This window comes from Phyllobates terribilis, unplaced genomic scaffold (assembly GCF_046119375.1).
Source record: "Phyllobates terribilis strain yellow unplaced genomic scaffold, ASM4611937v1 Scaffold_2__4_contigs__length_985480577, whole genome shotgun sequence".
Classification (NCBI taxonomy): Eukaryota; Metazoa; Chordata; class Amphibia; order Anura; family Dendrobatidae; genus Phyllobates; species Phyllobates terribilis.
In genome coordinates, this window is record NW_027362762.1 from 169,004,799 (window position 1) to 169,076,887 (window position 72,089).

Genomic DNA, 72,089 nt, shown 5'->3' on the forward strand with positions numbered 1-72,089 from the left:
TCCCAGAAGGACCAAACGAACTGACAGAGAAAGGCACCGAAGCACCTTCCAGGAGACAAAATACTGTAATCTCCCTCTATGCCATCTAGAATTCAAGATACGCGAAATTTCATATTCGCCGTCTTCCACAACAGGAGGAACTGTGACAGTGGCATCCCTATCTGACACATCAGCCTTTTTCAACAAGGAAACATGAAGTAGAGACATCCAACCTAACAGCAGACGGGTTAACAACCTGAAGCACTTTAAATGGACCCACAAACTTAGGACCCAGTTTTTTAGAGGGAATCCTCAACCACAGGTTCTTTGAGGACAACCAAACCATGTCACCCACAGTAAACAAAACCTCCTTACATTTCCTGTCAAAATACTTCTTGGCCTTCTTGTTAGCCTCTTGAAGGTTGCAACATACATTAGACCAAACTCTCTCCAAATCAGCGGAAAAATTCTCCTCCTCCGGCACCGCCGACCCCAATTTGGAGAACGGACCAAAAAACTGATGTCTCCCAGTACAGCAAAAAAAAAGGAGAACACCCAGCAGAGGAGGACGTATGATTGTTAAGAGCAAATTCTGTGAGAGGCAGAAACTCGGACCACACCTCTTGATTGTCTGCCACAAAACGATGCAAAAACTGTTCTACATCCTGGTTCTTTCTTTCAGTCTGTCCATTAGACTCAGGATGATACCCAGACGAAAATGATAAATGGAATCCCAAACTGTCACAAAAACCACGCCAAAAGCGAGCCACAAACTGAGGTCCTCTATCAGAAACAATATCCGTGGGAACGCCATGAAGCTTGACAATCTCCTTAACAAACGCCTTAGCGAGTGTCTTGGCGCAGGGCAACTTAATGAATGGAACCAAATGACACATCTTACTAAAATGGTCCACGACCACCCAGATGACAGTAAAACCCTCGGACACAGGAAGATCAGTAATAAAATCCATTGTGAGATGCGTCCAAGGCGCACTACGAACCTCCAGAGGGCAAAGCAACCCCGCAGCAGGAGTATGTGAAGCCTTTGACCTAGCACACACAGTACATTGACGCACCCACTTGATGACTTCTTTCTGCCATCCAGGCCACCAAAAACTGCGAATGATAAGTATCTTAGTCATCGAAATTCCTGGATGACCTGCCAATCGAGACTCATGATACTCCACAAACAAATCTCTCCTAAAGGTTCTAGGCACGAACAACCTCTCATGGGGAGTGTTAGATGGGGCATCACCATGAGCTTTCAGAATCCCATCCTCCAAAATGGAGTCTAATGCCGCCACCACAACTCCTTTCTGTAATATGCTCTCCTCCTCCTCGGCACCGACCGTAGGAGAGAAGCTGTGAGATAAAGCATCGGCTTTAACATTCTTAGTACCAGGGATATAGGTAACAGAAAAATGAAACTGAGAAAGAAAAAGTGCCCACCTAGCTTGACGGGCATTCAAGTGCTTGGCAGCATCCAGATAGATCAAATTCTTATGATCTGTGAAAACCTGAATAGGAAATCTAGCGCCTTCCAAAAAATGATGCCAATGTTCAAATGCGAGTTTAATAGCCAGCAACTCCCGATTTCCAACATCATAATTCAGTTCGGTTTCCGAAATTTTTTTTAGAAAAGAAGTCACAAGGATGTACTCCATCCCTGTTCTCCTGAGACAAAACTGGTCCGACCCCCACCGATGAAGCATCGACCTCAACCAAAAAAGGCTTGGTCTCATCAGGCTGCATAAGGATAGGGTCAGAACTGAACCTCTCTTTGAAATACTTAAACACTTTAATGGCCTCGGTAGTCCACTGGACCGTATTCGCACCTTTTCTGGTGAGATCGGTTAGAGGTTTAACAATTACAGAAAAATTCTTAATGAATTTCTTGTAATAATGGGCAAAACCCGAAAATCTCTGTATAGGTTTCAAACCAATAGGCCTAGGCCATTCCTGCACAGCCTGAACCTTCACCGGGTCCATCTCGAAGCCCTCGCTGGAGACAATGTAGCTCAAAAAACTAATTTTCTGCACAGCGAACTCACATTTCTCCAGCTTAGCAAAGAGTGAATTATCACTCAATAACTGCAAAACTTCACGTACACTTCACGTACACTCTGCCAACGGGACTCTAGATCTGGTGAATAAATCAAAATGCCATCCAAATACACAACCACATTCTTACCAATCAAAGGTCTCAGGATGTCATTAATAAGGTTCTGACAAAATGCAGGTGCATTGGTAAGACCAAAAGGCATCACCAGATTCTCAAAATAACCTACTGGAATGTTAAAAGCAGTTTTCCATTCATCACCCTCCTTCACACGTAACAAATTGTATGCCCCCCGGAGATCAATTTTAGAGAACCAATTGGCCCCCACTAACTGGTTAAACAAGTCAGGAATTAACGGCAATGGGTAGGAATTGCGTACGGTAATCTTATGAATTTCATGAAAATCCAAACATGGACGTAAACCCCCGTCCTTTTTTTTAACAAAGAAAAATCCAACTGCCACAGGCGACTTAGAAGGTCTAATGTGACCAGCAGCCAAGCTAGTCTGTATGTACTCCTCCAAGGCCTTTCTTTCAGGGATAGATTAAACAAGCGACTCTTGGGAAGAGTAGCTCCCGGAACAAACTCAATGGCGCAATCATAATCCCTATGAGGAGGTAAAACTTGCTACTCCTCCGAAAAAACCCTCCAAAAATCTTGAATAGGAACCGGTAATTCCCCTTTTTCCACAGCCGCAATGCGACCATTACAACATTTATCATAGCACTTCGGACTCCAAGATTTAATCACATTAGTAGACCAGTCCAGTAAAGGATTGTGCAGTTTTAACCAAGGCAAACCTAGAACGACTGGAGAGGGTAAATTATCCAATACAACCAAGTCCAAAATTTCTTGGTGAACTCCATTGATAGTGAGGGGAAATGCAGCAACCTTGTGAGTAATACATTTCAAGGGAGTGTTATCAATTGCAATCACAGAAATAGGTGATGACAAAGGTTTGGATTTCAAGTTAAGTTTTTCCTAAAACCCTTTATCAATCACATTAAGTGTTGAACCACAATCCACAAATACCTGAAATTCAATCAAATCTCCCTGCAAAGTAGTACTCCCAGAAAGAAATACTCCTGCAGAGCGTAAACGAGCAATACGGTAGTACCTGACCTTTTTTTTTTCTTTACTTAAATGAAGCTCACAATACTTAATCAAATGGTCAGCTTTACCACAATAAAGACACAATCCCTCAGCGAACCTCTGGTCTCTTTCCTGAGAGCGGAGTGACATCGCCCCAACCTCCATCGGTTCGCCGCTGTCTGAACAGATTTTCTGGGGGCTAGAACCTGACATTACAGGAGTCTTTACCTAATTCAGCCTGAACCTCAGCCTCCTGTCCACACGAACAGCTAATTGCATGGCATCCTGCAGAGTCTCAGGTGCAGGGAAAGCAATTAGCAGATCCTTAACCCTTTCACTCAGACCAGCAAGAAATAAACATTTCAGCGCAGGATGATTCCATTTAACTTCTGAAGTCCATCTTCTGAAGTGTGTGCAATAATTTTCAACATCACCTGACCCGTGATTCAAACACCTGAGTTCTGCCTCAGCAGATGAGATTCTATCAGGATCGTCATATAATAGACCCATAGCATAAAAAAATTCTTCTACAGACCTTAAGCATGGATCATTAGGTTGGAGAGAAAAGGCCCACCCCTGTGGTTCATTGCGCAAAAGTGACATAATAAAACCAATGAGCTGTGACTCATTCCCAGAGGACCTTGGTCTCAAATGAAAATATAACAAACAAGCATTTTTAAAGGAAAAAAAATCTTGCTGTTTACCATAAAAATCATCAGGCAGTCCTACCTTGGGTTCCACAAAATGCGCTCTAGAACAGCTACTCACGTGTTGCTGTAGCTCGGCCACCTCCAGAGACCATACCTGCAAGCGTTGAGCCAAATCCTGGACGGAAACCATACTGATCCCCGAATTTCTTTCCTTTTAGTTTTTTGGGCTGGACTTACTATTATGATCTGCAACATGAACTAAGGAAAGATAGGGGAAAGCTGTCCCTACAGTAAGACTAATCTGAATCCCTACGATGTAGCGGGCTGCCTGTTCCTAGCGAACAGACCCGCCTTAGTCCTTGGCTAGTCTGAACGAAGACCTATAGGCTATAGGTGCTATAGGCTATAGCATAATGGGAGGGGTCCCTAAAAGAACTAAGGACTGGGACAAAAAATGGGACACCTCCTAAACAGTTGTTGCAGAACACAAAAAGGCTGACAGAGAAAGGCACCGAAGCACCTAACTAGAGAGACAGACAAACATTGAAGTCCAGCACAGCCAAAAGGGCGGAGCTGGAATATAAAGGCAGATGGTCACATGTCCGCAAATCACAAGATGGAAAAAACTAACAAGAGGGTTCTAACAATTTACTCATTGCTGCTTTTTTTTTTTTTTAAAGTGTTCAAAGCTATCTTTCACTGGTTTATGGCCTCTCTGTTCAACATGGGTTTGTTTATCCTGCATAGTAATGCCTGCTCTGGCCTTGTGCTAATTGGTTAATTACTGGCCAATTTGCGCTGGACAGATATTTCATATACATTCAGTTCTGGCTAGGGAGAGCATGCGTGCTGGGTCACTCGTGCAATATATTTTAACTGCAATATTTTAAAGTGCTTTTAGCAGTTATACATGGCAGTTGGGCAGGAGACAGGTAAGGTGCATAAGGGTATGTGCACACGATGCAGAAATGAAGCAGAAAATTTCTGCATCATTTCTGCATCTCCCTGGCAGAAAAAACGCATGCAGATTGTGCATGCGTTTTTCCTGCAGAATACATGCGGATTCACATGCGTTTCCGCATGCAGATTGACAAGCGCTTTCCAGGCGATTTTAGCATCACCTGGAAAGTGCTTGACAACTAGGTCACACTATATAAATCCATGCAAACAGCATGGATTTATATAGTGTGACCCGAGAGAGTGTATATATTACCTCCGATGGCCCGCGCTGTCCTGCTTTACACTCCGTTCTCCCGGCAACTTTGAATTGAAAGACCTGCCGACGTCAGCGTCACGTGACCCGTCACATGACTCTGACGTCAGCGCAGGTCCTTCAACTCACTGCAAGTGCCGGGAACCAAGCAGGAGCGCTGCGCGGGCCGACAGATGGTAAGTATATATATATATATATATATATATATTTTATTTTATTCTTGTTTTACAGCTTTTTTAATGGTACCTGGGTGTGGAGGAGACTCTCCTCTTCTCCACACTCGGGTACCATCCGCACATTAGAACGCGCCAATAACGCAAGTACAGATGCAGTCTTGCGGAATTGGCGCGTTCTAATGCAAGTCAATGGCGGCGTAAACGCCGCGTTTATGCAAAATTAATTGACATGCTGCGGATTTTTGAGCGCAGCGTTTAGGCTGCGGAAAAATCCGCATCATGGGCACAGCACATGCGGATTTCAATTGGGGAACATTGCTGCCCTTCTACCATGCGTTTTTCATGCGTTTCCGCGGCGTTTACGCAACTGCAAAAATGCCGCGGAAACGTATTAAATACGCATCGTGTGAACTCAGCCTAAGACATTCATACAAACATTCTTCTTGGTCAGTTGTACTGCATTATGTATTGGCCATATCACCCTGCTTCTTATATGTTTTAACTTCTGCTTTCTCACAACTCTCCCGCCCTTTAACACATTCTGTGCACTCTCTCCACATCAACCCCTCCCTTCTCCCCTCACCCATGTATAACTCTGAGGCTCTACTGACATTTCCCACCCACTCCAAACCATCCACTGCCACCATACAGCACTCAAAACGTTAATACGGATCGTTGCACCACCTGCTTTTTCTCTTTTTTCTAGTGGCTGGCGACATCTCACCCAACCCTGGGACTCCCTTCACTAGCATACATAACTCTCCTCCAGCTACATATAGAAACCCTGCTAATCTTATTAACATTCAGTGCATGCCCTCTCCTATTGCTTTTCATTGTGCCCTTAGGAATGATTTTTTCCTAATTCCCTGGATCCAGCAGTCAGACACCACCGCCACTGCTGCTGTCTTGTTTGGTGGGCTGAAATTTTCACATACCGTCCAGACCTGTGAAGAAAGAGGGTGGAGGTGGTGGTTTGCTCATTTCATCACAATGTGCTTTCCAGGTCATCCCCCCGGTTCCCTCACTTATGTTTCCTTCCTTTGAAGTCCATACCGTCAGACTCTTCAAACCCTTCTCCCTGCAAGTGGCGGTTGTGTATTGCCTTCCAGGCTCTTCCCGCCAGTACCTGGATCACTTTGCCACCTGGCTTCCTCACTTTCTATCCTGTGACATCCCCACCCTCATCATAGGAGACTTTAACATCCCCACCGATGATCCCATTTCCCAATCTGCCTCTCCTCTACTTTCCCTAACCTCTTCATTCGGCCTCTCACAGTTTACTAACTCTCCTACACATGAAGACGGGAATACTCTGGACCTAGGCTTCTCCCGTCTCTGTTCACTGCATGACTTTACTAACTCCCCTCTCCCGCTCGCGGACCACAACCTTCTTTCCTTCTCTGTCAAAAACTGTCTCCTCACCGGGGACACCCCCACTTACCACACTTTTAGAAATACACATACCATTAATACCCAGCAGCTTATGGACAATCTACACACATCTCTAGCGCCCATCTCCCCTTTCCTGTCCAGACTAAGCATTGTCACACCACAATAATACACTGAAGAGTGTCCTAGATGAAGCAGCACCTTCTACACGCAGAAAGACCCGACACAGACAACGGCAGCTTTGGCACATGCTGCAAACACGTTTTCTTCAGCGTTGCTCAAGGTGCGCTGAGCGTCAGTGGAGAAAATCACTTTTAGCAGAGGATTTCATCCACTATAAGTTTATGCTCAAAACCTATAACTCTGACCTTCATCTGGCCAAACAATCCTACTTCACCACCCTCATCACTTCACTAGCTAACAATCCAAAACGACTTTTTGAAACCTTAAACTCTCTCCTGAGCCCCAAAGCATAGGCCCCCGTTACCAACCTCAGCAGTGATGATCTGGCCACTTATTTCCTAGAAAAAATCAACCACATCCATCAGAAAATCTCAGTCCAATCTCCTCAGTGCCTGGATCCCCTTCCTTGCCGCACCTCAATCTCACTTGCCATCTTTGAGCCTTTTACAGGAGAAGTTACCCAGCTCCTCGCTTCTTCTCGGCCTACAACCTGCAACAGTGACCCCATTCCCTCACATCTCCTGCTGTCTCTCTCACCCGTGGTCACCACTCACCTAACCAGAATATTTAACCTCTCTCTTTCTTCAGGTATCTTTCCCTCCTCATTTAAACATGCCATCATAACCCCTTTACCTAAAAAGCCATCCCTGGACTGGAACTGCATTGCTAACTACAGACCTGTCTATAATCCTCCATTCATCTCTAAACTCCTGGAACGCTTGATCTACTCCCGTCTTATCCGCTATCTCTCAGATACCTCTCTTCTCAACCCTCTACAATCTGGTTTCTGCTCTTTACACTCCACTGAAACTGTTCTCACTAAAGTCTCTAATGATCTACTAACAGCTAGATCCAAAGCTCACTGCTCCCTGCTGATTCTCTTGGATCTCTCTGCCAAATTTGACACTGTGGATCACCAGCTCCTCCTCACTATGCTCCGCTCTATAGGCCTCAAGGACACCGTTCTCTCCTGGTTCTCCTCCTACCTCTCTGATCGCTCCTTCACAGAATTTTTTGCCGGCTCCTACTCCTCTCCTCGTCCCCTTACTATCGGGGTTCCGCAGGGCTGGGTCCTAGGCCCCCTCCTCTTCTCTCTATATACTGCCCCTATTGGACAAACAATCAGCAGATTTGGGTTCCAGTATCATCTCTATGCTGCTGACACCCAATTATACTCTTCTTCCCCTGACATCACCTCTAGCCTAATACAAAATACCAAGGATTGTTTGTCTGCTGTCTCTAACATCATGTCCTCCCTCTATCTTAAACTGAATCTCTCCAAAGCGGAACTTCTTGTGTTTCTCCCCTCTACTAACCTAACTATATCTGACATTGAAATTACCTTGGAGAGTTCAACCATAACTCCCAAGCAGCATGCCCGCTGCCTTGGAGTCATATTTGACGCTAAACTTTCCTTTATTCCCTATATCCAATCACTCGCTCACTCTTGTCACCTGCATCTTAAAAACATCTCCAGAATCCGACCTTTTCTCACCTTTGAAACTGCTAAAACTCTTACTGTCATTCTTATTCACTCTCGTCTGGCAACTGCAACTCTCTTCTGATTTGGTCTCCTTCTTACCAAACTCTCTCCTCTCCAATGCGGCAGCCAGGGTCGTATTTCCGTCTAGCCGCTTCATCGATGCCTCCATCTTGTGCCAATCATTACACTGGTTATCCATTTGCTACAGCAGGGGTCCTCAAACTTTTTAAACAGGGGGCCAGTTCATGGTCCCTCAGACCACTGGAGGGCCGGAATATAGTTTTTAAAAAAAACTATGAACAAATTCCTATGCACACTGCACATATTTTATTTTGAAGTAAAAAAAACAATACAGGAACAAATACAATATTTAAAATGAAGAACAAGTAAAGTTAAATCAACCGGTATTTCAATAGGTAGGTAACTGTACCCAATAGGCAGCATAGGTCCCCAATAGGCAGGTAAATATCCCCAATAGGCAGGTAAATATCCCCAATAGGCAGCAAAGGTCCCCAATAGGCAGCATAGGTCCTCAATGGGCAGGTAAATGTTCCCAATAGGCAGGCTGTTTCCCCCTTATAATGCCATATGCAGGCTGTTCCCCCCCTTATAATGCCCCATGCTGGATGCCACCCCCCATATAATGCCCCATGCAGGATGTCCCTTTCCCCCCCCCCCCATATAATGCCCCATGCAGGATGTCACCCCCCATATCATGCCCCATGCAGGATGTCACCCCCCATATAATGCCCCATGCAGGATGTCACCCCCCCATATAATGCCCCATGCAGGATATCACTCCCCTGTCTTTATAATGCCCCATGCAGCATGTCACCCCCCCATATAATGCAGCATGTCACCCCTCCCCATATAATGCCCCATATAGCATGTCACCCCCCATATAATGCCACATGCAGGATGTCACCCCCCATATAATGCCCCATGCAGGATGTCACCCCCCCATATAATGCCCCATGCAGGATATCACTCCCCTGTCTTTATAATGCCCCATGCAGCATGTCACCCACCCATGTAATGCCCCATGCAGCATGTCACCCCCCATATAATGCCCCATGCAGGATGTCACCCCCCCATATAATGCCCCATGCAGGATATCACTCCCCTGTCTTTATAATGCCCCATGCAGCATGTCACCCCCCCATATAATGCAGCATGTCACCCCTCCCCATATAATGCCCCATATAGCATGTCACCCCCCATATAATGCCACATGCAGGATGTCACCCCCCATATAATGCCCCATGCAGGATGTCACCCCCCCATATAATGCCCCATGCAGGATATCACTCCCCTGTCTTTATAATGCCCCATGCAGCATGTCACCCCCCCATGTAATGCCCCATGCAGCATGTCACCCCCCATATAATGCCCCATGCAGCATGTCACCCCCCATATAATGCCCCATGCAGCATGTCACTCCCCCCATATAATGCCACATGCAGGATGTCACCCCCCCATATTATGCCCCATGCAGCATGTCACCTCTCCCCCAATATTATGCCCCATGCAGGATGTCCCTTTCCTCCCATATCATGCCCCATGCAGGATGTCACCCCCCCATATTATACCCCATGCAGCATGTCACCCCCCATATAATGCCACATGCAGGATGTCACCCCCCCATATAATGCCCCATGCAGCAGGTCACCCCCCATATAATGCCCCATGCAGCATGTCACCCCCCCATATAATGCCACATGCAGGATGTCACCCCCCCATATTATGCCCCATGCAGCATGTCACCCACCCCCCCCCCATATTATGCCCCATGCAGCATGTCACCTCTCCCCCCATATAATGCCCCATGCAGGATGTCACCCCCCCCCATATTATACCCCATGCAGGATGTCACCCCCCCATATTATACCCCTTGCAGGATGTCACCCTCCATATAATGACCTATGCCTCCATACATAAAAAAAAAAAAAATCCAATACTCACCTCACTTGCTGCCGCTGCTCTGGTCTGGACTCCAGCGTCGCGGCGGCGTTGTCCCGCTCTGCGCTGCCTGTGACAGCACTCGGGGGGGCGCGGTGTAAAGACGTCACCGCGCCCTCTGACCTGAGACGTCACAGGAAGCGCAGAGCACGGAAGACAGTGGATCTGCGGAGGCACGGGGAGAGGTAAGTATCCGGCTGCCTGTGCTACAGGGTCCAATATAAACCCATCGCTCTCACCCACAAAGCTCTCCACAGCTCTGCACCGCCTTATATCTCCCCTCTCATCTCTGTCTATCGCCCTACACGTGCCCTCCGTTCTACAAATGACCGAAGACTAACACCCCCCATAATCCGAGCCTCGCACCTTTGTCTTCATTTCTCTGGAATGCACTACCCCAGACGATGCGACTGATGCCTAGCGCCCACGTGTTCAAGCGTGCTATAAAAACCCATCTCTTTAAACAAGCCTACCACCTCTACTCAGTAAACTAAACTTCCCCTGTTCCTTCCTTCTAAATATTATTCAGAATATGCTCCCTACTATTCATCTGTCTCCACACCCTCCATGCACACGATAACTGCACTTGATATTTGATTATTGCACTTAAACACAATGGCTGATGACCAGATCATGCAGCTCTATATGAAAATCCCTATTTATTATAATTTCCAGACCTGAAATAACAAGCACTTTTCACCTATTGTGTCCCCCCATTTCCTTGTAGATTGTAAGCTTGCGAGCAGGGACCTCACTCCTAATGTAACTGTTTAAATAAAAATTATTATTATTAAGCTGGACCGACCTACCCGCAGAGTCCCCAACAATAGAGGTCTGCAGCCGCTGCCGTTGCTGCTGAACCTCAGATCGAAGGTCAGTCGCCTCTAATGACAACTTCTGCTGCTGCTCTGCCAGCACAGAAACGGGATCCATGAACCAAGGGAGAGGGAGAAAAAAAAACACACACCCCAAAAAAAACACAAAAAAAGTGTGTCAGGTTTTTTTATATATATATATCCAGTACAGACCAAAAGTTTGGACACACCTTCTCATTTAAAGATTTTTCTGTATTTTCATGACTATGAAAATTGTACATTCACACTGAAGGCATCAAAACTATGAATTAACACATGTGGAATTATATACTTAACAAAAAAGTGTGAAACAACTGAAAATATGTCTTATATTCTAGGTTCTTCAAAGTAGCCACCTTTTGCTTTGATGACTGCTTTGCACACTCTTGGCATTGGACTAAGTGCACAACAACGGGAAAAGGGGGAGAAAGCCCAAATATTAGGGAAAGGGGGAGTGGAAACCCTTAGGCTGATCTGACAACACCCTGACTGCCCTAACATCCCTAAATAGGTTCCGCACATATCGCCGAGCAGGAATCCTAATCCCTGACTGCCCCTAGCGATAGGCCCTGAATAGGGAGGGGACGGGATGAGCACTAGTCAGCCCCCACTGCAACTAAAGACAAACAGGTAAACAGATAAATGAAACACTTAGCTTGAGAAGACACCAGAGAGATCACGCCAACAATTCTCCAAGGGAACTCCAAGAAGACAATAACTGTCTACTAGTACTTCAAGCCTGGACAGAGGAAAATATAGCTATCACCGGCGACTCCCTGAAGAGACTTAAGGCATTTAAACATCCAGCAAGGGTGTGTCAATTAGCAGCAGACAGTGGAGGTCACTGCTAGGTCCTAGAGGGAGAAGGATATCACTACACAACAGAGATGAAAAGATCAAGATGGTGCCTGCAGAGCCAAGCTCAATGACATTCTACAGTTGGATCCAGAACGACTGTCTGTCACACCTGACACACCCGTGACAGCTATGTAGGGGGCCATTATACTGTACTGTTTGCAGGTACTATGTGGAGGGCCACTATGCTGTTTGTAGGGCTAGGTGGGGGGGCCACATCGGTAGTCCATGACCACTGGGCCCGTGTCTTACTACTTGCCAGTGCCTGTTCTGATTAGTGTGCCTGGCATGACGTCATGCATGTGTCGCGTTGTAATAATGACAGTCTGCTAATCAGAAGAGACACCAGGAATACTGGCGGGTACAAGGAAGGTCACAGAGCTCTGGTCCAACAAATACACACTTCCAACATAGCCTCTGGCCAAAGGTCTTTTGAATCTTTTTGCCCAACTCTAATAATAATTCATTTTAAGAGGCTTTCTATTTTATTAAATGATGGTCTATTGTTAGGATGCAATGACTTTATGATAGGTGGGGAGCTGACATCTAAGACTCTCAATGATTTTGAGAATAAAGGGGTCACAGTACTGCTTTAGTGTTGCTTCTAAGTTTTCCCTCCATAGCAGGACTTCCAGGTACTCCAGCACTGTAGCCCAATCATCGCTGGTAGGCTCAGAGTCTCCTCAGATGAATAAGTGATGCCATCATTCACTGTTACTTTATAGGATGGGAATAGCCTTTTAAGGCTATGTCCCCACGATGAGCTTTTGGTGCGTTTTTGACACTGTGTATTTTTGCTGTATCAATAACAGCAAAAAATCAGTTCCAGCAAAGTGGATGGGATTTATAGAAATCTCATTCTCACTGTGCTTTTATTTTACTCCGCATAAACTCACCTGCGTTGCGTGTTTCAAAGTGGATGGGATTTATAGAAATCTCATTCTCACTGTGCTTTTATTTTACTCAGCATAAACTCACCTGCGTTGCGTGTTTCAAATCCGCAACGTGTCAGTTTCTCTTGCTGGTACGCTGAGTTTTCTGTGCGGAATTTCACCATAGACTTCCATTAAATGCAGATAATCTTACGTTTTTAGTGCTTTTCCGCAGTGGAAACTCATCTAAAATACATATAATCCGCACCTAAATATATCAACAAAGATTTGTCAAAGCCAAATGCAAGGAAGTATCAACTACAAAGCAGCTTTATTTATAGCATGACACACCAAAAAGAGACAAAAAACACAAATGAAAAAACACAAGTAGCCTAATTTAAATAATAGGTACAGAAATGGTGCAGAAATTCTACAGCATTAAAAACTCATTAAAAGCTCATTGTGGGAATGTAGCCTCAGGCCATGTTCACTTGTTCAGTATTTGGTCAGTATTTTACATGTGTATTTGTAAGCCAAAACCAGGAGTGGGTGATAAATACAGAAGTGGTGACGAGTTTCTATTATACTTTTCCTCAGACTGTCCCACTCCAGGTTTTGGCTTAGAAATACTGACGTAAAAAACTCACCAAATACTGAATATGTGCAGGTGGCCTTAGACTGAAAAACTGAATAAGGATATATATTTTCGCTGCATTCTACATTGCAAGCATTTATAGAAATCCCATGCCCACTGTGATTCTATTTGACGCTGCGTAAACTTACCCGTTGTATGGATTTACAAGCCACTGCATGTTAATTATCTACAGCATAGTTTCACACAGAGCCATTCATTAGATGCGGTAAATCCGCTTAGTGCACTAAACACATGCAGATTTAAGTGCGTGATTAGAACACCGTTTTGGACGCAGAGAGAATACGCTGTGTCCAAAATGCTGCTATTCCTGATCATAGGCACGTACCCTTACAGAAAAGGGTCTTGAAAGAGGAATACCATCTATTTAGACTTCCCAGCTAGGAATTTTTAAATGTTAAAAAATTTACTAACCCAGAAAACCTGGTTGCATGTCTAATGCTGGCCATGTACAGTTGAAACCAGAAGTTTACATACACTATATAAAAAAGACACATCTGCATGTTTTTCTCAATATTTGACATGAAATTTGAATAAACCTTTCCCATTTTAGGTCAATTAGGATTACCATCATTTTTAATATTTGCCAAATGTCAGAATAATGAGAGAGAGAGAGAGAGAGAGAGAGAGAGAGAATGTTTTAAGGCCTTTTTATTACTTACTGCAAAGTCAAAAGTTTACATACATTTCATTAGTATTTGGTACCATTGCCCGTAATCTGAATGATTTGGGTCAAACGTTTGGGATATCCTTCCGCAAGCTTCTCACAATAGTTGGTCGGAATTAGGGCCCATTCCTCCTGACAAAACTGGTGTAACTGATCCAGGTTTGTAGGTCATCTTGCTCGCACCTGCCTTTTCAGCTTTGCCCATAAATTTTCAATAGGCTTGAGATCAGGGCTTTGTGATAGCCACTCCAAAACATGGACTTTGTTATCTTTAAGCCACTTTTTTACCATTTTGGCCGTATGCTTCGGGTCATTGTCCATTTGGAAGACCCATTTCCGCCCAAGCTTTCACTTTCTGGCTAATGTCTTAAGATTTTGCTTCACTATTGCCACATAATCTTCTTTTCTCAGGATGCCATCTATTTTCTGAAGTGCACCAGTCCCTCCTGTAGCAAAACAACCCCACAACATGATGTTGCCGCCCCCGTGTTTCACAGTTGGGATGGTGTTCTTAGGCTTCCAAGCTTCTCCCCTTTTCCTCCTAACGTAATGATGGTCATTATGCCCAAAAAGTTAAATTTTAGTTTCATCAGACCACAGGACATGTCTCCAAAAATTAAGGTATTTGTTCCTGTGTGCATTTGCAAACATTAATCTGGCTTTTTTATGTTTCTTTTAGAGTAATGGCTTCTTCCTGACAGAGTGGCCTTTCAGCCTATGTTGATACAGCACTCATTTCACTTTGGATATTGACACAATCTTACCAGCTTCTGCCATCATCTTCACAAGGTCTTTTGCTTTTGTCATTGGGTTGATATGCACATGTCGGACCAAAGCACGTTCATCTCTGGAACATGGAACCCGTCTACTTCCTGAGTGGTATGATGGTTGCACATTCCCAACTTGTTTGTACTTGCATATAATTGTTTGTACAGATGCTCGAGGCACCTTCAGGTATCTTGAAATTGTACCCAACGATGAGCCAGACTTGTGCAAGTCCACAATTCTCTTCCTGATATCTTGGCTGATTTCTTTAGACTTTTCAATGATTCTACAAAAAGAAGCAGTGTGTTTCAGGTGTGCATTAAAATACATCCACAGGTGTGTCTCTAATTAACTCAGATGTTGCCAGAAAAACTGGAATTTAGCAAATTTTAAAAAGTATGGTAATCCTAATTGACCTAAAACGGGAAAGGTTTATTCTGATTTCATGTCACATAATGAGAAAACCATGCATATGTGTCTTTTAATATAGTGTACGTAAACTTCTGATTGGTGATATGTGAAATAACTAATGATAGACTCCAACACCTAAACATGTTACTTATGAAACCACCAGAAGATCCAGTTTGTCATTAGTGAACATCTTTTTTCCTGCTTTCTCAGGTGACCCTGTCAAGAAATGTAAAAAAGTATTTATTCAGATAGGTTTTTCCTCGATATGGGAAATAAAAAAAAATGAAAACAATTACCTAAACAGGAATGGTTTTCGCCTATCCATTGTACGCCTATTAGTGATGCGCGAACATGCTCGGATAAGGAGTTATCCGAGCACGCTTGAGTGCTAACCGAGTATCTTCAGCGTGCTCAAAAAATAGGTTTGAGTCACCGCAGCTGCATGTCTCGCGGCTGTTTGACAGCTGCAATACATGCAGGGATTGCATGTTTGTTAGGCAATTCCTGCATGTGTTGCGGCTGTCTAACAGCTTCAAATAATGTAGCCGCGGCGACTCAAACATAGTATACGAGCACGCCGAAGATACTCGGTTAGCACCAGCGCGTGCTTGTCCGAGCATGTTCGCGCATCACTAGCGCCTATCTATTGGTTGACGTCCAACCACTGAGACTGACATTAATCGATAAGCAGGGCACTTTTATTCATGCTAGACTGGAGCAGCAGTGCACATACTTGACCACTGCTCCATTGGACTGCTAGACAAAGCTGAATAGCACTCTCCGGCAGTCGCATAGAGCAGAGGTCCCCAACCGCCGGTCCGCGGACCAGGACCGGGCCGTTGGGGTTTTTCAGCCGGTCCGCGGGGAGAGGGGGCCCCTCCAGCCTCCAGCAGGGCCGCCATCAGGGCATGACTGCCCTGACTCCAGTATGGGGCCCGGCCGGTAGGAGCCCCCTCGGAGCCCCCCTCTTGTGCGTCTCTCTCCTCATGGGGCCCCCGGCCGCATGCTAAGCGCCGGGTCCGGGACATCTTAGCGCTGCGCTGCTGCGGCAGCACCTTCATGATTCCCCTGACTTCCGGTCATGTGACGGCGCCGTCACATGGCCGGAAGTCAGGAGAGCCTGGTGTCAGCGATTTGGACGAGCGCCAGGATTCTGCAGGGATCGCATGGGGGTAAGTATAACAAGTTTTATTTTTTTTTAAATACAATTAACTAGGAGTGGGGGGAATGGGAGATGCACATGGGGGGAGGGGAGAGATGAGAGATGCACATGGGGGAGGGGAGAGATGAGAGATCCACATGGGGGGGAGGGGAGAGATGAGAGATGCACATGGGGGAGGGGAGAGATGAGAGATCCACATGGGGGGGAGGGGAGAGATGAGAGATGCACATGGGGGAGGGGAGAGATGAGAGATCCACATGGGGGGAGGGGAGAGATGAGAGATGCACATGGGGGGAGGGGAGAGATGAGAGATGCACATGGGAGGGAGGGGAGAGATGAGAGATGCACGGGGGGGTGAGAGATACACGGGGGGGGTTAGAGATGCACGGGGGGTGGATGAGAGATGCACGGGGGGGTGAGAGATGCACGGGGGGTGGATGAGAGATGCACGGGGGGGTGAGAGATGCACGGGGGGGATGAGAGATGCACGGGGGGTGGATGAGAGATGCACGGGGGGGTGAGAGATGCACGGGGGGGATGAGAGATGCACGGAGGGGATGAGAGATGCACGGGGGGTGGATGAGAGATGCACGGAGGGGGATGAGAGATGCACGGAGGGGGATGAGAGATGCACGGGGGTGAGCTGCACATGGGGGGGTGAGAGATGCACATGGGGGGGTTATGTTTACATAACTTTGTTGCCTTATGAAGGGCGGGGGGGGCCCCCAAAAATTTCTTGCACAGGGGCCCACTACAGTCTGTGTCCGCCCCTGGGATGAAGTAAATGCAGCTGAACAGCAGCTGTCAGGACAGCTGCCCTGTCCTGCTGCAGGGCGTGATGGGGCCTCAGTGATGCGGCTCCTGGCACAGCACATTATGTGGGGCTCCTGGCATAGCTCCTGGCGGGGACCTGGTCTACACTATATGATAAGTATGCACTAAACTCCAAATCCCTCCATTACCCCGCCCCCATATGACCAAAGCCCCGCCCACCCCACCCCCTCCTTGCTGGGCCATGGAAAAATGATCTTGCTTCAAGCCGGTCCCTGGTGCAAAAAAGGTTGGGGACCACTGGCATAGAGAATGAATGAAACAGCAGTCGGGCATGCAAACTGCCGCCCCTATCTACTGGGATAAAAGTGCCCGTTTTAGTGCTCATGGGTGGCCCAGAGGGCAGACTCCCACTGATCTAAAAGTTATCACCTATAGAGTCGATAGGTAATAACTTGTTCCAACCAGAATACGCATTTAAATGAAATGTGTTAGATCTTGTAATGCTAAAATTAAGGGCGCAGTCAGACTGCCTCATTACTCACGCAAGTATCGCATTGCAATCCTTGGACTGGCCGTCTGCTCTCCTGACCTGAGCGTGACAGCATGTATTTCTATGCAGCTGTCATGCTTATGTCAGGAGAGTCGACGGCCAGTCCAAGGATTGCGATGCGATCCTCGCGCGAGTAATACGGCAGTCTGACTGCACCCTAAAGGTCTTACTTGAGTTTGAGAAACAGCAGAGAGGCATGTTTTATAAATATTAGGTTTAGCGTCCCACAGTGTCGGACTGGGGTGTCTGAGGCCCACAGGAGGAATTGATCCTCGGGGCCCACCCTACAGCAATATGCAAATAACTGATATCCCCGTTATAGTGGAGCGTCGACTGTAAATCACAGGTGGCTCCTGCACATATACTGTGCACATGCTATAACTGGGATGTACAATTATGGTAGTTTGCATTAACAGGGTTCTTTGGTTAAAACAAGTTATCACCGATCCAGGGGATCCACAGGATCGGTGATCACTTATTGATCGTTAGGTGCGTTTTCCAATGTTCGGACCCAATCGGAAGAATAGTGAAGTTTTATCCCTGACGGGACACTTATTCCCATTTTAAAATGCAGCAGCAGATGGGACGTCTGACCGCAGCCTCATTCATTCTCTTTGGGGAATCCAGAAAAAAAAAACAAGAACAGCCACTGAGGGAATGAATGGATCAGTGGTCAAGTTGCACATGAGCTCCAGTCTAATGGGGAAAAAAGCTCCATATTCTACCAATCGGTGCGGGTCCTAGCAGTCAGACCCCCACTAATCAATAATTTATCATTTATTCTGTGGAGAGGTGATTACTTGTTTTCCCCGGAGAACCCCTGTAAGTGCATCTTGTTCCAAGTATTTTATCACTAATGGAAATAAAGAATCTTCTCCTAATTAATATCAGAGAGAACAAATGACCACCATACACAACACAATCCACTATACCAACAACAATAGTACCACATACAAGGGAGAAATACTGCCACACCATGACCAGACCACATAATACCACCACACCATGACCAGACCACATATTACCACCACATAGTGACTGAATAATACCACATACAAGGGAGAAATACCACCACACCATGACCAGGCCACATATTACCACCACATAGTGACCGAATAATACCACATACAAGGGAGAAATACCACCACACCGTGACCAGACCAGATATTAACAGCACACAGAGTTCAAATAATTCGCCATAATTTCTCTCCCCCACCTCCATCATTGCTCTCCCCCATTCCCATCATTGCTCTCCCCCCACCTCCTCCATCATTGCTCCCTCCCATCCCCATCATTGCTCTCTCCCACCTTCTCCATCATTGCTCTCCCCCACCTTCTCCAACATTATCATATCTTCTCCATCATTGACATATCTCCCCCACCCCCTCCATCATCATTGCTATATCTCCCCCACCACCTCCATCATTGCCATTTCTCCCCCCACCACCTCCTCCTTCATTGCCATAACCCCCCACCACCTCCTCCATCATCATTGCCATATCTCCCTCCACCTCCTCTGTCATCATTGCCATATCTCCCCACCTGCTCCATCATCATTGCCATATCTCCCCCCACCTGCTCCATCATCATTGCCATATCTCCCCCATCTCCTCCATCATCATTGCCATATCTCCCCCATCTCCTCCATCATCATTGCAATATCTCCCCCATCATCATTGCCATGCCATATCTTCCCCCACCTCCTCCATCACCATGTCATATCTCCCCCCACCTTCTCCATCACCATTGCCATGTCATATCTCCCCCCACCTCCTCAATCACCATTGCTCTTCCTCATCTCCCCCCACCTCCTTCATCACCATTGCTCTCCCTCATCTCCCCCACCTCCTCCATCACCATTGCTCTCCCTCTTCTCCCCCCACCTCCTCCATCACCTCTCAGCCCGCTCCCCCGCAGCATCGTCCTCTGCTTCCTGCCCGGCATCTTTCTCCCTGAGACAGGTTGGCGCTGCATGATGACGTCATCAAGCAGCGCGAGCCTGTGTCAGGGAGGAAGCACTGGGCCGGAAGCAGAGGATGGATCCCTCCGCTCCGCTGCCATTTACTTCCAGTCGGCAGGGGAGCTGGAGGGATCGCTCCCTGCCCGCCGCACAGGATGAGGGCAATCTGACTATGGGCCCCCCGGAGCCTGGGAGTCCAAGAAGCAGGCCAGATTGCCCTCATCAGTCGCACTGCAAGGGCCCTTCTAACCCTCTGGGCCCTTGCAGTGCAGAGCGCCGGCAGGCATGTTAACCAGGGGCCCCCATGCGTTCTGCTCGGGGGCCCACTGAGGACCCAGGCCCACCGGAGAATTCTCCTGTGTCCCGATGCCCTAGTCCGACCCTGGCGTTCCATCAAAGAAAGATCATCTCGCCATAGTTGATGGGAACATATGAACTGGCCAATGTACAGTACAGACCAAAAGTTTGGACACACCTCATTTTAAGATTTTTCTGTATTTTCATGACTATGAAAATCGTACATTCACACTGAAGGCATGAAAACTATGAATTAACACATGTGGAATTATATACTTAACAAAAATGTGTGAAACAACTGAAAATATGTCTTATATTCTAGGTTCTTCAAAGTAGCCACCTTTTGCTTTGATGACTGCTTTGCACACTCTTGGCATTCTCTTGATGAGCTTCAAGAGGTAGTCACCGGAAATGGTTTTCACTTCACAGGTGTGCCCTGTCAGGTTTAATAAGTGGGATTTCTTGCCTTATAAATGGGGTTGGGACCATCAGTTGTGTTGTGCAAAAGTCTGTGGATACACAGCTTATAGTCCTACTGAATAGACTTAGAATTTGTATTATGGCAAGAAAAAAAGCAGCTAAGTAAAGAAAAACGAGTGGCCATCATTACTTTAAGAAATGAAGGTCAGTCAGTGCGAAAAATTGGGAAAACTTTGAAAGTGTCCCCAAGTGCAGTTGCAAAAACCATCAAGCGCTACAAAGAAACTGGCTCACATGAGGACCGCCCCAGGAAAGGAAGACCAAGAGTCACCTCTGCTTCTGAGGATTAGTTTATCCGAGTCACCAGCCTCAGAAATCGCAGATTAACAGCAGCTCAGATTAGAGACCAGGTCAATGCCACACAGAGTAATAGCAGCAGACACATCTCTTCAACAATTGTTAAGAGGAGACTTTGTGCAGCAGGCCTTCATGGTAAAATAGCTGCTAGGAAACCACTGCTAAGGACAGGCAACAAGCAGAAGAGACTTGTTTGGGCTAAAGAACACAAGGAATGGACATTAGATCATTTGGTCTGATGAGTCCAAATTTGAGATCTTTGGTTCCAACCACCGTGTGTTTGTGCGGCGCAGAAAAGGTGAACGGATGGACTCTACATGCCTGGTTCGCACCGTGAAGCATGGAGGAGGAGGTGTGATGGTGTGGGGGTGCTTTGCTGGTGACACTGTTGGGGATTTATTCAAAATTTAAGGCATACTGAACCAGCATGGCTACCACAGCATCTTGCAGCAGCATCTTATTCCATCCGGTTTGCGTTTAGTTGGACCATCATTTATTTTTCAACTGGACAATGACCCCAAACACACCTCCAGGCTGTGTAAGGGCTATTTGACCAAGATGGAGAGTGATGGGGTGCTACGCCAGATGACCTGGCCTCCACAGTCACCAGACCTGAACCCAATTGAGATGGTTTGTCGTGAGCTGGACCGCAGAGTGAAGGCAAAAGGGCGAACAAGTGCTAAGCATCTCTAGGAACTCCTTCAAGATTGTTGGAAGACCATTTCCGGTGACTACCTCTTGAAGCTCATCAAGAGAATGCCAAGAGTGTGCAAAGCAGTCATCAAAGCAAAAAGGTGGCTACTTTGAAGAACCTAGAATATAAGACATATTTTCAGTTGTTTCACACTTTTTTGTTAACTATATAATTCCACATGTGTTAATTCATAGTTTTGATGCCTTCAGTGTGAATGTACAATTTTCATAGTCATGAAAATACAGAAAAATCTTTAAATGAAAAGGTGTGTCCAAACTTTTGGTCTGTACTGTATGTACCTTCATGTTTATAAGTATATTCTATATAGGAGTAAAGCAGTTCAAATTTCATATATTCAATATTTGCATACATCTTAGAGCTTACAGTGTACTTCTGTATTCTCTTGTTTTGTATATTATGCAGTTATAGCTTGCACCTGTTCACACTTGCTTTTTCCTGTTTGGCATTGCTGGTCAGTTTTTTTGTGTTTGAAAAACAGCTCCACGCTTCTACATTAGCTGCGTCTGCTATTGCAGCTCTGCCCAATTCATTTTAAGGGCACGTTCACACGTTCAGTATTTGTAAGTTAAAATCAGGAGTGTAACAATCAGAGGAAAAGTATAATAGAAACTACTGATGAGCGAGTATGTTCAGTTAACCCTTTCAGCGAGTGTACTCGGGCGAGTACCGAGTATCTTCAGTGTACTCGGTGATATGTTTGAATCACTCCCGTGTGCATGATTTGCGACTGTTTGACAGCTTTAATACATGTGAGGAAGGCTTGTTTCTTTCGCATTCCTCACATGTATTAAAGCTGACAAACAGTCGCAAATCATGCACGCGGGAGTGATTCAAACATATCACCGAGTACGCTGAAGATACTCGGTACTCGCCCGAGTACACTCGCTGAAAGGGTTAACCGAACATACTCGCTCATCACTAACAGAAACACATACACACTTCTGTATTTATCACCCACTCCTGGTTTTGGCTCATGGGCGTACCCAGGATCAAAACTAAGGGGGGGGGGGGCAAGCCATGGTCACAGATACCGAAGAGAAATATATATATAGTACAATGCAAATATTTCACTTCTTACATTACATGAGTGATATCTATTGTAAATTCCACAATAGCTCAGAAACCGGCGAATCGCTCCACACAGTATACTGGCCCACGTAAAATGCCCCCTACAGGATACTGGTCCCCATATAACGCTCCATACAGGATACTGGCCCCCATATAACGCTCCATACAGAATACTGGCCCCCATATAACGCTCCATACAGAATACTGGCTCCTATATAAAGTTCCATACAGGATACTGGTCCCCATATAACGCTCCATACAGAATACTGACCCCCATATAACGCTCCATGCAGGATACTGGCCCCCATATAACGCTCCATGCAGGATACTGGCCCCCATATAACGCTCCATACAGAATACTGGCTCCCATATAACGCTCCATATAGGATACTGGCCCCCATATAATGCTCCATACAGAATACTGGCCCCTATATAACGCTCCATACAGAATACTGGCCCCCATATAACGCTCCATACAGGATACTGGCCCCCACATAATGCTCCATACAGAATACTGGCCCCCATAAAATGCTCCATACAGAGTACTGGCCCCCATATAGCGCTCCATACAGAATACTGGCCCCCATATAACGCTCCATATGGAATACTGGCCCCCATATAACACTCCATACAGGATATTGGCCCCCATATAACGCTCCATACGGAATACTGGCCCCCATATAACGCTCCATACAGGATACTGGCCCCCATATAATGCTCCATACAGAATACTGGCCCCCATATAACGCTCCATGCAGGATACTGGCCCCCATATAACGCTCCATGCAGGATACTGGCCCCCATATAACGCTCCATACAGAATACTGGCCCCCATATAACGCTCCATACAGAATACTGGCCCCCATATAACGCTCCATGCAGGCTGTTCCCCACACATAATGCCTCATGCAGGCTGTTCCCCCCCACATAATGCCCCACACAGGCTGTTCCCCCCACATAATGCCCCACGCAGGCTGTTCTCCCCCACATAATGCCCCATGCAGGCTGTTCCCCCCCATATAATGATCCATGTAGGATGTCACCCTCCCTTATAATGCCCCATGCAGGATGACACACACCCCCCCTTCCTTATAATGCCCCATGCAGGATGTCACACCCCCCCTCCCTTATAATGCCCCATGCAGGATGTCACACCCCCCCTCCCTTATAATGCCCCATGCAGGATGTCACCCCCCCTCCCTTATAATGCCCCATGCAGGATGTCACACACACCCCCTCCCTTATAATGCCCCATGCAGGATGTCACACCCCCCTTATAATGCCCCATGCAGGATGTCCCACCCCCCCTATAATGCCCCATGCAAGATGTCACCCCACCCTTATAATGCCCCATGCATGATGTCACCCCCCCTTATAATGCCCCATGCAGGATGTCACACACACCCCCTCCCCTATAATGCCCCATGCAGGCTGTCACACACACCCCTCCCTTATAATGCCCTATGCAGGATGTCACACCCCCCCCTTATAATGCCCCATCATGCAGGATGTCACCCCCCTCCCTTATAATGCCCCATGCAGGATGTCACACACACCCCCTCCCTTATAATGCCCCATGCAGGATGTCACACATCCCCACCTTACCCCCCTCCCTTATACTGCCCAATGCCTCCATACAATAAAAAAAAAAAATCAAATGCGCACCTCACGTCTCACCTGCTGCCGCTGCTCTGCACTTCAGCGTCGCCGGCCTCATCCGCTCTGCGCTGTGACTGCTCAGGAGAGAGCGCGGTGTAAAGACATCACCGCTCCCTCTGACCTGAGACTTCACAGTGCAGCAGCCGCGGAGGATGCAGGAGCTGCTGCGGAGGCACGGGGAGAGGTAAGTATTTTGTCGGGGCCCTGAGCAAGCGGGGGGGAGCTGACGGTGAGCGCCCCCCCCCCCGCCTGCTCAGGGCCCCGGCATTTGCCTGGGTGCGCCGGGTGCTGACGCCGGCCCTGGTGTGCGGCGTGCGTCCCTGCTTCTAGGGGGGGGGCTGCTGCCCCCCCTGCTCCACGGTGGGTACGCCCATGTTTTGTCTTACAAATATTCAGGTAAAATACTGACCAAATACTAATAGTGTGAATGTGGCCTTAAAGTTTGCAAACGATACAATACACTATCATTAATAAATGCAGACAATTACAAGTATGCCAAGTGATTAGGACTTTTAAGGGTGAAGAGGCAAATGTCAACATGGTTTACTGAACCGATGTAGACAAATTGAGGCTGTGAAGCTGAACGGCCGTCGGGCTTGCTTCAAGCATGTGCCATAGCTCCTTTCAGATAATAATCAGCCCATGTAAAGACTTGGGACTTTGTCTTTTGTGAGCTAATGACTTTGGGAACATTCCACATGAGAGGATTGCATAAGCTTCATGGACACCCACTCAGATCATTCTATACCATGTTAAATATTCACATTGATTATAACCAGCAGCTTCACTGTTCCACTATACATTCGGACCATTATTAAGTAATAATTACTATGAGAAATAACAAAGTATCTACATTTGATGAAAATAACAATCTGCTTTTACATTAAGTGACCTAAGTAAAAAATACTTATTAGATATCTAGAAATATTTTAGATTATTTGAGTCTTCTGTTATATTACAATTAATTTGTTTAAAGAAAGGTCAATCTTTAAGAATAGTAATTTTTGCTGTAGTGATAGAGGTGACTTTTTAGTTTTTGTCCCACCACATTCTCTGCGGTGTTTCAGAGTAAAAATTACCTAAGTTGCAATCCCGCAGCCAGACTCTGATTCACGTTGCCCGTGGCTTGGGGAGCAAGAATTTTATGACAGGTTAGCTTAAAAATTGTATTCGTTTTTTTATGCCAGATCCACAACTGGTTTGGTGAAACCCTAGCCCTGGTACTAACATATGCATGCAATGCCATCCCCTGATAATCCTATAAGGAAGAAGTGTGTCGGGAGGCACGCAGTCCAAATGTGTGTGGACTGCCCTTGTCAGGGTGGGAGTATTTTGGGGGTTAGGGCCTTTATAGTGTCTATAGGGCATAATTGGACTATCTCCATACCTCTCCCTCTTGACCAGATGAGGCCTGACAGCACGACCGATATGCTTAGACTCTCTCTGGATTCTTGAGACTGTTATCACTCACACTTTATATGTCACTAATACTTGGATAGACTGCCAATATTAATCTTAACTTGGTAGATCCCGGCAGATGTGGGAACTGACCACTATCAGCTGCCATATATATCATTGCTATATCTGTAAGTGACATTGTCTGTTAGACCTATACCCACCGTTGTAGATTTGGCAATTTTTGTTGTTTTTTTGTTGTTTTTTCCTGTTGAGCACGGGTTGATTTTATATTGTGTGACCCACTGATATTTTATGATTATAGATTAAAAGTTATGTTTTAATACTCACCAATTGCTGTTGTACTATTTAGACTAGTGAGTTTACTAGAAGTTTCCTGGTGTACTGAGGCAAGACTGTTGTTATCCCAATTTCGTGCTATTGGTTTTTAGCTTTAAAATGGTTCCCGCATCTCAGACATTTATGGCACATCCACAGGATATGCTATAAATTTCTGCATCCATCTTAAGAATAGTGCCCAATCGTGTCCTGTCCGGAAGGGGGAGATGATATTTATGCTCACCTGTCTCCACTCATTTGTTCAGGAGTTCCATATGTAAAGGGTGACTTGTAGGGTAACTATATCTCTTAGGTTTAACTTTAGAGATGGTGTATTTCATTCTGTGAGAAAGCTAATTTGCATACTGTTATCCAAACTCTGTTGGCTTCTTTTTTTTTTCAAACATCATTTTTATTAGGATTTTCAGAAAAGAAAAAACATATAAAGACATATGAACATTGCCAAAATGAACATTAATCAGGAGCCCGTACGCAGATCAGGCACAATGTATAATCAATAAATTGTGATTAGCTGGCACAACAAATAAACAAAGATTAAGTATTAACAACTTAGGCTGAGTTCACACGATGCGTATTTCATGCGTTTCCGCAGCGTTTTTGCAGTTGCGTAAACGCCGCGGAAACGCATGAAAAACGCATGGTAGAAGGGAAGCAATGTTCCCCAATGGAAATCCGCATGTGCTGTGCCCATGATGCGGATTTTTCCGCAGCGTTAACGCTGCGGTCAAAAATCCGCAGCATGTCAATTAATTTTGCGGAAACGCGGCGATTTCGCCGCCATTGACTTGCATTAGAACGCGCCAATTCCGCAAGACAGCATTTGTACTTGCGTTATTGGCGCGTTCTAATATGCGGATGGTACCCGGGTGTGGAGGAGAGGAGAGTCTCATCCACACCCAGGTACCATTAAAAAAGCTGTAAAAAAAGAATAAAATAAAAAATAAATGTATTCTTACCTTCTGTCGGCCCGCGCAGCGCTCCCGCTTGGTTCCCGGCACTTGCAGTGAGTTGTAGGACCTGCGGTGACGTCAGAGTCATGTGACGGGTCACGTGACGCTGACGTCGGCAGGTCTTTCAATTCAAAGTTGCCGGCAGCCGGGAACTTTGTAAAGCAGGACAGCGCGGGCCATCAGAGGTAAGTATATACACTCTCTCGGGTCACACTATATAAATCCATGCTGTTTGCATGGATTTATATAGTGTGACCTAGTTGTCAAGCACTTTCCAGGTGATGCTAAAATCGCCTGGAAAGCGCTTGTCAATCTGCATGCGGAAACGCATGTCAATCTGCATGTGGATCCGCATGTATTCTGCAGGAAAAACGCATGCACAATCTGCATGCGTTTTTTCTGCCAGGGAGATGCAGAAATGATGCAGAAATTTTCTGCTTCATTTCTGCATCGTGTGCACATACCCTTATAGTCATCATTGTCAACAAAATGAATTAAGTAAATATAAATAATTCATACTGATTATCTCTCATGTTTTAGTTTACGCGTAATAGTCCTAAATTGTTATTTAGATCCTCTAGAACAGGGGTCGTCAAACTTTTTAAACAGGGGGCCAGTTCACGGTCCCTCAGACCATTGGGGGGCCGGAATATAGTTTTTTTTAAAAAAAACTATGAACAAATTCCTATGCACACTGCACATATCTTATTTTGAAGTAAAAAAAACAATACAGGAACAAATACAATATTTAAAATGAAGAACAAGTAAAGTTAAATCAACCGGTATTTCAGTAGGTAGGTAACTGTACCCAATAGGCAGCATAGGTCCCCAATAGGCAGGTAAATGTACCCAATAGGCAGCATAGGTCCCCAATAGGCAGGTAAATGTACCCAATAGGCAGCATAGGTCCCCAATAGGCAGGTAAATATCCCCAATAGGCAGGTAAATGTCCCCAATAGGCAGGTAAATATCCCCAATAGGCTGCAAAGGTCCCCAATAGGCAGCATAGGTCCCCAATAGGCAGCATAGGTCCTCAATGGGCAGGTAAATGTTCCCAATATGCAGGCTGTTCCCCCCCTTATAATGCCCCATGCTGGATGCCAACAACCATATAATGCCCCATGCAGGATGTCCCTTTCTCACACCATATAATGCCCCATGCAAGATATCACTCCCCTGTCTTTATAATGCCCCATGCAGGATGTCCCTTCCCCCCCCCCATATAATGTCCCATGCAGGATGTCACCCCTCATATCATGCCCCATGCAGGATGTCACCCCCCATATAATGCCCCATGCAGGATGTCACCCCCCCATATAATGCCCCATGCAGGATATCACTCCCCTGTCTTTATAATGCCCCATGCAGCATGTCACCCCCCCCATATAATGCAGCATGTCACCCCCCCATATAATGCCCCATGCAGCATGTCACCCCCCCATATAATGCCACATGCAGAATGTCACCCCCCATATAATGCCCCATGCAGGATGTCACCCCCCATATAATGCCCCATGCAGGATATCACTCCCCTGTCTTTATAATGCCCCATGCAGCATGTCACCCCCCATATAATGCCCCATGCAGCATGTCACCCCCCCATATAATGCCCCATGCAGCATGTCACCCCCCCATATAATGCCACATGCAGGATGTCACCCCCCCCATATTATGTCCCATGCAGCATGTCACCCCCCCATATTATGCCCCATGCAGCATGTCACCCCCCCATATTATGCCCCATGCAGGATGTCCCTTTCCCCCCATATCATGCCCCATGCAGGATGTCACCCCCCCCCCCATATTATACCCCATGCAGGATGTCACCCCCCCTATAATGACCTATGCCTCCATACATTAAAAAAAAAAAAATCCAATACTCACCTCACTTCTCACTTGCTGCTGCTGCCGCTGCTCTAGTCTGGACTCCAGCGTCACGGTGGCGTTGTACCGCTCTGCTCTGCCTGTGACAGCATTCGGGAGGGCGTGGTGTAAAGACGTCACCGCGCCCTCTGACCTGAGACGTCACAGGAAGCGCAGAGCACGGAAGACAGCTTATCTGCAGAGGCACGGGGAGAGGTAAGTATCCACCTGCCGAGGCCCTGAGTAAGTGGGGGGAAGGGCGGGCAATGGCACCGCTCTCCTCTCCTCCGCCCATAGCCCGGCGGGCCGGATGAAAGTCCTCCGCGGGCCGCGGTTTGAGAACCCCTGCTCTAGAATATACCATTCTGTAGAAGTAAATGGTTCGACAATTTTGAAAAATAATTTGAAAAATAATTTGTTTTCAATGCCCTGTGGAAATTTTGGATTCCGCCAAAGTGGCAGTGCTTAGAAATTCTGAAAGAAAGGCCATATTTCTTCCTAACCCATTTCCAAGCGGAAATGGTGTCTTTAAAAGTTACTGATTTTTTGATTCTCATTCCAAAGAGTAATCAGAGTATGTATGTCTTTTGTGGAGCCAGTCTATTATATAGCGAAAGAGACAGGCAAGGTTATAGTTCCTGATGCTTGGAAAATTGATGCCACCATCGTCTTTGGATGACATAAGTTTGTCTAGATTAATCCTAGGACGTTTTCCCTTCCAGATAAAATGACTGAAGGCCCTATTGAGTGTAGTTACGTCAGAGTGTTTCAGTAGCAATGGTAGAGTTTGGAGTTGATACATAATTTTAGAAGTGCTGATCATCTTGACGAAATGTGCCCTGCCTAAAAAAGACAAGGGCAAATCCTGCCATGACTTCAATTGATTAGTGATTTTTTTTGATGAGGGGGGGATAATTTAACGTGTACAGAAAGGATGGCAAGCAACCTATTTTGATGCCCAAATAGGTGATATGAGGGGGAGCTATAGTAATATCGTTAAAAGATCCTTTTGGGTAAAGTTTTATTCCTTTTTCAGTTAATGGTAATAATTCACATTTTTTAGCATTTATTTTAAACCCAAAGTAAGTACCAAAGTTTTTAAGTAAATCTAATACTAGAGGTAAATGCAGGATGGGATCAGACATAAACAGAATGATATCATCTGCAAAAAATGGCGCCTGAATTGATTTCTTATTAAATTGGATGCCTGAGAAAGTTTTAGTGTCCGATAGAATACAAACTAAGGGTTCTAGTGCTAGGTTAAAAAGTAGGGGGGGACAAAGGACACCCTTGTCTCGTTCCCTTCTCAAGAGGGAAGGGATTGGATACAAAACCCTCTTTTGGAGACATATATAAATTGCGTATATAATTAAAGAAGGGGCTTGACAATGACATCTTAGTTAAGACCTTATACAACCAATCCCATCTAATGTTATCAAAGGCCTTTTCGGAGTCTCTGTTGGCTTCTTTAACCCCTTCACGACCTTTGACATATATTTACGCCAAAGGTCGTGTCCCAGCCTTTGATGTGGGCTCGCTTGCCGAGCCCACATCTTTCCCCCCACATGTTGACTGATTTAATCAGTCATCATGTGCCTTTAATAGCCACGGGTGGAGCAGTGCAGTTAACCAGCTAAATCCCTCTGTCATTCACTAACAGCAGGATTTAACATGCGCCGGCATCATTCATTTTGCCCATCAGAGCCCCTGTCATGTTATCATGGGGTGCCGATGGGTTGTCATGAAATCTGAGTGTGATGCTAAGTCACTACTCCCGGACAAGCCATGAGAAAGGTTAGTCAGGAGGTCCAAGGTCAGATACCAGGAGGGCTCGTAATGCAGAGGGGTAAGTCAAAGGCGTGGTCAGGAAACAATCCGGGATCAAATGCCAGAACGGTACGTTAAAACCAGGGAGTGCAACAAACGGATAGTTAGTGGCCAAGTCCAAGGTCAGATACCTGAAGTCAGAAAACGTCAAAAGCAGAATAAATAATCCATGAGAATTGTCACAACAGATCCAAGGTCAAAAGCAAGAGCAGAAGTCAGACACAGAGATAGCACACACAACTACTTAAAGCAAAGCTACAATCGACAATCTGCTGCTCACAGCAAACCAGCTAAATACCTAGCAAATCATCTGAGGACGGGAGGCACATGGTGAAATGCCCACAGACCAGACCAGATTGAGCAGCAGGGCTGTCAATCAAAATATTGACAGCCCAGCACGCCCCAGGATCAGATTGGAAGACTGGACTGTCACTCATAAAACTGACAGTCCAGCACACTCCAGATTCCATAGGGCGGCTGAGTTGTCACTCACAGTGTCCCCAAGCCATAGTCAGTTATGAAACCATGACACCGGGGGTCTGCAGAAGTCTATCATTACGATACTCCTGGCTGGCGTTCATAGGAGATCGTGATTCCTGCTATACATATGTATAGCACATGCAATCAATCGATCAAAGCTTCAAGTCTCCTAAGGGGGCTATTAAATAAAGTAAAAAAAAAAGGTTTTAAAAATATGAAAAAAAAATCAGAAGTTCAAATCACCCCCTTTCACCCTATTAAAAATAAAACAATTAAAAATATACATATTTGGTATTGCTGCATTCGTAAAAGTCCAATCTATCAAAATATAAAATAAATTTTTCCAATCTATAAATAGCATATTAACAAAGAAAATTAAAACCCCAATACGTTTTTTTGTCGCTGCAACATTGCAATAAAATGCAATAATAGGCGATCAAAACATTGCATCTACCCCAAAATGTTATCAATAAAAATGTTAGCTCAGGGTACAAAAAATAAGCCCTCTCCCAGCCCCAGATGGTTACAGGTCTCAAAAAATGGCAAGACAAGCTGAATTTTTTCTTAAGAATTTCAAAATGTTTTTTCACCACTTAAATAAAAAAAAACTATAAAAACTATACATGTTTGGTATCTGTGAACTCATACTGACCTGGGGAATCATATTGCCAGGTCAGTTTTACCATATAGTGAACATGATAAATAAAAAATCCCAAAAAACAATTGTAGAATTGCACTTTTTTTTGCAATTTCAATGCACTTTCAATGCTCAAAAAAATAAGCCCTCACACGGCTAAGGGGATGGAAAAATAAAAAAGTTATGGCTCTTGGAATAAGGTGAAGAAAAAACTAAAGAGCAAAAATGGAAAATCTCAAGGTCATGAAGGGATTAATGATAAGTCGCAGTTTCTTCTCGTCTCAAAGAGCATGGCATTCATCCAGTCAAACTCTGCTTTGCACTCTTGAGGTGCAAATAGCCTGAAACAGGCTGTCTATATACAATGCTCAGCATAAATGAGTACACCTCCTTTGAAAAGTAAGATTTTAATCAATCTCTCACTAAACACATATTTGTGTCAACTAATTTGAGTAAAACTGAAGATTTTTAATCAAAGTTATATTATTAACCTTACTTATATGCTCTGGGTTAAAAAAATGTTATATGAAACCCAGGCTTGCCAAATTTTTGGAAACTGTTCTTGTATTCAGTGAGATATTGATTAAAATCTTACTTTTCAAAGGGGGAGCACTATATATGAGTTTTTTTGGCATGTTTATCTTAGGTTACGTTGCAAGACCTGTTAAAGGGTTGGACACTGAATTATTTTTTATTTTTTTATTGATGATAATTATTTCTCATAGGTAGTACTTGTGATATACTGCTTGGAGCATTGTTTGTAAGGCTATGTGCACACAGTGCATTTTTGGTGTGTTTTCTCTGGGTTTTTGGCTCCCGGAAATGGGCCAAAAATGCTAGATAATCTGTGTGGCATCTAATAAAAAACACATTATATTTACCTGTCTGCCGTCCTCCCGATGTCCTACGGTGATGCGATCACCTGGCAGCCGGCGATCCACTGACGGGAGTGTGATCGCTCCAGGCAGTGTATAGCGCTGAGCTGCCGGCAGTGAGGTCACTGGAGTTCAAACAACTGAAGATCAGCTGAGAGCTCCAATGCTCTCACTTACGGCATCGATAGTGCGTGAGAATTTTCCCAAGCAACACTGATGCAGTAAGTGAGGGCACTCAGCTGATCTTCAGCTGTTTGAACTCAAGTGACCTCAGTGCCGGCAACTCAGCTATACACTAACTGGAGTGATTACAGTGTACACAGTGCTGTCTTCTACAACAGTCACATCAGTGATTGCTGATGTGGCTGCTGCAGAAGGGACCCAGATCGCCGTGGGACACTGTGGATTACGTCATGACAGCGGACAGTTGAGGGATATTGTTGTTTTTTATTTTTGGTTTCTTACAGGAGCTAGGGCTTCAGGGAATAGGCATTAGGTGAGTATACGGTGTTTTATATTCCGTGTGGAATTTTATTTAAATAAAAGACTTTATTCTGGCCGTGTCTTTATTTCAAAAACCTTACTACGGGGCTAGTAATGGGGGCATGTCATAGACGCCCTCCATTACTAACCTGGGCTTCATGTCAGCCGCCAATAGAAGGCTGACCTGAACCCCAACCCTATTACCCCACTTGCCATCACACCAGGGCAAGTGGGAAGAGCGGAGGCTAAGTGCCAGATTTGGCACATCTTATGGTTATGGGGCCGCTGAAAGCTGATATTATTAGCCTCGGAGAAGGCAAAGATCCATGTCCCCTTCCCTGGCTATTAATATCAGCCTACAGCTGTCTGTTTAGCCTTTGCTGGTTAGATTTTATAGGGGGACCCTAGGTAAATTTTTTTCTGGGGTCCCACTGTAATCTAGCCAGTAAAGGCTAAACAAATAGCTGTGGGCTGTTATTAATAGCCAGGGAATATTTTTGGCTAATGGCCCCTTCCCCGGCTAGTAATTGGCACGAGTGTGTCAGAAGTGACAGACAGTCGCCCTGCAGTTGGTTGCAGGAGATCTCTACGTTTGGCATTGCAGACACCTTCTTAGAGGCTGTTTCTCTAGGACCCAGCAACTACCTTCCCCTGGCTAATTAATACCCTGGCCTGGGTGTATGAATACCTGCTGTCTGCTGGGGGGAGGTGCCAGCGATACTCACATTACCCTTTGTGAAGGCTCGGAGCAAGTGCATTACTTCATCCTTTCTGGAGCTATGAGGACGGGTGTTCATCTCTCTGAAGTTGACTAAAGGCTAAGCTATCGTCCCTTGTTTGTTCCCCCTTGTTGTCTTTAGTGGTCAGTGGAGATCGACTAGCGCTCATCCCCTCCCTTCCCTAGCCAGGGCCCAACACCTGGGAAAGATAGGGCGAGGTTCGCGTGCGGCGATTGGTGAAGAGTAGCGTTGAGCGAGCACTAAAATGCTCGGGTGCTCGAAGCTCGGGCCGAGCTCGCCGTGATACTCGGGTGCTCGACCCGAGCAACGAGCCCAATGTTAGTCTATGGGAGACTCGAGCATTTTTGCGGTGGCACCCCCGGCAGTCTTTTAAAAGCCTAACAAGTGCCCAAAACGATAGTGACAGTGCTCAAATGACATGGGGACAGCATGGGGATCGCCCCAGGAAGCATTTCTGACCCCCAGGTCACTGCTGTCAACAACGTGGTCAGAGGTATTAAGCCACTTTTACAGGCTCACAATAAAACGTTCAAAAACGAAAGTGAAACTTTTTTCCTGTGAAATATGTTAAGGAACATCCTTTCCAGGGTAAAGACTTGTGTATAAGTTAAAATAAATGACCAAAAACAAAAATACTCCTCCACACCTTCGGCTATGTTCACAAGTAGCATTTTTTATGCGTTTTTGCACTTTTGTATTGCTTTCAACTATGACAAATGCATTCACCGTGAAATGTCATTTTAACATTTTACAACCTTATCTGGCCATGTGCTGTGTGACACATGCATAAAGTGCTGAAAAGACAAGGGAACAGCATGGGGAAGACCCCTGGAAGCATCTCTGACTCCCAGGTCACTGTCTAAAAGTGTGCCCATCATAAGTGATCCTTACCGCATCAGAAGATGCAGACTTGCAACTATCCCCATGCAAGTTCTAGTCCCAGGGCAGTGTTCAATTGTACCTCCCCCATTCCTTGCAATACAAGCTCAAATATGCAGCCTGCCACCCACCCAACCCCAGGCTGCAATACCATACTGCTTGCTTGCTTGAACTTGAAATTGGACTTTTAGGCATGTGGAGGCGGAATCTGGCCACCACGTCATGGCTGTGTTGGCGGCCTGGAATCCATACTCAGTCCCCAGCCGCCCGGCGGCCGGGTGTCCATACTCGGTCTCCAGCCGCCCCGCGGCCGGGTGTCCACACACGGTCCCCAGCCGCCTGGGGGCAGCCGGGTGTCCATAAACGGTCCCCAGCCGCCCCTATTTCTCCTTGGAACATCCCCCCACACACTTTTCTTAGCCCGGCCTGCTTTAGGCAGCATTGGACGAGCCCACCAGAGAACCAGACTCCTCCGGTGGGCCCTGACTTCTCCATTGGTGGAGTTGAGAGTGCCAAGGTGAGGAGCATGATGATGATGACAGAAGTTAGCATCTGCTATGTTTTCTTTTAATGCAAGTGTAAGTGTGCAGCCTGCCACCCACCCCCAGACTGCAATTCCATACTGCTAGCTTGCACTTGAAATGGGGCCTTTTAGTTTGGAGGAGGCCGAAGCTGGCCACTACCTCATGGCTGCTTCGGCAGCGAGGTATCCATACTCAGTCCCCAGCCGCCCATATTTGTCCTGGTGTGCCTTATACATAAGATTAAGCGCGTATACCAAAACATTACCTGTGCCCTCCCCAGTGCATTTAGTGGGAAGGAGAGCCAATTCCGCTGTAGTGTGTGCATGCCAAACCCCTGTTCATGGTACATGCGAAGATGCCTCCCACCTTGCACCTGTCGTTGCAGACTTGCAACTATCCCCATTCAAGTCCTTGTCCCAGGGCAGTGTTCAATTGTACCTCTCCCATTCCTTGCAATGCAAGCGCAAGTATGCAGCCTGCCACCCACCCACCCCCAGGCTGCAATACCATACTGCTTGCTTGCTTGCATTTTAAATTGGGCCTTTTAGGCATGTGGAGGCGGAATCTGGCCACCACGCCATGGCTGTGTCGGCGGCCTGGTATCCATACTCAGTCCCCAGCCGCCTGGTGGCCGGGTGTCCCCGCTTGCTCCCCAGCCTCCAGGGGGTGGCCGGGTGTCCATACTCGGTCCCCAGCCACCCCTATTTGTCCCGGTAACCTTTCCCACACTTTTCTTAACCTGGCCTGCTTTAGGGCAGCATTGGCTGAGCCCACCGGACTATCAGACTCCTCCGGTGGGCCCTGGCTTCTCCATCAGGGGAGTTGAGAGTGCCAAGGTGAGGAGCATGATGAGGATGATAGAAGTTAGCATCTGCTTTGTTTTGTTGTAATGCAAGCGCATGTATGTAGTAGCGGCTAGGCCTGAGGTGGTCAGCGTTTTGGCACATATCCTACCTCCTCCGAGGATTGCTGGATGTTTTCCTGCTACTATCCAAGTTCTATGACTCCCGTTAAAACAAAGCTTCAGGTGATAAATGATGGATGAGGTAGTGGCAAAGGAGAAAGAGCAGGAGGAACAGAGACCATTCACATCAATATCAGGCCAGTCAACCAGATATGTCTTGTAGGATATGTTTCTGTAACAGAAGGAGCGGTTCGGCTACACAGTTATAGGGCATACAGTGAGTGAGTGCAATGCCTACCAAAAATTTCGAGCCACTCCAATGCCCCTTGGAAATGACATGGAGGTCAGAGGGCGTTAACTAAACCTTTTTTTCCATTTATAGCAACTGGGTCTCCCGTGCACTGTTGGCCTAAGCAGTGAATGGAAGGCTTTCCAAAAATTATGAGGAACTGCAATGCCCCTTACAAGAGCCATGTGTGGCACCCCAGGGGTCTGGTCACCACAGTAATAGAGATATTACGTCGGAGAGCAAGTGGGAGGTTTCCTGGTCAGGATCCCTTAAACATGCAACATCCTCCTGCCCCAATCCTGGGAGGGGAGAATTCTGCCCTCATAAACTGGATCTGGGGCGGGGTTGAGTGAGTCAGAGAACAGTCAGAGTCAGAGTGAGAGCAAGGGAAAGTAACAGCAAGGAGCTCTGTAGGAGCTAGGAGCTAAAGACCAGGGGTTGGAAGCTGAGCAGAGCTCGCCCTGGCAGAAGACAATAGGAACCGGACACAGGAGTCCGAAGCTGTGAGGACTTATATATCCAGCAGCAGAAACCAGCCGGCAGGGGATTTCAGGTCCTCTGGCCATAGAAGCCCGGAGGCTCAGTCACAAGCAAGGGACCAGCACCGCCGTCGTGGAGCGGAGGCTAACAGAAGGCCCCAAGTCACCAGCCATACGAGTGAGCACTACACGGTACACTCAGGGACGTGGGCTACTTCTACCCGCTTACAGCAAGGTAGCCAGGAAGAGTGCAGACAGACGGGGAGGCCTACAACTCCACCTGGCCAGGGGAACTCCTGCTTGCTCACAGACTGACCAGGCCTCTTATGCTAGCCAGTACTCCCGGGAGGGTCTACCTTATAATCATCAGTAAAGACCCTGAACTGCACTGCAAAGACTCTGAGTCATTCCTGCTGTGCTCGTGCACCATCACCCCCATCATCCACACTCACTGCCCTGAGGCTATACTCCTCCCGAGGGGAGTTATCCCATTCTATGCTGTGCACACAACACCAGCCTCAGCGGTCTGCCTCGCAGCGGTGGTACTCCCTGACCGCAATCCACGGGTGGCGCAGTCGGACAATTAACCTCAAAACCTAAGAAAGACTGCCACTGGTTTGACCAGCCTGAGCCACGGGACCGGGTCACCGCCACGGAGACTACAGACCCCAGAGACCCGGCACCGGGTATCCCACACACGTGTACACACGGCCCAGGGGGCGCGTCACATGCAGTACAGCATATTACAAACATAAGTCCCATTATTGGGGAGTGCGTGTCCCATGGTATTTGCTTATGCTTTCCCAGCAAAAGCTGCCAAAAATTAGGACGGAGCAACTTGCAATGCCCCTTACAAGAGCCATGCAGTACAGCATATTACAAACATAAGTCCCATTATTGGGGAGTGGGTGTCCCATAGTATTTGCTTATGCTTTCCCAGCAAAAGCTGCCAAAAATTAGGACTGAGCAACTTGCAATGCCCCTTACAAGAGCCATGCAGTACAGCATATTACAAACATAAGTCCCATTATTGGGGAGTGAGTGTCCCATAGTATTTGCTTATGCTTTCCCAGCAAAAGCTGCCAAAAATTAGGACGGAGCAGCTTGCAATGCCCCTTACAAGAGCCATGCAGTACAGCATATTACAAACATAAGTCCCATTATTGGGGAGTGGGTGTCCCATAGTATTTGCTTATGCTTTCCCAGCAAAAGCTGCCAAAAATTAGGACGGAGCAACTTGCAATGCCCCTTACAAGAGCCATGCAGTACAGCATATTACAAACATAAGTCCCATTATTGGGGAGTGGGTGTCCCATAGTATTTGCTTATGCTTTCCCAGCAAAAGCTGCCAAAAATTAGGACGGAGCAACTTGCAATGCCCCTTACAAGAGCCCTGCAGTACAGCATATTACAAACATAAGTCCCATTATTGGGGAGTGGGTGTCCCATAGTATTTGCTTATGCTTTCCAAGCAAAAGCTGCCAAAAAATAGGACGGAGCTACTTGCAATGCCCCTTACAAGAGCCATGCAGTACAGCATATTACAAACATAAGTCCCATTATTGGGGAGTGGGTGTCCCATAGTATTTGCTTATGCTTTCCCAGCAAAAGCTGCCAAAAATTAGGACGGAGCAACTTGCAATGCCCCTTACAAGAGCCATGCAGTACAGCATATTACAAACATAAGTCCCATTATTGGGGAGTGGGTGTCCCATAGTATTTGCTTATGCTTTCCCAGCAAAAGCTGCCAAAAATTAGGACGGAGCAACTTGCAATGCCCCTTACAAGAGCCATGCAGTACAGCATATTACAAACATAAGTCCCATTATTGGGGAGTGGGTGTCCCATAGTATTTGCTTATGCTTTCCCAGCAAAAGCTGCCAAAAATTAGGACGGAGCAACTTGCAATGCCCCTTACAAGAGCCATGCAGTACAGCATATTACAAACATAAGTCCCATTATTGGGGAGTGGGTGTCCCATAGTATTTGCTTATGCTTTCCCAGCAAAAGCTGCCAAAAATTAGGACGGAGCAACTTGCAATGCCCCTTACAAGAGCCATGCAGTACAGCATATTACAAACATAAGTCCCATTATTGGGGAGTGGGTGTCCCATAGTATTTGCTTATGCTTTCCCAGCAAAAGCTGCCAAAAATTAGGACGGAGCAACTTGCAATGCCCCTTACAAGAGCCATGCAGTACAGCATATTACAAACATAAGTCCCATTATTGGGGAGTGGGTGTCCCATAGTATTTGCTTATGCTTTCCAAGCAAAAGCTGCCAAAAATTAGGACGGAGCAACTTGCAATGCCCCTTACAAGAGCCATGCAGTACAGCATATTACAAACATAAGTTCCATTATTGGGGAGTGGGTGTCCCATAGTATTTGCTTATGCCTTGCAAGCAAAAGCTGCCAAAAATAAGGACGGAGGAACTTGCAATGCTGGCACCCTGGTGGTATAGTGGTGGTGGAGGCTGAGGATAAGGAGAAGAAGATTAAACAGCCGAAACGTGGAAGCTTATACCCTTGTGTGGGTGTGAAGCGGTGCATGTGAATACACCTCCCGAAATAACACAGTGGATTTGACTTTATGTTACTCTGCTGTCATTTGGTGGTGATGAGAAGTCTGGCCCAATCCAGCCCTTGTTCATTTTGATAAGGGTCAGCTTGTCAGCCTTGTCAGTTGACAGGCGAGTGCGCTTATCAGTTATAATTCCCCCAGCGGCACTAAAAACACGCTCCGATAACACGCTAGCGGCAGGGCAGGCCAGGACCTCCAAGGCGTACAGAGCGAGTTCATTCCAAGTGTCCAGCTTGGATACCCAATAATTAAAAGGCACAGAGGAATCACGGAGGACGCTGGTACGATCGGCAAGGTACTCCCTCACCATCTTTTGAAACTTTCCACTGCTTGTGAGAGTACCCCGCGCCTCAGGGCCTCTAAGCTGGGCGGGTGTCAGAAAACTGTCCCAGAACGTTGACAGTGTTCCCCTGCCTCTGCTGGATTGGAGTTGCATCTCTCTTGCCTGTATGCCTTGGTTGGGCCACGAACTGTGACCTCTGCCGCTAGCGTGTTCAGATGGGAATTTTTTTAAGAGTTCTGCAGCAAGGGCCTTCTGGTATTGCCCCATTTTTGTAAACCTCTCCACCTCAAGAATAAGAGAGTGAAAGTTCTCCTTGTAGCGGGGGTCTACAAGTGTCACCAACCAGTAATGACTGTCACCCAACATTTTGACAACGCGAGGGTCACGGTTAAGGCAGCGTAACATAAAGTCAGCCATGCGTGCCAGACTGGTAACGGGCAAGATTTCCGTGTCCTCACCAAGATGACGACTGACCATGCTCTCCTCCTCCTCCTCCTCCTCTTCCTCCTCCCCCCTGTCCTCAGGCCACCCACGCTGAACCGACGGTATGACACTTGTACAGGTACTACCGTCTACAACGCATGATAGCAGCTCCTGTTCTTCCTCCTCCTCCTCCTCTCCCTCATTGTCCCCCAATGCACGTTGGGATGAGATGAGGCTGGGCTGTATGTAATCGCCCGCTACGGCTTCTTGATCCATCTCATCATACTCTGGCTGCAATGCCTCCTCTTTAACTCTCTGCAGAGAGCGTTGCAAAAGACAGGCAAGTGGGATGCTGACACTAATGATGGCGTCATCGCCACTCACCATCTTGGTGGCCTCCTCAAAGTTTGTCAGGATGGTACATATGTCAGACATCCAGGTCCACTCCTGAGGTCTTATGTGTGGAGTCTGACCTGAATATCGACGGCCTTGTTGCAGCTGGTACTCCACAACTGCTCTCTTCTGCTCACAAATCCTTTGCAACATGTGGAGGGTAGAGTTCCAACGTGTGGGGACATCACACACCAGTCGGTGTGCCGGAAGCTGAAAACGCTGCTGCAACACAGCAAGGGCGGCGGAAGCTGTAGCCGACTTGCGAAAATGAGCTGACAGGCGGCGTACTTTCACGAGCAGATCTGGCAACTCGGGGTACGATTTAAGAAACCGCTGAACCACGAGGTTAAGCACATGAGCCAGGCATGGTACGTGTGTGATCTCACCTCGCCTCAGAGCCGCCACCAGGTTACGGCCATTGTCACACACGACCATGCCGGGATGTAGGTTCAGCGGTCTCAGCCACAGATCTGCCTGCTCTTTCACAGCTATCCACAACTCACAAGCAGTGTGAGATTTATCACCTAAGCTTATGAGTTTCAGCACAGCCTGTTGCCGCTTGGCAGAGGCAGTACTGCAATGCTTCTAGCTTGTAACTGATGTGGTGATATCTGAGATGGAGGCTGAACATGAGGAGGAGGAGGAGGAGGAGGATGCGCAGGAGCTGTACACTGTGGGGGCAACTCTGATTGACATAGGGCCCGCAATCCTCGGTGTGGGGAGGATGTGTTCCGTCCCAAGGTCCGACTGGGTCCCGGCTTCCACTATGTTTACCCAGTGTGCCGTCAGAGAGATGTACCGTCCCTGGCCACAAGCACTTGTCCACTTGTCCATTGTCAGGTGGACTCTCCCAGTAACTGCGTTGTTGAGGGCACGGCAGATGCTTTGGGACACGTGCTTGTGTAGTGCGGGGATGGCACACCGGGCAAAATAGTGTCGGCTGGGGACCGAGTACCGAGGGACGGCCACCGCCATAAGATTGCGGAAGGATTCCGTCTCCACCAGCCTAAAAGGCAGCATTTCCAATGCAAGCAGTTGTGAAATGTGCGAATTTAGGACTGTGGCCTGTGGGGCGTTAGCTGCGAATTTCCTCTTTCGTTCAAAGGTCTGGGATATGGACAATTGAATGCTGCGGTGGGACGTGGACGTTGATGCTGTTTCTTGAGAAACTGCCATAACAAGTGAAGACTGAGAGGAGGGGGCATCTTTACATGCAGTATGGACAGGGGATTGCCTTGCACACACAACAGGGGGTTCTATTGCACGCACAACAGTGGAAGAAGCAGTGGTGACACCCGCTGACACTGGTCGTGGACCCTGGGTTTCGCCCCACAAAGTCGGGTGCTTTGCTGCCATGTGCCTGATCATGCTGGTGGTGGTCAGGCTGGTAGTTTTGTCACCCCTGCTGATGCTGGCATGGCAGGTGGAACATATGGCCTTTTTGGGGTTATCAGTAGAGTCTTTAAAAAAATTCCAGACTCTGGAAGACCTACCGCTTGTACTGTCAACGTCCCTCGTGTTGGTGTACGGGGAACGGTTGCCTGCCTTCTGTCTGCGGCCACCACACTGCTTCTTCCTGCCTGTTAGGGTACTCTGCCTCCCTCCCCCTGTGTGCTGCTGGCCTCACTCTGCATGTCCTCCTTCCACGTTGGGTCAGTTACTAGATCATCCACCACCTCCTCCTCTTCCACTTGCGCACCACGATCCTCCTCCTCACTTCCTGGCAATTGTGTCTCGTCATCGTCCACCTCTTGTGACAGATTGCCAACGTCGACTTCCTGTGGCCGTGGCTGTTCAAATATTTGGGCATCGCAACATGGGATCTCCTCTTCCACCACTTCAAGCATATCAGGCGAGGGGCCCAAATGTGGAAATGGACCAGTGAACAGCTCTTCAGAGTGTCCAAGTGTGGGATCACTTGCTGTCTGATGACACTCGGCATGGTGGGAGGAAGGAGCATCAGGGTGAGGAGGAGTATGCGGCCGAGACTCACGGCTACTAAGAGTTGACCGTGTGGAAGACAGACCGGAGGTGGTGGTGCCCAGGTAAAAGGAAGTATTATCTGCTATCCAATTAATAACCTGTTCACACTGATCAGTTCTCAATACTGGTGTTGTTCTGTGCTTCCCTAGTAATTCGGTCAAGAAGTGGGAGCGAGAAGATGTGGCTGTTGGTTGTGGCACATTTTCACCTTGGCCACGGCCCCGTCCTCTGCACGAACCATCACCAGAACATCCACTTCCACGTCCCTTGCCACTCTCCTTGCCCATTGTAAATGAAGTAAAATAGCTTACACTTGCACGATCAATGGAAAAAGGGTAATATAGAGTAGATTAGAACCGTGGAAGAGGAAAACCACAGTTATTGTTTACTGGGGTATACCACACTTTTTTAAATAGAGATATTTGCAGCTGAACAGTGAGCAACACACTCAAACTGCTTTTTTTTTAGATACCAAAGGCCCAAAACTGGATAGTACAGCGATTTGACCCGTGGAACTGCGAAACGACACTGGGATGTCGGGCCTACACAAGACTATTTTCAACAGATATATTTTTGTGTCACAACAGTCAGGAGACACTACTGTTTTTCTTTACGGAAAAAACTACCAAAACCTGAATAATAGAGATTTTTTACCGTGGGATGGCAAAACCACAGTTATTGTTTACTGGGGTATACCACACTTTTTTAAATAGAGATATTTGCGGCTGAACAGTGAGCGACACACTCAAACTGCTTTTTTTTAGATACCAAAGGCCCAAAACTGGATAGTACAGCGATTTGACCCGTGGAACTGCGAAACCACACTGGGATGTCGGGCCTACACAAGACTATTTTCAACAGATATATTTTTGTGTCACAACAGTCAGGAGACACTACTGTTTTTCTTTACGGAAAAAACTACCAAAAGCTGAATAATAGAGATTTTTTACCGTGGGATGGCAAACCCACAGTTATTGTTTACTGGGGTATACCACACTTTTTTAAATAGAGATATTTGCGGCTGAACAGTGAGCGACACACTCAAACTGCTTTTTTTTTAGATACCAAAGGCCCAAAACTGGATAGTACATCGATTTGACCCGTGGAACTGCGAAACCACACTGGGATGTCGGGCCTACACAAGACTATTTTCAACAGATATATTTTTGTGTCACAACAGTCAGGAGACACTACTGTTTTTCTTTACGGAAAAACTACCAAAACCTGAATAATAGAGATTTTTTACCGTGGGATGGCAAAACCACAGTTATTGTTTACTGGGGTATACCACACTTTTTTAAATAGAGATATTTGCGGCTGAACAGTGAGCGACACACTCAAACTGGTTTTTTTTTTAGATACAAATGGCCCAAAATGGATAATACAGAGGTTTGAACCGTGGAAGTGCAAAACAACACTTCTGTTTCTCTAGCCCACACCAGACTATTTTCAACAGTTATATTTGCGTCTGAAAAATCAGAGACACTCTTTTTTTTGGGGGGGGGGGGGGGGACACACCAAAAGGTTAATAAGATGGGTATTTGTACAGTGTGAAGGAGGAAAAAAAAAGGAGGATTTAGATGAAAAAAAAAGGATTTTTCCTGGCCCCCGACACCTGGTGCTAAGTCCAGCAATTTCAGCAACAGGAGCACACAGGACTGTAATGCAGCGTTTGCTGGTATAACCACTGTGTCTCCTATACAGCCTGCCTGCCTGGTATCTGGGATGGATGTTAGTCCTGAAAAGGACTGTTTGTTTGTTCTGGCAGCCTTTACAGTCCCTACACTAACTATTTCGCAGTTTGTATCTCTCCCTAAATCAGCAGCGCTGTCCCTACACTGTCTAATCCGGAGTGACTGTGTCCAAGATGGCGGCGCCCCATTTTAAATACTCGAGGTAACGCTGTGCGGCCAGCCAATCACTGTAATGCCCACAACCAACATGGCTGCAGCATTACAGTGACTGGCTGGCAATCCCTGCATGTTCATTGGCTCTGTAAAGAGCGCCAAACATGCAGGGCGGAGACCCGAGCTCCCACCCGAGTAACCCGGAAATGTTCGGTGCGCGCCGAACATCCCGAGTAGCGTGATGCTCGGGCGAGTACCGAGCAGTGTCGAGCATGTTCGCTCAACACTAGTGAAGAGCTAATACAGGGACGTTAGTGGAGACAGGGTGATATTAGATCAACCTTGGAGGTCTCCACTCCCCCTTTCCCTAGAGTCTTGGCTCCCTTCCCTCTTCCCTTTGTGTTGCACTAAGTCTTTCCCACACCTTGTGTGACAGTAATATCAGCCCCCAGTGGTTGGCTTTCCCTCTGCTGCGATGTCCTACTTTTCTTTTTTCAAATATCTTTATTTAGCTCCAAAAAGCATTCATTGCTGTACAAAAATGCATAAAAAAACGCATTCAAAAACGCATCAAAATCGTGGCAAAACACGCATTTTTGCCGCAGCATTTTTCCTGCCAAGAGATGCAGAAACCTTGCAGGAATTTCTGCAATCAAATCCTGAACGTGTGCACATATCCTAAGACTCTATACTCAACTACTAGTGAAGAACTAGTACTTACTGCTATTGGTATTCTGACAATTTGTGTTGCAAATCTATGAACTCCCTTCTAAACAAATAACGGCTCAGTTCTCAAGATAGATGAGAATTCCACTGTGGGACCTACATACAGCGGATGAAATAAGTATTGAACAAGTCACCAATTTTCCTGGTAAATATATTTCTAAAGGTGTTATTGACATGAAATTCTCACCAGATATCGGTAAGAACCCATCAAGTCCACACATGCAAAGAAATCAAACCATAGATGTCCAAGGGGTAGCATTTCTCCTTATGGAGAGTGACACACCAACTCTGGCACGTCAAGGTAAGGAGGCTTATTCGCCATGCAATGCTCCTCTGGGAAATTTAATATGCAAATTGCCTCTTCAGAGAAAAAGAGGGCTTGTACTCTATAGCGCCACCTATTGGAAGTAGCAATCCTACAAGGCACAATCAACCCTTTAACGAGTCGTGCAATATGACTTAGGATAAAAGCCAAATCAGAATCTCAATTTGCAGACACAGTGTTTCAAGCTTTTGGCCCTCGTCAGTGCAAAGTATGAGAACTGATTTGGCTAGATGAGAGGCTCTGGACTGAGGTCTAAGGGGTAGCATTTCTCCTTATGGAGAGTGACACACCAACTCTGGCACGTCAAGGTAAGGAGGCTTATTCGCCATGCAATACTCTTCTGGGAAATTTAATATGCAAATTGCCTCTTCAGAGTAAAAGAGGACTTGTACTCTATAGCGCCACCTACTTCCAATAGATTTTCCATCACTTTTTGCACCTCTTTCTTCATTTCTTTATGAAGCTCATCAAGAGAATGCCAAGAGTGTGCAAAGCAGTCATCAAAGCAAAAGGTGGCTACTTTGAAGAACCTAGAATATGAGACATATTTTCAGTTGTTTCACACTTTTTTGTTAAGTATATAATTCCACATGTGTTAATTCATAGTTTTGATGCCTTCAGTGTGAATGTACAATTTTCATAGTCATGAAAATACAGAAAAATCTTTAAATGAGAAGGTGTGTCCAAACTTTTGGTCTGTACTGATATATATATATATATATATATATATATATATATATATATATAATATATATATATTGTGAGGCAGTGACTGGGATCGTATACGAGGGACGTTATACATCTCCCAGAAAGTGTATAGAGACCTATTAAACCCACTGGAGTGCATTGCAGTCACAGACACAGCTGCGGCATGAAGGAAGCCAGATAGCCCGACCAGGTCAATGCAGGAATGAAGGTGAGCATTGACCTGGTCAGACTATCTGGCTAAGGCAGATTAAGTAAAACCCGGCAGGGCCTTCATTTCTTGGAGGAGGCTACAGGAAGGCAGTGGGACAGCCTCCTCCCTCCAACCTTGGTTTTCCAGTGGCTCTTGCCACAGGTCCTTTTAAAAACCCTGCATTAAGGATTTGGGTTGTTCATTGTGGGGACCTGCTAGGAGCTTAGCAGGAAAGCTCAGCGGGACTGTGAGTAGCTGAACCCACGCCTGGGAAGGCTCTGCACCCGTCAGGCTCTGAGCGGCCTGGTGTGGCCGTTGCCTCCGGCAACCGTTGTTATGGACTTGTGTTAACTCGGCTGCGAACCAGAGGACTTTCTGTTTACCTGTGAGTTTTGCTGAATAAAAGCTGCTTATGTTGGACTTGCTTGGGTCACTGCCTCAGTTACTGCACGGTGAGAACACCGCCACCTTACAATATATATAATATACCTGTTTTTATTATACTGCTAGCCCAGTGGTAAATTAGCACCAAATAACACAATTTAGTATTGCTGTATTGCTGAAGATAGATATACCAAGGCTAAGTCTGCAACACATAACTTGTCAAAAATATATATATAGAACCTGTCAGGATAAACAGGACAGACCATGATGGCGATGATATCCAAACAGCCCCACACGTATCGCCACTCAAAGATGTGGCTTCATCAGGGGTAGAGCAGGGCCGGCTCCAGGTTTTTGTGGGCCCTGGGCGAAAGAGTCTCAGTGGGCCCCTTTAACACATTCCATGATTCATGATGCACAGATACAGCAGAGAAATATATAGTACAATGCCAAAGATTTCACTTCTTACATTACATGAGCAATATCTATAGTAAATTCTACAATAGCTCAGAAACCGACGAATCCTCGCAGCACACAGTGCGGACCGGACATTATAGTTTTCCAGACAGTGTTATGGGCATCACATAGTCATCCATACAGTATTATGGGCCCCATATAACGCTCCATACAGAATACTGGCCCCTATATAATGTTCCATACAGGATACTGGCCCTCATATAACGCTCCATACAGGATACTGGCCCCCATATAACGCTCCATACAGGATACTGGTCCCCTTATAATGCTCCATACAGGATACTTGCCCCCTTATAATGTTCCATGCAGGCTGTGCCCCCCCCACATAATGCCCCATGCAGGCTGTCCCCCCCCCACATAATGACCCATGCGGGATGTCACTTCCCCCCCATATAATGCCCCATGCAGGATGTCACTCACTCCCCCCCCATATAATGGCCCGTGCAGGATGTCACTTTCTCCCCCCATATAATGCCCCATATTTGATGTCACCCACCCCCATATAATGCCCCATGCAGGATGTCACTTCCCCCCCATATAATGCCCCATGCAGGATGTCACTCCCCCCCCACATGATGCCCCATGCAGGATGTCACTTCCCCCCATATAATGCCCCATGCAGGATGTCATCCGCCCCTATATAATGCCCCATGCAGGATGTCACTCCCCCCCAAATAATGCCCCATGCAGGAAGTCACTCCCCCCCCATATAATGCCCCATGCAGGATGTCACTGCCCCCCCCCCATATAATTCCCCTTGCGTACACACATAAAGAAAAAAAAATGAAGTACTCACCTCAATTCCCACCTGCTGCCGCTGCTCTGACTGGGCTCCTCACCCACGCCACCGTCTTCCCACTCTGCGCTGCCTGTGATGGCTCAGCAGAGGGCGCGATGGAAAGATGTCACTGCGCCCTCTGACCTGAGACGTCACAGTCAGAGGACGCGGAAGACACCGGAACCGCTGCGATGGCACGGGGAGAGGTATTGTGCCGGCCTGGGTAGAGGTATTATATATATATTTTTTGTGCACTTGGTGTGGAGATTTATATGTCTCCTACTTCAAAACAATGAACAAGACAAACACAAATCCTAAAATCCATCATGGTTCCTGAACACACCACAAGAAGATGTGTAGTGAAAATAAATTGTATTTATATTTTTGTTGTAAACCTATAAAACCATCTAGTGTTTTTTCAGAAGTTTTAAACTGGCACATAACTTGTTTGTGCAAAGCAATCCAGAGAATCCTGAAAGGTTACCAAAGAAATTACTTTTTAATCACACTTGACTCTGGTCTTAAGTAGATTCTATAAACACATTACTTACTGATGAACATTCACCAGTAACACAGCATTTCCAGAGCTTACAGGAGCTTGAGATGGTCAGCAGTCATGAAAGGTGAAGGAATCAGTGGAATGTAACCATAGTATCATGAAGTTAAGCTAAGTGCACATTGGGTTTTGGTCACTGTAGGGAATATATGCCCAGGAGGTATACTCCTGACAGTGTATAGAGTCTGTAAGGATGCCTAGGCGTACAGGTGCTTCTCACTAAATTAGAATATCATCAAAAAGTTAATTTATTTCAGTTCTTCAATACAAAAAGTGAAACTCATATTATATAGTCATTACTAACAGAGTGATCTATTTCAAGTGTTTATTTCTGTTAATGTTGATGATTATGGCTTACAGCCAATGAAAACACAAAAGTCATTACCTCAGTAAATTAAAATAATTAACAAAAAACACCTGCAAAGGATTCCGATGCATTTTAAAAGCTCCCTTAGTCTGTTTCAGTAGGCTCCACAATCATGGGGAAGACTGCTGACTTGACAGATGTCCAGAAGGCAGGCTGTTCACAGAGTGCTGTATCCAAGCATATTAATGGAAAGTTGGGTGAAAGGAAAAAGCGTGGTAGAAAAAGGTGCACAAGTAGCTGGGATAACCGCAGCCTTGAAAGGATTGTTAAGAAATTGTCAAAAATTTGGGTGAGATTCACAAGGAGTGGACTGCTGCTGGAGTTATTGCTTCAAGAGCCACCACACACAGAGGTATTCAGGACATGGGCTACAAGTGTCACATTCCTTGTGTCAAGCCACTCATGACCAATAGACAACGCCAGAAGCGTCTTCCCTGGGCCAAGGAGAAAAAGTCCTGGACTGTTCCTCAGTGGTCCAAGGTGTTGTTTTCAGATGAAAGAAAATTTTGCATTTCTTTTGGAAATCAAGGTCCCAGAGTCTGGAGGAAGAGTGGAGAGGCCACAATCCAAGCTGCGTGAGGTCTAGTGTGAAGTTTCCACAATCAGTGATGGTTTGGGGTGCCATGTCATCAGCTGGTGTAGGTCCACTGTGTTTTATCAAGACCAAAGTCAGCGCAGCCATCTACCAGAAAATTTTAGAGCACTTCATGCTTCCCTCTGCCGACAAGCTTTTTAGAGATGGAAATTTCATTCTCCAGCAGGACTTGGCACCTGTCCACACTGTCAAAAGTACCAATACCTGGTTTAAAAATAACAGTATCACTGTGCTTGATTGGCCAGCAAACTCGCCTGACCTTACCCCCATAGAGAATCTATGGGGTATTGTCAAGAAGAAGATGAGAGACACCAGACCCAACAATGCAGACGAGCTGAAGGCTGCTATCAAAGCAACCTGGGCTTCCATAACACCTCAGCAGTGCCACAGGCTGATCACCTCCATGCCACGCCGCATTGATGCAGTAATTGATGCAAAAGGAGCCCCGACCAAGTATTGAGTGCATTTACTGAACATACATTTCAGTAGGACAACATTCCGGATTTTAAAAACATTTTTCAAGCTGTTGTTATAAAGTATTCTAATTTACTGAGATAATGACTTTTGTGTCTTCATTGGCTGTAAGCCATAATCCTCAACATTAACAGAAATAAACACTGGAAATAGATCACGGTTTGTAATGACTCTATATAATATGAGTTTCACTTTTTGTATTGAAGAACTGAAATAAATTAACTTTTTGATGATATTCTAATTTAGTGAGAAGTACTTGTATATCCACCATAGGGACACTTTGGGGAGTGCTGCTCTCTTATACAGTTCAATACACGGTATGGTATACAGATGCATACCAGTCATAAAAGTGTAGATTTTTTTTTATTTTTCATTTGAATACTAAATACAATGTTAAGCAGCTTTTTAAATGGATTTCAATAAACATTTATTTTTTACCATTTTGCTGCAGCAAAGTTTCTGTAGATGCTTATTGGCTTTGTAAAAAGGTTACAAATCCATTAACGCTCCTGGTTCTGATGGCTCTCTCTGCTCTATGCCTTCCTTCTCTCAATGTTAGGCCACAGCCCCACTATCAGTATTTGGTCAGTATTCTGTCAGTATTTTTTCTCAGGAGTGGGAGCCAAAACCAGGAGTGGGACATAAATGCAGAATTGGTGACTTGTTTCTATTATACCTTTTCTCTGATTGTTCCTCACCTGGCTTGGTCTCCCACTCCTGAGAAAAATACTGACCGAATACTGACCAAATACTGATAGTGGAGCCGTGGCCTTAGAGACAGCAGAGTGCGGGGATTGTGCACAAATCTTCACGCTATAAAGTAGGGAGAAAGTACCTCAGGGAGAGCAAATAAACAGTCTATAAAAAAGGGAAAAGCACATCAAGAGGAAGTAAAGTATTGTAGCTGTGAACATATACCATGTAATGAATACAGCAGCACATTGGAAACACACAGACAAATCAAGCAGCCTATATTACTGGGAGAGAACTTCCACAAGAGAAAAATCTGAAACATAGCTCAGATTGCAAACTGCATGACAGAGGTCTGAAATATAATAATAAAATGAATATTGCAGACTGGAACTTAGTGCAATTTTATGAAAAGGTTTGTCACATCATCTTTCTTAAAGGGGTTGTCCAGTACTTTTTAAAAAATGCCAGTGTGTTTTAATGATAAATACAACCTTCTTTCTAATTACCTTGAGCTGCAGATACTGCCTGTGAGCGGCGCTATCACTGGCCGCTCACAGGCAGCACGTGACACCCGGCTGCAGCCGGTGCTGACATCCACTGACGTCACGACAAGTTGCGGCTGAAGCCGGGGGTCCCTCTTCCTCGTTCCACCGGTGGCTGCTGGGTTATGGGCGGGGTTATTCACCTGCGTCACACCCGGCATCCACCGCGCGCTTTCCCTGTCCTCATTCACTGGGAAAGCGCGCGGTGGATGCCGGGTGTGACGCAGGGGAATAATCCCGCCCACAACCCAGCAGCCACCGCAGGGACCCCAGCGCTAAGTCACGCCTCACTTGTCGTGACGTCAGCGCAGGGTCATGTGCTGCCTTTGAGCGGCCACCGATAGCGCCGCTCACAGGCCGTATCAGCAGCACAAGGTAATTAGAAAGAAGGTTGTATTTATCATTAAAACACACTGCCATTTTTTTTTAAAGTACCGGACAACCCCTTTAAGAAATGCACCACTTCCTGTCATCTCACTTCCTGCTTGTTGTGGGATGGTGCACTCCTGATGATTGACACTTCAGACAAGCAGCGTGGTTTCTACTTTCTCTCCATTGCTGATATGTGAAGCAGGAATGACTAGAAAACTAGGCAACAAGCAGTAAACTATAGAATTAAAAGGGGTTGCTTAAGTTCTTAAATTACTTTAATTAGTTAGACAGCATGAAAATAAGTTTTTTCTATCTGCTGTCATTTTCCTGCAACGACAGCTTTTATCTTTTATAGTGTACAGCTCATTTTCATGGAGCTTGGCCTTCAGACCCTGGCCATGAGTGTTCAGTAGTTACATTCCAGGAAAGGGGTTAACGCTTAGGCTGTGTGCCCACGATGCATTTTTTAAGCGTTTCCGCAGCGGCAAAAACGCTGCAGAAACGCTTAAAAAACGCATGGTAGAAGGCCTGCCATGGTCCCCAATGATAATCCGCATGTGCTGTGCACATGCTGCGGAAATTTCCGCTGCAGATTATCGTTGCGGAAAAAAACTCAGCACTACCAATTATTTTGCGGAAGTGCTGCATTTTCGCCGCCATTGACTTGCATTGAAACGCATGGATTACGCATCACTGCATATGTAGATGCGCATTCCACGCGTTTCAATGTACGGATGGTACCTGGGTGTGGAGGACAGGAGACTCTCCTCCGGATCCGGGTACCATAGAACCTGTGAAAAAAAGAATAAAATAAATGTTATATTTACCTTCTGACGGCCCCCGCTGCGCTCGTCCTCCCATGCTGTCAGATCGCGGTGGACTGAAGGACCTGCGCTGATGTCATAGTCATGTGACGGCAGGACCTTCAGTGCAGTGTACCGCGATCTGCCGGCAGCCAGGACGGAGCGAAGCAAGACTCCGGGGGCCATCGGAAGGTAAGTATAGATTTATTTTTTTTATTTTTAACCATTCTTTATGGTTACACTATATAAATCCATGCCGGTTGCATGGATTTATATAGTGTGACCAAGTTGACAAGAACTTTCCAAGTGATACTAAAATCGCTTGGAAAGCTCTTGTCAACCCGCATGCGGAAATGCATGTGAAGAACGCTTCACATCCGCATGTCCCTTGCAGGAAAAACGCATGTACAATCCGCATGTGTTTTTTCTGCCAGGGAGATGCAGAAACGTTCAGGAATAATCCGGAGCATTTCTGCATCGTGGGCACATAGCCTTAATATCCCAGTCAGCTCTCTTCAGTCCACTGATTTCTATACAGCAGTTAGCTGCTCACCTTCCTTCGCCTCCTTCTCATCTTTTGGAGAGATGCTGTTATCTCTGTGTGTACAATGATACAATGATAACAGTGTAGACTCAGAACTAACCACTAATAGCTGAATGTGTTATAGCAGAACTTGTGCTGAGCTTTATAGTTCTCCTAATACTACTCACCAGAGCTGTCATTCAAGGAGGAGTGAGCACCTTATTAAGAATCAGAATGTAAGTACGGTAAACTGTAGGGAGACTGGAGAGCTCAGAGATGCTCAAGAGACTACTTGAGAATACCTTTTAACAATCCCTCCATTCTTGAAGACTGAGGGGATTGTAATAAGAGGTAAATTGCTTGTTTTTATAAGGACTTTGCAAATTTACCCATTTAAAAAGATGAGGTAAGTGATAACTACTGTAGAAAAGCAGGAGGTAAAGTCCTGAATGGAAAGCATGTGTCACCGAGGTGGCTGGACTCAGTGATGAAGGTACCAGAAAAGAGTGCTCTGGTAACAATAAATTACTGTGAGAAATTTTAGTGGACCGGATTTTGGGTCCAGGATTTAGGAGTGATCAAAAGAGCTTAGGTGGGAAAGGTAACTCCCCTACAGTACATTCCAGTCCAGGGCTTGAAGGTCCTAAATAAGGCATCTAGGTTGGGTCAGGTGGGGTCTGTGCTGTTGAAAAGGAAAAGCCGTTAATGCTACTTAGTTTCTGCCAGAGCCTGAGAGTGCTGGATTTACACAACTCATTGCCCTCATTGAAATATGTTGCCTGCCCTTTGAATGGACTGTTTTCTTTTGATATTTGTTTGTACCGAAAAGAGACTGTAGCGTCGGCGTCTCTGCCCCCTGCCAGGCAGAGACGCCGTCCCCCTTACCTCCGCGGTCCTGCTCCGGCGTCTTCCGGCCTCCCTGCTGCTGGTGCGTGCAGCTTCCCCGGCACTGTGCTTAGGGCGCGCGCGAGCTCCCTCCCTCTTAAAGGGTCCGCGCGCGTCATCCTAAAAAGTCCCTGGCCAATGGCCGGAGGACTTTCACTATAAAAGGCACCTCCTCCAATATGGAGGTGCCCGTGCAAGGTTGTTGCTCTGTGATACTTACTTACTTTGCTACAGCCCTCAGGTCCTCTGCAAGTCAGTCCTGTTCCCCAGTCTGATCTACAGTCCAGTCCGCCAGTCTGACTTCTTTCCAGCCCGACAGTCTACCTACAGCCCTGTCCGCCAGTCTGTTTATGGTCTTTGCCCGCCTGCTTACCTGGAAGCACCTGCCTGTTACTTGCCGTGCCCGCCAGCCTGCTTACCTGGAAGCACCTGCCTGTTACCTGCCATGCCCGCCAGCCTGCTTACCTGGAAGGACCTGCCTGTTACCTGCCGTGCCCGCTTGCCTGCTTACCTGGAAGCACCTGCCTGCTACCTGTTGTGCCCGTCAGCTTGCCTACCCGGAGCACCCGTCTGGCTATCAGCCAAATCAGCCTGAGTGGCACCTGGTCCCTCTGCTCGGTCCCTCCCTGGTTCACGGAGTCGACTGAACCGCCGTGCGAGCCTGGTCAGGCCGAGTAGATACTTAGTCATGCCCCTCTGGTCCCTCCTTGCACCGCAGCACAGAGGTTCCACCACCCCGATACGTAACAGAGGCTGTTTTGTTTTTCACTTGAGCCCTCTGGAACTTATACCCCTGTTATCATAAAAATAAGGAATACGTATCAAATTCTATGGTATAGTTACTTAAAATTTGGCAATAGCCCGATGTCGTTAAACTTATAGAATTTTCCACAGCTTGGACTCCTCAATAATCTGCTGTAATCTGTGTGAACACCAGGAGCAAGTTTGTAGCGCCACTGTGGAAATTAAATAAACGATACACAGTGCCCACTTAAATCAATGGTGTCCTTGTAACGCACAGATGTAGATACAGAAAGAGACACTCTTTATAACTGCTTTCTGATTTGGATAATAGAATGCAGTTTGGAGATCCATCTTTATTTCCTCAGAATTATATTAATGTGGTATCGCTGTAATCGTACTGACTTATTACTTTTACCATATGGTAAATAGCATAAAGAACAACAAAAAAACAGTTCCTGAATTGCTGTTTTTTGTTCATTCTGCCTCCCAAAAATCGGAATAGCAAGCGATCAAAAAATGTTATGTGCCAGAAAATGGTACCAATAAAAACAACAACTCGTCCCGCAAAGAACAAGCCCTGACATGACTCTGTCAGCAAAAATATAGGAAAATTATAACTCTCAAAATATGGCAATGCAAAAACTTTATTTTACAAAAAAAGCATTTTTTAGTGTGTAACAGCAGCCAAACATAAAAAAACTGATACAAATCTGGTATCGCTGTAATCGCAATAACCCGAAGAATATAGTCGTCTAATCACTTATACCACACACGAAATGGCGTAAAAAATAAAAACAATTCTTGACCTGCTGTTGATTAGTTCATTCTTCCTTCCAAAGATCGCAGTAAGGCTCCGCTCACATTTATCCTTCGCTGTACGCTGAGCGCCTACATCGGGGTTTCTGAGTAAATCTCTAAAATACGTGATTCAGACGGAAACCCCGTCAGAAGATTCCCTTTAATGAGGCAGAAGGAGGCACAGTGGACCTGTCTGACCTATGATCCAGCGTACAGTGTCCTTTTTAGGACATGATCAGACATCAAAATCAAACATCAGAATGATGTAAATTTGAGGCTAAATACCCTGTCTGACAAGTGATTCTGATAAGTAATTTTGACAAGTGATTCTGACAAGTGATTTTGACAAGTGACTTTGATAAGTGACTTTTACAACTGTAAGAATAATAATAAAGAAAAAGCCAAGAGGGTAAGAGGAAAGACCCTTTTTCTTGTGGATTGGAAAGGGTTTGGTCCTGAGGGGAGGTCTTGGGAACCCAGGGAGAACATCCATGCCCCTTCCCTCCTGGAGAGATTCCATGCAGGCTTGAAAAAGAGGGTGCGTAAAGGGGGGTACTGTAACGCCGGCGCCTCTGTCTTCTGCCTCCCTCCCCCACTCCTCCTTTCTCTTCCTGTGCTGCTGCTGCCCGGGGTGCGTGCACGTGCGCAGATCCCCGGGCACTGTTCTTAGGCAGGGTCGGACTGGGGCACCAGGACACCGGAGAATTCTCCGGTGGGCCCAGGTCCTCAGTGGGCCCCTGAGCAGGATGCACGGGGCCCCTGGTTAACATGGCCGCCGGTGCTCTGCACTTCAAGGGCCCGGAGGGTCAGGAGGGCCCTTACAGTGCGGCTGATGAGGGCAATCTGGCCTGCTTCTCGGACCTCCAGGCTCTAGGGGGCCCATGGCCAGATTGCCCTCATCCTGTGCGGCGGGCAGAGAGCGATCCCTCCAGCTCTGCGGCCGACAGGAGGAAAATGGCAGCGGAGCTGGAGGGATCCGTCCTCACCTCTGCTTCCTGCCCGGCGCTTCCTCCCTGACACAGGCTCATGCTGCTTGATAACTTCATCATGCAGCGTGAGTCTGTGTCAGGGAGAAAGATGCCGGGCCGGAAGCAGAGGACGATGCTGCGGGGGAACGTGCTGAGAGATGTTTTTTTTTAACTAATACATTGGACTGGAGATGGGGGTGGGGGAAATGGTGATAGCAATGGTGATGGAGAAGGTGGGGGGAGGTGAGGGAGAGCAATGGTGATGGTGGGAGGAGATGAGGTAGAGCAATGGTGATGGTGGGGGGAGATGAGGGAGATCAATGGTGATGGAGGAGGTGGGGGGTAGAAGAGGGAGAGCAATGGTGATGGAGGAGGTGGGGGGAGATGAGGGAGAGCAATGGTGATGGTGGGGGGAGATGAGGGAGAGCAATGGTGATGGTGGGGGAGATGAGGCAGAGCAATGGTGATGGTGGGAGGAGATGAGGTAGAGCAATGGTGATGGTGGGGGGAGATGAGGGAGATCAATAGTGATGGAGGAGATGGGGGGTAGAAGAGGGAGAGCAATGGTGATGGAGGAGGTGGGGGGAGATGAGGGAGAGCAATGGTGATGGGGGTAGATTAGGGAGAGCAATGGTGATGGTGGGGGAGATGAGGCAAAGCAATGGTGATGGAGGAGGCGGGGGAGAAGAGGGAGAGCAATGGTGATGGAGAAGGTGGGGGGAGATGAAAGAGAGCAATGGTGATGGAGGAGGTGGGGAGAGATGAGGGACAGCAATAGTGATGGAGGAGGTGGAAGGAGATGAGGGAGACCAATGGTGATGGAGGAGGTGGGGGGAGATGAGGGAGAGCAATGGTGATGGAGGAGGTGGGGGGAGAAGAGGGAGAGCAATGGTGATGGAGGAGGTGGGGGGAGATGAGGAAGAGCAATGGTGATGGAGGAGGCGGGGGGAGAAGAGGGAGAACAATGGTGATGGAGGAGGTGGGGGGAGATGAAAGAGAGAAATGGTGATGAAGGAGGTGTGGGGAGATGAGGGACAGCAATAGTGATGGAGGAGGTGGGGGGAGATGAGGGACAGCAATAGTGATGGAGGAGGTGGAAGGAGATGAGGGAGACCAATAGTGATGGAGAAGGTGGGGGAGATTCGGGAGAGCAATGGTGATGGTGGAGGTGGGGGGATTAGAGGGAGACCAATGGTGATGGAGGAGGTGGGGGGAGAAGAGGGAGAGCAATGGTGAAGGAGGAGGTGGGGGGAGATGAGGGAGAGCAATGGTGATGGAGGAGATGGGGGAGAAGATGGAGAGCAATGGTGAAGGAGGACGTGGGGGGAGATGAGGGAGAGCAATGGTGCTGGAGAAGGTGGGGAGAGATGAGGGAGAGCAATTGTGATGGTGGAGGAAGATGAGGGAGAGCAATGGTGATGGAGGAGGTGGGGGGAGATGAGGGAGAGCAATGGTGATGGAGGAGGTGAGGGAGATATGGCGTGGCAATGGTGATTGAGGATGTGGGGGGGAGATATGGCATGGTGATGGAGGAGGAGGGGGAGATATGACATGGCAATGGTGATGGACGATGTGGGGGGAGATATGGCATGGTAATGGAGGAGGTGGGGGGAGATATGCATGGCATGGTGATGGAGGAGGTGGGGGGAGATATGCATGGCATGGTGATGGAGGAGGTAGGGGGAGATATGCATGGCATGGTGATAGAGGAGGTGGGGGGAGATATGCATGGCATGGTAATGGAGGAGGTGGGGGGAGATATGCATGGCATGGTGATGGAGGAGGTAGGGGGAGATATGCATAGCATGGTGATGGAGAAGGTGGGGGGAGATATGCATGGCATGGTGATGGAGGTGGGGGAGATATGCATGGCATGGTGATGGAGGAGGTGGGGGGAGATATGACATGGCACTGGTGATGGAGGAGGTGGGGAGATATGGCAATGATGATGGAGCAGGTGGGGAGATATGGCAATGATGATGGAGCAGGTGGGGGAGATATGGCGATGATGATGGAGCCGATGGGGGAGATATGGCAATGATGACGGAGGAGGTAGGGGGAGATATGGCAATGATGATGATGGAGGAGGTGGTAGGGGGAGATATGTCAATGATGATGGAAGAGATGGTGGGAGAGATATGGCAATGATGGAGGAGGTGGTGGGGGGAGATATAGCAATGATGGAGGTGGTGGGGGGAGATATGGCAATGATGATGGAGGAGGTGGAGGAGATATGGCAATGATGTAGGAGGTGGGGGAGATATGGCAATGATGGAGGAGATATGAAAATGATGGAGGAGGTGGGGGAGATATGACAATGATGGAGAAGTTGGGGGAGATATGACAATGTTGAAGAAGGTGAGGGAGAGCAATGATGGAGAAGGTGGGGGAGAGCAATGATGGGGATGGGAGAGCGCAATGATGGAGGAGGAGGGGGGGAGAACAATGATGGGGAGAGCAATAATGGAGGTGGGGGAGAGAAATGATGGGGAATTATTTGGACGCTATATGATGTTAATATCTGGTATCATGGCAATGGTGATGGACGATGTGGGGGGGAGATATGGCATGGTAATGGAGGAGGTGGGGGGAGATATGCATGGCATGGTGATGGAGGAGGTGGGGGAGATATGCATGGCATGGTGATGGAGGAGGTAGGGGGAGATATGCATGGCATGGTGATAGAGGAGGTCGGGGGAGATATGCATGGCATGGTGATGGAGGTGGGGGGAGATATGCATGGCATGGTGATGGAGGAGGTAGGGGGAGATATGCATGGCATGGTGATGGAGAAGGTGGGGGGAGATATGCATGGCATGGTGATGGAGGTGGGGGAGATATGCATGGCATGGTGATGGAGGTGGGGGAGATATGCATGGCATGGTGATGGAGGAGGTGGGGGGAGATATGACATGGCACTGGTGATGGAGGAGGTGGGGAGATATGGCAATGATGATGGAGCAGGTGGGGAGATATGGCAATGATGATGGAGCAGGTGGGGGAGATATGGCAATGATGATGGACCAGATGGGGGAGATATGGCAATGATGACGGAGGAGGTAGGGGGAGATATGGCAATGATGATGGAGGAGGTGGTAGGGGGAGATATGTCAATGATGATGGAAGAGATGGTGGGAGAGATATGGCAATGATGGAGGAGGTGGTGGGGGGAGATATAGCAATGATGGAGGTGGTGGGGGGAGATATGGCAATGATGATGGAGGAGGTGGAGGAGATATGGCAATGATGTAGGAGGTGGGGGAGATATGGCAATGATGGAGGAGATATGAAAATGATGGAGGAGGTGGGGGAGATATGACAATGATGGAGGAGGTGGGGGAGATATGACAATGATGGAGAAGTTGGGGGAGATATGACAATGTTGAAGAAGGTGAGGGAGAGCAATGATGGAGAAGGTGGGGGAGAGCAATGATGGGGATGGGAGAGAGCAATGATGGAGGAGGAGGGGGGGAGAACAATGATGGGGAGAGCAATGATGGAGGTGGGGGAGAGAAATGATGGGGAATTATTTGGACGCGTTATGATGTTAATATCTGGTATCATGGCAATGGTGATGGACGATGTGGGGGGGAGATATGGCATGGTAATGGAGGAGGTGGGGGGAGATATGCATGGCATGGTGATGGAGGAGGTGGGGGGAGATATGCATTGCATGGTGATGGAGGAGGTAGGGGGAGATATGCATGGCATGGTGATGGAGAAGGTGGGGGGAGATATGCATGGCATGGTGATGGAGGTGGGGGAGATATGCATGGCATGGTGATGGAGGTGGGGGAGATATGCATGGCATGGTGATGGAGGAGGTGGGGGGAGATATGACATGGCACTGGTGATGGAGGAGGTGGGGAGATATGGCAATGATGATGGAGCAGGTGGGGAGATATGGCAATGATGATGGAGCAGGTGGGGGAGATATGGCAATGATGATGGACAAGATGGGGGAGATATGGCAATGATGACGGAGGAGGTAGGGGGAGATATGGCAATGATGATGGAGGAGGTGGTAGGGGGAGATATGTCAATGATGATGGAAGAGATGGTGGGAGAGATATAGCAATGATGGAGGAGGTGGTGGGGGGAGATATAGCAATGATGGAGGTGGTGGGGGGAGATATGGCAATAATGATGGAGGAGGTGGAGGAGATATGGCAATGATGTAGGAGGTGGGGGAGATATGGCAATGATGGAGGAGATATGAAAATGATGGAGGAGGTGGGGGAGATATGACAATGATGGAGAAGTTGGGGGAAATATGACAATGTTGAAGAAGGTGAGGGAGAGCAATGATGGAGAAGGTGGGGGAGAGCAATGATGGGGATGGGAGAGAGCAATGATGGAGGAGGAGGGGGGGAGAACAATGATGGGGAGAGCAATGATGGAGGTGGGGGAGAGAAATGATGGGGAATTATTTGGACGCTATATGATGTTAATATCTGGTATCATGGCAATGGTGATGGACGATGTGGGGGGGAGATATGGCATGGTAATGGAGGAGGTGGGGGGAGATATGACATGGCACTGGTGATGGAGGAGGTGGGGAGAGATATGCATGGCATGGTGATGGAGGAGGTAGGGGGAGAGATGCATGGCATGGTGATAGAGGAGGTGGGGGGAGATATGCATGGCATGGTGATGGAGGAGGTGGGGGGAGATATGCATGGCATGGTGATGGAGGAGGTAGGGGGAGATATGCATGGCATGGAGAAGGTGGGGGGAGATATGCATGGCATGGTGATGGAGGTGGGGGAGATATGCATGGCATGGTGATGGAGGTGGGGGAGATATGCATGGCATGGTGATGGAGGAGGTGGGGGGAGATATGACATGGCACTGGTGATGGAGGAGGTGGGGAGATATGACAATGATGATGGAGCAGGTGGGGAGATATGGCAATGATGATGGAGCAAGTGGGGGAGATATGGCAATGATGATGGACCAGATGGGGGAGATATGGCATTGATGACGGAGGAGGTAGGGGGAGATATGGCAATGATGATGGAGGAGGTGGTAGGGGGAGATATGTCAATGATGATGGAAGAGATGGTGGGAGAGATATGGCAATGATGGAGGAGGTGGTGGGGGGAGATATAGCAATGATGGAGGTGGTGGGGGGAGATATGGCAATGATGATGGAGGTGGAGGAGATATGGCAATGATGTAGGAGGTGGGGGAGATATGGCAATGATGGAGGAGATATGAAAATGATGGATGAGGTGGGGGAGATATGACAATGATGGAGGAGGTGGGGGAGATATGACAATGATGGAGAAGTTGGGGAAGATATGACAATGTTGAAGAAGGTGAGGGAGAGCAATGATGGAGAAGGTGGGGGAGAGCAATGATGGGGATGGGAGAGAGCAATGATGGAGGAGGAGGGGGGAGAACAATGATGGGGAGAGCAATGATGGAGGTGGGGGAGAGAAATGATGGGGAATTATTTGGAAGCTATATGATGTTAATATCTGGTCTGGTCACGGTGTGGTGGTATTTCTCCCTTGTATGTGGTATCATTCGGTCACTATGTGGTGGTAATATATGGTCTGGTCATGGTGTGGTGGTATTTCTCTCTTGTATGTAGTATTATCCGGTCACTATGTGATGGTAATATGTGGTCTGGTCATGGTGTGGCAGTATTTCGCCCTTGTATGTGGTACTATTGGTGTTGGTATAGTGGATTGTGTTGTGTATGGCAGTCATTTGTTCTCTCTGTTATTAATTAGGAGAAGATTCTTTATTTCCATTAGTGATTAAATACTTGCAACAAGATGCACTTACAAGGGTTCTCCTGGAAAAACAAGTAATCACCTCTTCACAGAATAAGTGATAAATTATTGATTAGTGGGGGTCTGACTGCTGGGACCCGCACCAATTAGTAGAATGTGGAGCTTTTATCCCCATTAGACTGGAGCTCATGTGCGACTTGACCACTGAACCATTCATTCCCTCAGTGGCTGTTCTTGTTTTTTTCTGGAAGCCCCCAAGAGAATGAATGGAGCCGCGTTCAGACGTCCCACCTGCTGCTGCATTTTAAAATGGGGATAAGTGTCCTGTCAGGGATAAAACTTCTCCATTCTTCCGATAGGTGCGTTTTCCAATGTTCGGACCCAAACGAGCAATAACTGATCACCGATCCTGTGGATCCCACGGATCGGTGATACAGTCATATGAAAAAGTTTGGGCACCCCTATTAATCTTAAGCTTAATGTTTTATAAAAATTGGTGTTTTTGCAACAGCTATTTCAGTTTGATATATGTAATAACTGTTGGACACAGTAATGTTTCTGCCTTGAAATGAGGTTTATTGTACTAACAGAAAATGTGCAATCTGCATTCAAACAAAATTTGAAAGGTGCATAAGTATGGGCACCCTTATCATTTTCTTGTTTTAAATACTCCTACCTACTTTTTACTGACTTACTAAAGCACTTTTTTTGGTTTTGTAACCTCATGGAGCTTTGAACTTTATAGCCAGGTGTATGCAATCATGAGAAAAGCTACTTAAAGTGGCCACTTGCAAGTTGTTCTCCTGTTTGAATCTCCTCTGAAGAGTGGCATCATGTGCTCCTCAAAACAACTGTCAAATGATCTGAAAACAAAGATTATTCAACATAGTTGTTCAGGGGAAGCATACAAAAAGCTGTCTCAGAGATTTAACCTGTCAGTTTCCACTGTGAGGAACATAGTAAGGAAATGGAAGAACACAGGGACAGTTCTTGTTAAGGCCAGAAGTGGCAGGCCAAGAAAAACATCAGAAAGGCAGAGAAGAAGAATGGTGAGATCAGTCAAGGACAATCCTCAGACCACCTCCAGAGAGCTGCAGCATCAACTTGCTGCAGATGGTGTCACTGTGCATCGGTCAACTATACAAGGCACTTTGCACAAGGAGAAGCTGTATGGGAGAGTGATGCGAAAGAAGCCGTTTCTGCAAGCACGCCACAAACAGAGTTGGCTGAGGTATGCAAAAGCACATTTGGAGAAGCCAATTTCTTTTTGGAAGAAGGTCCTGTGGACTGATGAAATCAAGATTGAGTTATTTGGTCATACAAAAAGGCGTTATGCATGGTGGCAAAAAACACAGCATTCCAAGAAAAACACTTGCTACCCACAGTAAAATTTGGTGGAGGTTCCATCATGCTTTGGGGCTGTGTGGTCAATGCTGGCACTGGGAATCTTGTTAAAGTTGAGGGACGCATGGATTCCACTCAGTATCAGCAGATTCTTGACAATAGTGTTCAAGAATCAGTGATAAATATGAAGTTACAAAGTGGATGGATCTTTCAGCAAGACAATGATCCAAAACACTGCTCCAAATCTACTCAGGCATTCATGCAGAGGAACAACTACAATGTTCTGGAATGGCCATCCCAGTCCCCAGACCTGAATATCATTGAACATCTGTGGGATCATTTGAAGAGGGCTGTCCATGCTCGACGACCATCAAACTTAACTGAACTGGAATTGTTTTGTAAAGAGGAATGGTCAAAAATACCTTCATCCAGGATCCAGGAACTCATTAAAAGCTACAGGAAGCGACTAGAGGCTGTTATTTTTGCAAAAGGAGGATCTACTAACTATTAATGTCACTTTTCTGGTGAGGTGCCCATACTTATGCACCTGTCAAATTTTGTTTGAATGCAGATTGCACATTTTCTGTTAGTACAATGAACCTCATTTCAAGGCAGAAACATTACTGTATCCAACAGTTATTACATATATCAAACTGAAATAGCTGTTGCAAAAACACCAATTTTTATAGAACATTAAGCTTAAGATTAATAGGGGTGCCCACACTTTTTCATATGACTGTAACTAGTGTTGAGCGATACCTTCCGATATCAGGAAATATCGTATCGGATTGGATCGGACCGATACCCAAAAAGTATCGGATATCGCCGATTCCGATACCGGAAACCAATGCAAGTCAATGGGACACAAATATCGGAATGAAAATAAACCCTTTCTTTCATTGTAGGTTAATTCTACATGAAGTAAAACAACTAAGAATAATGTAGAATGTATTACGCGAAAAGCCGGCAATTCATCAGCGGCATACACCGGTACCCGACAATTTACAACAGAAAGAATAGAGCTTCACACATAGATTAGATAGATAGAAACATGTCAGTCACATATATATGAAGTACAGTGACAGTGTTGCTTACTGTACTTGTCATTTAGTGTAAAGGATTTATTTAAAAAAATAATTGTGTTTTCATTGTGTTTTCAAACCAGGGGAGGAGTCCTGAGGAGATAATTTGCATATTCCCACTGCATTTTGGGGTAAGTGAAGAGTCTCCGCGAGCTCAAAGAACACTGGATTTTGGCTGTTGGAGCTGAAAAGAGGACATCGGTAAACCAGGGGAGGAGTCCTGAGGAGATAATTTGCATATTCCCACTGCATTTTGGGGTAAGTGAAGAGTCTCCGCGAGCTCAAAGAACACTGGATTTTGGCTGTTGGAGCTGAAAAGAGGACATCGGTAAACCAGGGGACGAGTCCTGAGGAGATAATTTGCATATTCCCACTGCATTTTGGGGTAAGTGAAGAGTCTCCGCGAGCTCAAAGAACACTGGATTTTGGCTGTTGGAGCTGAAAAGAGGACATCGGTAAACCAGGGGACGAGTCCTGAGGAGATAATTTGCATATTCCCACTGCATTTTGGGGTAAGTGAAGAGTCTCCGCGAGCTCAAAGAACACTGGATTTTGGCTGTTGGAGCTGAAAAGAGGACATCGGTAAACCAGGGGACGAGTCCTGAGGAGATAATTTGCATATTCCCACTGCATTTTGGGGTAAGTGAAGAGTCTCCGCGAGCTCAAAGAACACTGGATTTTGGCTGTTGGAGCTGAAAAGAGGACATCGGTAAACCGCGCGCCGGCCGGCGCGCGCATTTTGAAGCTTTTTTTTTAAGCTTTTTTCACTGTTTTCAGAACATTAACAATAAGAACATGGAAGAGTCCAGGAGCCATTTGGTGAGCTGTATATCCTGCTACATGTTCACAGACTTGCCAGTGGAAAAGCCAAACTTCACATGCCAGAAATGCAAGCTTGTGTCCCTGTTGGAGGAAAAGTTGCGAAATCTAGAAGAGAGGTTAACTACCTTGAAAATCATTAAGGAAGGTGAAGAGTTCTTAGACAGAGCAGAATTATCTCTTCATGATTCAGAAAGAGAAGAAATTCGAACTGCACCTGACGAAACAGAGGAATGGAAGCATGTGACCCACAGAAGCAGGAGGATCGAGAGGCAGTCAGCACCCATGCTGCTCAGGAACCAGTACCAGGCTCTCACGCAGGAGAACCATGAAGAAATACAGCAAAATAAGACTTTGCCAGCAATGAATAACCTTGTAAGCCCTCAGAATCCTCCTGGATGGAGAAAGAAGAATGTTGTGAAGAAAAAACGGAGAGTGGTGGTCATGGGGGATTCCCTGTTAAGAGGAACAGAGGCCGCTATCTGCAGACCAGACATAACCTCAAGAGAAATGTGCTGTCTTCCAGAAGCAAAAATTAAAGATGTGTCTGACAGGATATCAAGACTCTTCAGACCTACAGATCACTACCCATTCCTGCTAATACATGTGGGGACAAATGACACCGCAAGAAAGGACCTGGAAACCATCTGCAGTGACTTTGAAGACTTAGGCAAGAAAGTGAAAGAATTGGGAGCGCAGGTGGTCTTCTCATCCATCCTCCCAGTGGATGGCCATGGAACAATGAGGTGGAATAAGATTCTACAGGTGAACAACTGGCTACGTCGATGGTGCCGTCAACAAGGATTTGGATTTCTGGATCACGGAATGAATTACCTATACGATGGACTACTTGCTAGAGATGGGGTGCACCTTACGAAGACTGGAAAACATGTATTTGGAAGTCGCCTTGCTACACTCATCAGAAGAGCTTTAAACTAGAACAATGTGGGAAGGGAAGCAAAAGGCCAGAAAAAGCCATACAGCTGACAAATACTATTGAGATCTCTGCTACTGGAAGTGGAAAGGAAGAACAAAGACAAAACAATTTAAATAATAAAAATATGGGAGGAAGAGAAACCAATCACAAACTAAAATGTTTTTATACAAATGCACAAAGCATGGGCAACAAACAAGGAGAATTGGAACTACTAATGCAGGAAAAGGAATATGATGTCATTGGAATCACTGAAACTTGGTGGGACGATACACATGATTGGAATAAAAGGCTAAAAGGATACAACTTATTTGCAAGAAACAGACTTGATAAACGAGGAGGAGGTGTTGCCTTGTATGTTAGAAAAGCGTATATCTGCACAGAGATTGAAGCTTCAGAGACTGGGAGTTCTGTGGAAACTGTTTGGGTAAGAATACAAGGAGAGAACAACGGAAAGGACTCCATTGTAGGCATTTACTACAGGCCACCTGGGCAAGCTGAAGATATGGATGAACTCTTTATGTATCAAATGACCAAGTTCTCCAAAAAATATGACGTAGTGGTCATGGGAGATTTCAACTATCCAGACATTTGTTGGGAATCTCTCTCAAGTAAAACTAACAGGTCAAGAAAATTCTTATCCTCTCTTGCTGACAACTTTATCTTCCAAAAGGTAGGGGAGAAAACAAGGGGATCTGCTACTTTGGATCTAATCCTTATAAACAGGGAGGAAATGGTTGAGGAGGTAAAGGTGGCTGGGACCCTAGGAGGCAGCGATCATGCTATTATAGAATTTTGGATAACTAGAGGAGGAAGACATGTGAAGACTCAAACTTCAAGGTTAGATTTTAGAAAGGCAGATTTTAAGAGACTCAGAAAGAGAATAGGAGGGATCCAATGGCTGGATGTCCTTAAGGACAAAAATGTCCAGGAAGGATGGGAAATTTTTAAAAATGAGATTCTCAAAGCACAATCGTTAACAATCCCGAAAAGTAGGAAGAATGGGAAGCATTTAAGGAAACCAGGATGGATGAACACAGAACTTAAACACATGCTAAAAAGAAAGAAAGAAATGTTTATTAAATGGAAAGAGGGAGGTATATCTAAAGAAGATTATAATGCAGTCTGCAGATCCTGCAGGGCACGTATCAGGTTAGCTAAAGCTGACAATGAATTAAGGCTTGCAAGAGATGTCAAAAGCAATAAAAAAGGATTTTGGGGGTATGTCAAAAGTAAAAGAAAAGTCAAAGATGCTATAGGATTTTTACAGGATGAAAATGGAGAAATGGTAAGAGAGGATGTTGAGAAGGCCGAACTTTTTAATTCCTATTTTGCATCTGTTTTCTCTCAGAAAGAAAATGTAACATCAACTGATCTTCACTGTCCTTTTAAAGGAATAGAGGAATCAAAGTTATCTGTAAACAGAAAGATTGTGAGGGAATATTTAGCTAACATAAATGAGTTCAAGTCTCCAGGTCCAGATGAATTACACCCCAGAGTACTGAAGGAGATCGTAGAAGAAATTTTAGAACCACTCTCCATAATCTTTGAAAATTCTTGGAGAACAGGAGAAGTCCCAGAAGACTGGAGAAGAGCAAATGTTGTTCCTATCTTCAAAAAGGGGAAGAAGGTGGACCCAGGGAACTATAGGCCGGTGAGTCTGACTTCTATACCAGGAAAGATCTTTGAACAAATTATTAAACAACATGTATGTAAGAACATGGATAAGAATGAAGTGATTAACCAGAGTCAGCATGGGTTTGTAACTAACAAGTCATGTCAGACTAACTTAATTTCCTTCTATGACAGAATCACTGACTGGGTGGATCAGGGAAATGCTGTAGATATAGTATATCTTGACTTCAGCAAAGCATTTGACAAAGTATCTCACACCATCCTTATTGAAAAAATGACCAAGTATGCAATGGACCAGGCAACTGTTAGGTGGATTCATAACTGGCTTAGTGATCGAACTCAAAGGGTGGTTGTAAATGGCTTCACATCCAGCTGGATGAATGTCTCAAGTGGGGTACCACAGGGCTCCGTCCTGGGACCTGTATTGTTCAACATCTTTATCAATGATTTAGATGAAGGAATTGAGGGTAAACTGATTAAATTTGCTGATGACACAAAGCTAGGAGGGATAGCTAATACTAGAGAAGAGAGAGAGAGGATTCAAAAAGACCTAAATAAACTGGAGCAGTGGGCAGCAACCAACAGAATGGTTTTTAACAGGGAAAAATGCAAAGTACTACATCTGGGCAATAAAAATGAAAAAAGCATATACAGAATGGGAGGAATAGAGCTAAGCAACAGTACATGTGAAAAAGACTTAGGTATACTAATAGATCATAGACTGAACATGAGTCAACAGTGTGATGCAGCAGCAAAAAAGGCAAATACAATTCTGGGATGTATTAACAGAAGCATACAGTCTAGATCACGTGAAGTCATTATCGGTCTTTACTCCTCTTTGGTCAGACCTCATCTGGAATACTGTGTACAGTTTTGGGCACCACATTTTAAAAAAGACATAGACAAACTGGAGCAAGTTCAGAGAAGAGCGACCAGAATGGTGACTGGTCTGCAAACCATGTCCTATGAGGAACGGTTGCAGGATTTGGGAATGTTTAGCTTGCAAAAAAGAAGACTGAGAGGAGACTTAATAGCTGTCTACAAATATGTCAAGGGCTGTCACATTGTAGAAGGATCATCTTTATTCTCATTTGCACAAGGAAAGACTAGAAGCAATGGGATGAAACTAAATGGGAGGAGACACAGATTAGATATTAGAAAAAACTTTTTGACAGTTAGGGTGATTAATGAGTGGAACAGGCTGCCACGAGAGGTGGTGAGTTCCCCTTCAATGGACGTCTTCAAACAGAGGCTGGACAGACATCTGTCTGAGATGATCTAGTGAATCCTGCTTTGAGCAGGGGGTTGGACCAGATGACCCAGGAGGTCCCTTCCAACTCTACCATTCTATGATTCTATGATTCTATGATTCATGCACTGTCTCTTTAAAAAAGCTGGCCGGCAATTCAGCAGCGGTACCCGACAATTTACAACAGAAAGAATAGAGCTTCACACATAGATTAGATAGATAGAAACATGTCAGTCACATATATATGAAGTACAGTGACAGTGTTGCTTACTGTACTTGTCATTTAGTGTAAAGGATTTATTTAAAAATATAACAGTGTTTTCATGCACCGTCTCTTTAAAAAAGCCGGCCGGCAATTCAGCAGCTGTACCCGACAATTTAGAATAGAAGGAATAGAGAATCATACATAGATTAGATAGATAGAAACATGTCAGTCACATATATATGAAGTACAGTGACAGTGTTGATTACTGTACTTGTCATTTAGTGTTAAAATAAAGGATTTATTTAAAAAAAAATTGGCGTGGGGTTCCCCGTAATTTTAGTCTCTAGCGGAGGTTTAGCAGACAGCTGGGGCAGATGTTTGAAGCCTGGGAAGGGGGTAATACCCACGGAGCTTCCCAGGCTACTAATATGAGCCCCCAGCTGAATACCTAGCCTTTACTAGCTATTAAAATAGGGGACCCCCTCAAAAAAATGACGTGGGGTCCCCCCTAATTTAATAGCTAGCAAAGGCTAGGCAGACAGCTGGGGGCTGATATTAATAGCCCAGGAAGGGTGCCATGAATATTGGCCCCCTCCCAGGCTAGAAACACCAGCCGTCAGCCGCCCCAGAAATGGCGCGTCCATAGGAGGCGCCAATTCTGGCACTTAGCCTCGCTCTACCCACTGCCCTGTAGCGGTGGCAGTGGGGTAATAGGGTTGGGGTTGATGTCAGCTTATAATGCCAGCTGACATCAAGCCCAGGTTAGTAATGGAGAGGCGTCTATAAGACATCCCCATTACTAACCCCATAGTCAAAGTTAAAAAAAAAAACACAAACACCCAGAATAAAGTCCTTTAATTGAAATAAACACACAATTCTTTATTGTTCTAAATTAAACTCTACTTACCATCACGCCCATTCAAGCTGAAGCCAACGATCTCCTGCAATAAAAGAAAAATAATAAAGCAACCTCATCCTTACCTTTCCATGGTTCCCAGGACAGCTTCAGCTCTGCTACATCGAGATGACAGGCTGGACCGCAGCAGAACGCTGCCATCCAGCCTGTCATCCCGCAGACACTGAGAAGCGCAGGCTTGCTTGCGCTCCTCAGTGTCTCTCTGTGACGGCATAAAGATGAGCCGAGGTCATGTCCAATGAACTCAGCTCACCTCATGCACGTCACTGACAGCGTGGGAGAATTCTCCTGCACTCAGCGCTTCAGCGTGAGAATTTTCCCACGCTGTCAGTGACGTGCATGAGGTGAGCTGAGTTCATTGGACATGACCTCACCTCATTCACTTCACTGACAGCGTGGGAAAATTCTAACGCTGAAGCGCTGAGTGCAGGAGAATTTTCCCACGCTGTCAGTGACGTGCATGAGGTGAGCCGAGTTCATTGGACATGACCTCGGCTCATCTTTATGCCGTCACAGAGAGACACTGAGGAGCGCAAGCAAGCCTGCGCTTCTCAGTGTCTGCGGGATGACAGGCTGGATGGCAGCGTTCTGCTGCGGTCCAGCCTGTCATCTCGATGTAGCAGAGCTGAAGCTGTCGTGGGAACCATGAAAAGGTAAGGATGAGGTTGCTTTATTATTTTTCTTTTATTGCAGGAGATCGTTGGCTTCAGCTGGAATGGGCATGATGGTAAGTATAGTTTAATTTAGAACAATAAAGAATTGTGTGTTTATTTCAATTAAAGGACTTTTTTCTGGGTGTTGTGTTTTTTTTAAATACTTTACTAGAAATTCATGGTGGTCATGTCTAATATTGGCGTGACCCCATGAATTTCGGGCTTAGGGCCAGCTGATAATGCCAACCTGGCCCTAACCCCTTTATTACCCAGTGAGCCACCGCACCAGGGCCCTGGATGAGTTGGGTACAGCGCCAGAAGATGGCGCTTCTATGAACGCGCCATTTTCCGGGGTGGCTGCGGACTGCAATTTGCAGCGGGTGGGGCCCAGAAAGCTTGGGTCTCCCTGCGCTGCAGATTCCAGCCCCCAGCTGCCTAGTTGTACCTGGCTGGACACAAAAATAGGGCGAAGCCCCACGTCAATTTTTTTTTAATTATTTCATGAAATAATTTTTTAAAAAAAGGGCTTCCCTATATTGTTGTGTCCGGCCAGGTACAAATAGGCAGCTGGTGGTTGGGCGCAGCCCGTTCCTGCCTGCTGTACCTGTCTCGACACAAATATAGGGCGAAGCCCCACATCAATTTTTTTTTAATTATTTCATGAATTTCCTGAAATAATTAAAAAAAAATTGACGTGGGGCTTCGCACTATATTTGTGTCCAGCCAGGTACAGCAGGCAGGAACGGGCTGCGCCCAACCACCAGCTGTCTATTTGTACCTGGCCGGACACAACAATATAGGGAAGCCCTTTTTTTCTTTATTATTTCATGAATTTCATGAAATAATTAAAAAAAAAAATACGTGGGGCTTTTCCCTATTTGTGTGTCCAGCCAGGTACAACTAGGCAGCTGGGGGATGGAATCTGCAGTGCAGGGAGGCCCAAGCTTTCTGCCCCCCCCCAGTGCAAATTGCAGTCCGCAGCCACCCCGGAAAATGGCGCGTTCATAGAAGCTGGATGCTTTACCTGGCTGGCATACAAAAATATGGCAAAGCCCACGTCAAAATTTTTGGGAAAAGTTAATTAAAAAATAAATAATAATTTAGGGACTGCATCTTTATTAACTCCTCAAATGTCATTTAGTGTTAAAATAAAGGATTTATTTAAAAAAAAATTGGCGTGGGAT